Source organism: Pelobates fuscus, chromosome 10, assembly GCF_036172605.1.
Source record: "Pelobates fuscus isolate aPelFus1 chromosome 10, aPelFus1.pri, whole genome shotgun sequence".
NCBI lineage: Eukaryota > Metazoa > Chordata > Amphibia > Anura > Pelobatidae > Pelobates > Pelobates fuscus.
Window position 1 is genome coordinate 93,324,832 of NC_086326.1, and position 72,089 is coordinate 93,396,920.

The window sequence follows — 72,089 nt, forward strand, 5'->3', positions numbered from 1 at the left end:
CTGTAGATTATGCTGAATAGGTAGAACCTAATCACAATAAATATTGACAAGCAATGGGTATTATAGCTACAGGAAGCATTTTTGCTATAATTGCATATAAATAATATGATCATGTTAATTCAATGCAATAAACTATTACGCTACTAAAACTCTTCGTCAGGACTTCAATATAAGACAATTTCTTAATGGCATCCTTCAAACTAGTAACATAAAAGCAATAAAATGCAATAGTTTGAAACATCAGCAAGATTCACGTTAACAGTTTAGTTTCATTTTTTTATTAATCCTTAAAAAGAATTTCTAATAATAATGCATATTGTTTTCTAAGAAACACTCCGGAATATATTAATAAACTAAAATAATACTATAAACTATTTAGATATATATATAAAATAGGACATGAGATCATGCGTTTAGACTGGAAGAAAGAAGATTTAGTCTAAGGCAAAGAAAATAAGTGGTTTTATCAGAGTCTGTACAGATGTTTAAGCAGCAACTAGATACATACTTGCAAAAACATAATAGTCAGGGATATCATTTTTAAATTTTAGGGTTATAGCTTCTTCACCCAGGGAAAAATTTGACTGCCATTCTGCGGTCAAGAAGGAATTTTTTTTTTAGTTTGTTGCAAAATTGGAAGTGCTTTAACCCCTTAAGGACACATGCCATGTGTGACATGTCATGATTCCTTTTTATTCCAAAAGTTTGGTCCTTAAGGGATTAAACTGGGTTTTGCCTTCTGCTGGATCAACAGCAAAAAAACAAATGTGAGTAAGGCTGAACTAGAACACATGTCTCTTTTCAGCCTATGTAACTATGTAACTGTGCTTGGAAAACAGCAATATTTCACAGAGCTTTTACTCAAGTTTTTTTTTCTCCAAAATATATTTTCCTATTAGCTACCTTTCTTAAAACACTTTTAAAAAAAGTACAATTAACAGGCGTCTTGACTCTTCATAGTTGAATCTTTATCTAGATGAGTCTCTCCCCAAACTCCAATATTTAAAGTGCATGCTGATGACTGCATAATTAGTCATCTATGTGTAGCCCTCTGGATGAGTGTGCTTTGTAATGCTATGCATTTGCGCATGGACACTTCCCAATTATTGTTATCCTTTCTACTATAATTATTGTTATCGTCATGTATATAGCACCAAAATATCCCACAGCTCTCTACAATTATGGAAAGGGGGATATTAGAATTCCCTACTCAAACAAGCTTACAATCTATGAGGTTATGAGCTAGATGCCTGATATTGAAGTATTGCAGTTTATTGTAATACCTTTTTTGACAAGCCTACTAGAGTTCCTCCTGTTGTCAAGACTAAAGCATTTATGAGATAGGCAGACATATATCTATATGTGTCTTGCCTAAGGAAACTTACTGAGGTGCTCTGACTGGGATTTGAACTTTGTTTTATCATCATCTCGAAGCCATTATCATTGCTCTAGTTATAAAACGTGTAAGAAGATTTAAAGAGGTAAAGCAATCATTATGGAAGGAGGAATGGGATGATAAGAAAGGTTTTAGCACAAGGCAAAGCTAATAAAATACAAATATGTCAATGCAAATATATTACAAGCAAGATATTGTAATTGGACATATGGGAATATGCTTCTAATGAATAACTGGATGTACAGATATAAGCAGTTTAATTTTTTAATATAACATTATGTTTAAATAAAGTGACATTTATTTTTGACAGCTAAGAGAAACAAAGGGCAAATCACGGTTTTATTTTGGTACATATAAAAATATTTTCAAAATAAAATTACATACAAATGTCAGGGCTCATATATTTCTCATGATGGATACTGGCATATACTCAGGTTAATTGAAAACCTTTTTACTTATGAAAATCTATATCGAAAGCCCGAAGAACATATTAGAAGCTGTGTGTCCCGTTCAGTTTGTCAATAATTAACATTGTGATTTTTTTTTTGTCTGTTTGTGCATGTTGGTATTTTTTATGTTATTGTGGGTATATAGATGTTTTGATTTTCATGCTGCATGTTTGCTTAGCTTGACAGATAAATTGTAATATCTGAAATAATTGTTTAAATGCATTTAATGTCAACTGTCACCTCAAAACATTTTGTTTTAAAAAATATAATGATCATTTCATCAAGTTTAGAAAGGACATAGATGATGTGTTAAATGAAGTATAAGTAAAAAATGTTTTTTTAAAAGTATGACAGGATCCTTCAGCCACTTACATGAACGTTGAGTCAGACATTGTTTGAAAACCTCTATCTAGTCTCTATGGTCTTCACTCGATAATATAGTGACATCTTTAGATGAACTACCTGTCAAATTCAAACACCGTCTAACCCAAGGTGCATGTATATGGCTGATGGATATTGTCATATACTAAAAGTAGGGATGATTTTGTTTTGTTTTTTACATATACTTCTTTTAATAAATAATTAATTTCCTTTCAAAACTTGATGAAAGGATTATATTAAAAGATAGCATTGAGGTGACAGTTCATCTTTAAACCAGTCCTCCTTTAATTGAAAGTAACCATGTGTCAAGAGGGCTGACAGAGAACATCACTACAGGTTTCAACCAATATCTTAATCAATCTCTCCATTTTTTTTATTTCTCCATGTTCTAATGGAATCTGTACTAACATTTTTAGTTGTTGCCACAATTCTGTAACATTTGACTTCTTCACATTGTAGTCATGTTAATACAGTTTGTGTCAAGATTGCAAACTACTGCAGATCAAATTGTGGAATCGGAGTAGAAGACAGTAAGAACTTTTGTGGACCATGGAGAATGGAAATACTAAAATAACTTGAATTGAGCTAACCTTCCAAGGAGTCATGAGTAAATGTGTCATACAAAGATTCCTAGGGATGAACAGCAATGGGTAAAGACACTTTCAAAGGGGTAAGTGGTAATTTGATTGATTGGAGCGGCAAACATAAGAGAAGGTGACATCATGCTCCCATGAGAATTGCCAACATGGATGTACAAGCATTCTAACATCCAATTGATCTAACTACAGAATCCTCCAATATAATTTACATTTATTTTCTACATAGAACTATGAGGTACTGTGGCTAGTACATGAAACGTATTAAATACACCCTGAAGATTTTCCACGTCTGCACTCGTTTTGATTCCCCCATAATTCAAAACGTTCCGCTTTTGGTCAACAGATTACCCTTCAGATATTTATCATGCAATTTCAGATGTGCCATAAAATGATTTTTGCATTACATATTACCGTATCTTGTTGAATTGATTAAAATAACGTGACCGTCAATCATGAACATTGCATGATGCAATGTTCTGAACAACATTCTGACATAAATGTGCAATAGACATTAAGAAGCTTCTGAGTCTCTGAATGTAAACATGAAAAGGAATGAATTAAAAGAGAATACAGTAATCCATTAATGGTAGCACTAAAGGGAATACACTCTCTGTTATTAAAATAACAAGGTGCTGGAAAGCACTTTGATTAATCCAGAATCCACTTGGACTGTAATAATGACCATTGCACTTTAATGTCTCATAAAAGCATGTTATCCTGATATGACACAAATCCTATAAAGAAGGGGAGACTGGGATTAGCTACAGTAAAAGCACTAGTAACAGTGTGTTGTTCCAATACAGACCTAAAAGTTAGTGCAATATTACCATTCAGGGTAATTGCTGATAACACAGTGACTATTTCATTGCCGGGCTACTTGCAAACCAAATTTTAAAAGGTTATTTGCCAAAAAAAACAGGAAACATCTGATATTGTTCTTACAATTACTGAACTATATTGTTTCAAGCATATATTTACAGTGGCTTTAATAAAATTAAAAAAAAAACAAACAAACAGGGGACCAGGGCTATTTTTACAGTTTAAAAGCGTCATACTATCATCATTTCTCTTTTACTTAGTGCCCTCATGAATGCTCTACATGTTTTTTTTTCCCCAAAACATAGGACAGATAGGATAGATTAGATAGACACATAGACCTGACACAAAAATGGAGAGACAGACAGACAGACTTAAAAATATACAGGGTTATTTACTAACGGAAGAATTTAAAGGGAATTTCAAATTTAAGGCCAAAGGAGTCAAACTCACCATAGCCATAGCTAGCTAGAATGTTTCTAGTTCAGCTGATCTGACCTTAAATTTGAAATTCACTTTAAATTCTCAATTTAGTGAATAACCCTGAAAAAGATGACATGCGCATATGTAACTTCCTTTTTAAACATTTCTTGTTGTTTAGTAACCGCATGGCAAAATACTAATTCTCTAGGTATCTCCTAATTATTTGGCATTTGAGAGCTACCTTCCATACAGAATGTGATTAAACTAAAGTGTACATAAGAAAGGGAACGTCATCTCATCAGTACTGCACTATACACTGCTGGACAAATTATCTAATTTAATTTCAGTGATTTGTAATTAGTGGTAAACTGTACATTATCCGTGTGAAGATACACACTGTAAACCCATAACAACCAGCTGAAATTTGTAAAATACCTTGATATTCTGTATATCAGGTTACTGGGTATATCCATTAACAAACCTACCACTTAGAAATACCCAAAACTGATAAGCCTATAAAGTGAGTATCTACCTGATTTTTTTTTTTCCACATTGCTCAATTAAGATATTTCAATTCCATCTTAAACTATTTAGACTCTGCTACATATATAGTGTCTATTGGGAAACGAGAACAGTTTTCGATCTACGCTGCAGTCAAATAGTTGTTTGGAAGGAAACTTGTTGAATATTTATATTATTGTGGTTGGACGTAGAGACATGAGTATACGTGTTCTCTTTTTCACTTCATTTAAATTTGTTTCCATTGTCCCTTAGGTTTTTAATATATATAAGAAAAAGTAGGTTGGATGTCGTTGAGGTGAAAGTAAAATGCGACAGAACCTGGGAATGGCTCAACATATATAAATCTCAAGCATCCCTTTAGATCAGGGGTTCTCAACCTTTGTGTTTAGATGTTTAGGTGTTTAAAAAAAACGAAAAAAAAAACACCTTAGAGTCTAAGGTGTTTTTTTCCCCCTTTTTCTAAACACCTTAGACACACCCAGGTAATCCCCAAATCCTGGACTGGTAGGGGGTCATGAGGACTGGGTTGAGAACCCCTGCTTTAGATTATCCACTCAGCCAAACCCACTGTGAAATAAATACAGACACACAGGTTTATTTACTAAAGATAGAATTCAAAGTGAATTACAAACTTAAAGGGACACTATAGTCATCAAAACAACTTTAGTTAAATAAAGAAATTGTGGTGTATTGATAATGCCCTTGCAGTCTCACTGCCTGATTCTCTGCCATTTAGGAGTTGAAGGAACACTCTGGACACCATAACAAACAAATCAAAATTAAGTTATGGTGCCAGGAGGTCCCTGGCGCTGACTGAGTTTTAGGGGTTAAACCATTCTCAAAGGTTTAAACCAAAAGTCTCTGTTTCAGCACTGGATCTCTCCACATCTCTGTATTCCATTTTCTCAAAATTGGGAAACCGGAAGGCCATAGAAGCATCGGGAAGCAGTGGTGCGGATTGGCATAGAGCGGTCAGCTGAAGCTCTTTGACAAACCATAACTACCCATTCATAAAACTGGCTTGAAAAAATATGCGTATATATTTGAGCCAGTTTTATGAATGGGGAGTCACTGATTGAAAGAGAGCATGAACTTCCCACTCTCAACCAATGGGCACCTCTGCTGCTTCAATGCTGCTAATACCTTCCAGTTTCCTGATTAAGAAAACAGAAGGACAGAGGGGCAGAGAGATTTGCTGCTGGAACACAGACTTTGGGGCTAAACTGGTCAAGAACGGTTCAACCCCTATAGATGAGCCAGGCACCTCTGGAACCATAACTTAATTTCAATTAAGTTGTTTTGATGCCTAAACTGGTCTTCTAGATCAATTTTGTTTCTGTAGCACTAGGCACCGCTCCCCTGGCTGTGACTGACTGTCACATTCTGTTCCTGCTGCGGATCATTCTGGTAATGGCTTCTGGTATCCAGTACTCCTTTTACTATTCTTGTTTAGTATTTCTTGGTTTTTGGTTTTCTATTCTATGTCTGGTTTTCTTTATGCTGGGATTTCTGGGTTCATTCCTATAGTTCGTCCCTGGATTTCCCAGTCTCCAGGTTTCCTTTAAATGTTTGTTTTATTTGCCACACCCTTATGTTTCCAGCTTTCATTATGTGTTAGAGTTCCTGCAGGCAGCGGCTCAAAGCTTCTGTCCTTTCTTGCAGGTAAATGCTATATATGTGTTCTTAATCTGTGGTTGTTTTAGCATACTTTAGGCAGTGTAGGACCTGCCAGATATGGGGTACATTGGCGTTGTTGGCAGGCTTATGCAATGTATGATCATATAGTGTGACTAAACCCCCATGATTTCCATATGTAGTACTTAGTTATTTCGCCTCTTGTTTTGCCTATGTTATCTTGTCTTGTTTTAGTTTGTATCAACAGTCCATGTATAGTCCTGTCTAGTCATGCCCATGTTATGTTCATGTTTTCCTCATGTCTTGTGTATATGTTATGGGTTTAGCTTACTATCCTTCTCTGGTTCTGGGTTCTATTAGTTCTGTCTTGTTTTCATGTTTCTAGTACTGGATACAATCTTGCTGCAGAGCCTCCCAATTCAGCTCCTGGGAGGTCTGCTAATTTCCTTGCTCCTAGTTCCTGTTATCCGCACAAGCTGAATCAGGGTCTTGGTATGTGGCTGCACAAACGCTGGTGCTCAACACCAGGGGGTGTGCGGTTACCCTGCTAATCCACCTCCACGCTGAAGACTCCCTCTTAACATCAGGCATTATGGGTCCCGGTCCATGCGCCGCCGCCTGGACACTGTGTCTGGGTTCCGGGCACCGGGCCGCCACCCTGACACTGACTCAACCTGCATGAAAAAAAATGGTTTCATTTTTAATCAGATATTGTTTTAGAAGTTTTTATCTCCTGATCTGTAAATTAAACTTCAATCACACACAGGAGGCTTTTGCGAGGTCTAACTAGCTAAGGTCTGAAATTATAAATTAAAGAGACTGTAGGATAAAGACAATTTAAATATTAGATATCACTTTACAGGAAGTGTTTAGGAAGGCTGTGTAAGTCACATGCAGGAAGGTGTGACTAGGGCTGCAGAAACCAAGTGAATTAACTCCTAAATAGCAGAGAATTTAGCAGTGAGACTGCAGGGGTCTGATCTATACACCAAAACTGATCAATTATGAATGCTCACTTCAGTAAATAAACCTGTTAATCAGGAAGATTTGTGGACTGAGGTAACTGGTTAGCTCACAAGGTTATTTACTAAAATGAGAATTCAACGTGAATTTAAAATTTATGGTGAGAGAAGCCAAAGTGAATGCAAAGCAGACTTAGAGAATTTCTCTAGCACAGCGATCCTGGCATTAAATTTATAATGCACTTTGAATTCCCACATTAGTAAATAACTCTGACAGTGTTCTCAAAATGCTCCTCACTCATTGGAGGTGTGTCAGGAATAGCTGATGCCCAACACGCAGAACTTAGGTAAAAAATAAAGAAAACCCTAAGACGTATTACCGGGCCTTAGAATGGCCGGATTTAACGTATAAAAGAATAAACCACAGACAAGATAAGGACAAGAACACAGAAATCACGGACACAAAGGAATATAGAAATCAGGATAGTCAGAAGGAAAGCCAAGGTCAAATTACACTAGAATCAATACCAGAAACGCACTCTCGGAAAACCAAAATGGAAACCACGACAGGGCACAGAGAAATGGACAAAAAAAAAAAAAATTATATATAGCCTAAGGTTCTCCCTGATTGGCTGCAGGGAGGCATGTGATAGTGGACTTGTGTGTGAGACACACCCACAAGTTCAAAATGGAATGACATTCTAGGGGTTAATTACAAACCCTTAAAAGCAGCGCCCGGCGTCTCTAATAATTGCCAACCCGGCCGCTGTGTGAGAGTGAGTTCCCGTTAGGATCAGAGGTGAGTGATGGGCGGCATGCCCATTACCACATGGGAATGCCGCCAGACAGAGATGCGCCTGCCGGGTCCCAGTCCACTCCCGGCGGGTGTCTGCAAGACAGGTAAGGTTCTGGCGGCATTCCCCTTGACGTGTGGAAATCGCGCCGCAATGTTGCGCGTCCGCCGGGACCCATACCGCTCTCTGGCAGGTGTGGACCAGGCAGGCAGGTGTGAAAGGTGTTGAAGACGCAAACTTTTTTGATTTTTTTTTTCTTTCCTTTTATTTTATGTATAACAGTTAAACATTTATATTATTAGTATTGGAAAAATACCAAATGATTTTTCAAATGAAGTTATTAACAAATTGCAACCAGTTACTGGTTAAAGTCATCCACAGAAACAAATTGTTAAAGTTTCCATTGAACAAATTATTGAAATATGGCCTTTTCTTTTTCTCAACCTGCATGCGCTGGAGAGAATTGTTATGTACATGCAAAGATCTGTGCAATGTCTACTAGAAATATTTAGGGGACTTTTTTTATTTTTAAAGGGTACCAAATGCAATGGTAATATGGTATCCTTGAAACTCCCGATAAGATTTTTTTTTTTATTTTTCATTTTTGAAACATTTTTATGTGAGGGGTTTTGAAATTATAGAAAACATTTTTGATAATAAATATAGGTGTGAAAGGTAAAGACAATCTGTTTGTGTGAAAAAATGTTTGAAAGTTGTAGCTCATCTGAAGGCTTATTTTTATTTATTTTTTAATAGAAATTACAGTCTTGGTATGCAGATTCTATAAAATATTTGGATCAGCATGAAGGCTTCAATATGATAACACCTGCACTATATGCAGACTTGTGTTCTGTTCATTTTCTGACTGCATATATAAAGAGTGTACAAAGTTCATTACTTTTTGCGAATTGGAAATGCAATTAGTAGCCTGAATGAAAATTTAAATGTTTTTTTAAAAATGAAAAAAAAAAAAAAAACCCTACTGATGGAGGGACTTGATAGGTCCAGTTCATGAGCATACTTCCCAAAAGTCAATGTTCTTAAAAGCAAACAGAATTAATTTATGTTGCTAAAAGTATCACACTGCATTGCAAAACTACATTATCCTGCAGTTATTCAGACTCTTTCCGGACTGCCTAATGAAAAGGTTCACTGCTCTAACACTCTTGATCACTAGGGCTTATAGTACAGTATACAAGTGAAGTTGTTAATAAACTGTGGTGTTGATGGATACGTTGTATTTAAAAGCCATTTTGATCTGCGAACCCCTAAAATCTCTATTAGTTCTCTAAATCAAACGTAAAAACATCCAGTATTTGATTCACAGTGTTGGCCAACACTGAGAAATGACTCTTCATGGATCTACATGTGGACAGCTAGCTCATCTAGCATGTACATTCCATATCCATCAAAGAAGATTACTTTTAATTGTGCTAGGCTTCCTTGCAAATACCCATAATGTATGTGCATGTACATTTATAGCCCAGACCCAGTTTGAAGCTTTGTGACACAAAAAATGTAAAATAAAAGGAAAAAAAAGAAAATTGTTACATTTGCATTTTTGTAACACTGGACAACAATCAATTCAGGTTTAATGCTAATTCTATTCTCTAGTAGAGTGATGGTGCAACTATGGCAGGTGTGACATAATGGGCACACAGAGGGCTCTTTGCTGGCTTGCGAGCCAGATGTTCACTACACCGTAGGTACTCTGGTGGATGACGCTAATGTTAGGTGCTTTAGGGCACAATATCAGGAGTTTCTAGTGTACGAGTATACTGAGCTGCCATCAGAATTGGTAATATATTCAATTTAAAAAAATAATTCCATGGTTCCCAGGTCCGCCTCGTGAAGACCATCTTAATTGCTCTCTTGCAGTTTTTTCGCTCAGTGAGGGAGTGAGCATGATCACCGAGATTCCCAGCTTGTGCTCTGACTTTCTCACTGAGTGCCAGACCAGAACGAGTTATTAACATGATTTGTACCTTGGCACTCCATAAGAGGACCACCAGGAAATCATTATTAAAACCACTGGACCACCATGGATTTATTATTATTACCTCCAGTGGACTACAAGGAATTTATTATTAAACCCCACGTACCACAAGGGAGTGATTAGACACTACTGGAAGACCAGGGTTTCCTCCCTGCAAAAAAAATATGGGGCAAAGTTGATAACTAAGTTGCATTTCAGTTTGGGAAATCGGGCTCAAAGAGGTCCAACATCACTGCTTTAGTGTTTATGTTTAAAATTATAAAAACTCCACAATGAAAGGGTTAAGAGCAGGGGCTAGAAACCGCAGAGCCCAGCAGGTTCAAAGATGGGCCTGTAATTTGCCCTCCTCATGCCCCCCTAAGCAATAGACCTGAGTGGGAAGTGTGTGGTGGCTGTATGTGGGTGTTGACGGAGAATGCTTGTGTGGGACTTGGCTGAGTGTGATTTTGTTTAGCCTAGTGGTCTTACGAGCTTTCCACTTGCTCTGTTACAGTCTAAAATGAACGTGGCGGCAAGACTAATCTTCCTGTCTGCCAGCACCCCCCACGCCACACCCCTCTGTCAGTCCCTGCATTGGCTTTCCGTAAGATATGGGGTTCAATTTATAATTCTAGTTCTTGCTTTCACATCTCTACATAATGCTGCTCCCACCTATCTATCCTCCCTAATACACAAGTATGTCCCATCTAGGCCCTTACCCTCTGCCGAAGACCTACGTCTATCCACTGTTTATACTCCCACCTCTGATGCTCGCCTTCAAGGCTTCTCTAGGGCTGCACTGTTCCTGTGGAACTCCCTTCCCTTCTCTGTTAGATGCTCACCCAGTGTCCCAAACTCACTTCTTCACAAATGCATATCAATTAAACTCTTAATAGCTCCCAACTGATTCCTCTTCTGCATTTGTCATTAAAAAAATAAAATAAACACACAGTCTAGAGTGAATACTACTCTACTCCCCTAATATTTCCCTTACCTTTTGGGTCACTTTACCCCACTCTCTCTAGCATGTAAGTTCGTTGAGCAGGGCCCTCAACCCCTCTGTTCCTGTGCATCCAACATGTATGGTTACAATTATATGTTTTGTTAGTCCACCTGTTGTAAAGCACTATGGAATTTGTTGGCATAATAATAATAATAATAAGTGAAGTTGGCTGATTGCGATTGTGTGTATGTGTGGGACAGGATCAATGTGACTGTGTGCAAAGGCTGGTTGAGTATGATTATGTGTGGGAGTTGTATGTGTCATATTAAAAATATTAATATAGAATTATATTTATTACACACACAGGCATATCGAGGCAGGCAAATCAAGGCAAAGGCCAACAAAGGCACCCAGACATGCACATACAGTCAAAAACAGGCCCATAAATACACTGACAGTTGCACAGGAACATTCATGCACAGACACAGGCTACACAGTCACATGTTTACCAACAGACAGGCAAACACAGACATACAAACTCATACACACACAGGCACACTATAACGTTTCCATACCTGACGGCTCATAAACTTGCAGAGATAGAAGCTGCAAGTCTCTCCCTATATTATATGTGAGGAAAAGGTCAGAGAAGTCATTGTATCTTACATTTCTAGTTCCCTGGATTGCTGCCATGCTGCTCCACTGCCCAGTCTCCAGAGCCTCTGCTGGTAGAGGAAGCAGCGCACTGGGCTAAGGTGCTGCTTTGGCTCCAGGGCTAAGATTCAGTATGAAGACTGGGTAAGGAGCAAGCAGCACAGAATTTCAGGGCTCTCGGTTACCGCCCTCCTTCCCCCAAAATTTGGCAGTATACTGAATGACAGTTTTGCAATGAGGACCCCCAGCCTTCCCTGTACAGGCAGAGCTCCATGGCAAGGTTTCAGTAGCGACCATTGCTACCCTGGTAAATCCGACACTGATTAAGAGCAGTGTATTCAATAGCATAGGTACATCATTTTTCAAGATGACCTGTTGGCTTACATGGCTCCTTAGTTGGATCATAATTCAGGAAGAAAATACCAATTGCAATAAAACCACATCCAACATGTAGTTAAGCAAAGGGAATTAGGTTTTTGAACTTGTTAAATTACACCTACATGTCACAGCTTGCACACACACCAATTGGAAATTACATTTGTCTGGACCCGGTTCTAACAAACAATGTTGATCTTTAGGTGAGCACCTGGGAAATAGTGATCACAATATAGTGTCCTTTAAAATAAATTCAAAAAGTAAAAGCACATTGGGTAAACAAAAACATATAGATTGGAGGACTGGACACTCAAATGGCAGATTAAATTTAATCTAGAAAAATGCAAAGTTATGCACTTTGAGGTAAAGAATGCACAAGCAACCAATACTCTAAATGGTAGTAAATTAGGGATAACAACACACGAGAAGGATTTGGGAATTGTTATAGATAACAAACTAGGCAACAATGTGCAATTTCAATCAGCAGTGGCCAGGGCCAGTAAGCTATTTTATAAAAAAATGGCATTCATTTCCGGGATAAGAATATAATTTTGCATCTTTATAAATCACTGGTAAGACCACATCTTGAATATGCTGTGCAATTTTTGGCACCTGTTCTAAGGAAGGATATTATGGCAGAGGCAGGCTACAACATTAATAAAAGAATGGAACATTTTAGCTATGAAGAAAGGTTAACAAATTTAAACCTCTTTGAATTAGAAAAACAGCACCTCAGAGGGGATATGATAACATTATACAAATATATCCAGGGCCAAAACAAACCTTGGTGTGGAAATGTGTTCACAAACTATACATAGGACACGAGGTCATGTGTTTAGACTGGAAGAAAGAAGATTTTGTCTAAGGCAAATGTTTTTTACGGTAAGAAATAAGGATGTGGAATTATCTGCCACTGAAAAGTTGTTTTGTCAGAGACTGTACAGATGTTTAAACAGAAACTATGTGCATAGTTGCAAAAACATAATATTGATATAATTTTTCATCTGTAGGGTAATAGCTTCTTGATCCAAAGATAAATCTGACTGTCATTCTGGGGTAAAGAAGGAATTTTGTTCCTTGTTTGTTGCAAAATTAGAAGTGGGTTTTTTCCTTTTGGATCAACAGCAAGTAAACATATGTAAGGAAGGCTGAACTTGATGGGCACATGTCACTTTTCAGCCTATGTAACTATGTAACTTGAGTAAGAGCCAGAAATGATCATTTTCATTAACGTTGAGTTAACAGCCAGTGCCATAGATGTTGAAAATGAACCTGAAAGATAAGATTGTCTGTGATATACACTTTAATATCCAAGACTTGCATAACAATGTGGAAATAAAAGATAATGCTTTGATCAGATTCCATGATTGGTTATTCCCTAAAGTAAGACCAAAAAAGCTTACCTGTTGAATGTTTCCAGGTAAAAAAAAAAGTTGAAAACCACTTTGAATTAATTTTTATTCCTGACAAAGTTTCCGTTGCTGAATAACCCTCTATGGAAGGATTTTTATTTTCGACTACACTGTACATCATGAATGGATCACTGGCTTTGCATTTCTTCCAGAGTTGTGTTTCAAAGCTGTTTTATATAGCAAATAAACTCCAAGGAATACATTTTTATAATGGGGTAATGAGGCAACAAGGTGATTATTTGTTGAATGAATTTGCATATGGCCACTCAGAATCCCTTGCAGTAGTAACATCACTACACATTTGAGATTTCTGTGGGAAAAGCAATTCTTATGACTTGACAGGTGTCTACAGATCTGTGTTTAACAATGTATGGACTATCCACGGTTACATCATTGGTAGTGTGAATGAATAGCCCCATCACTTGTTTTGGCTTATTTCTTTGGATTTATATTAGTTTATTTGGTTAGTTTCCACCTGGTTCGGTTCCTGAACGAGGACGACTCCAGAACCTCATTAGAACTTGGAACGTTAAGTATTCAGTACGAAAAACTGCAGAAGAAATATTTAATAGAATGCTCCACAGGGTGGCCGCCATTTCATGCAACCAAATGCACACGTTCGAGACAATGGATGGCGGCCATCTTGTCTCCCGAACGCAGGCAGCGGGACTTGGTCGTCGAGTGCCTGGAACTGATTTTGGACAGGCATTCCCGTGAATCCCGTTTTTGTAGATGGTCGGGAACTTGAATGGGTTAGCGGGTCGCTGCCCTATTAAGTTCCCGACCATCTATACGAACGGCTTTCAGGAATTATAAACTTCCGAACAAGGGGAGCATTCTACAAGTTAAAGAGGTCGTATACCTCATGTGATTTTCACACAAAATCCTGCGAACGGAGAATGGCCACTGCCACAATTTCCCTGGAACTATTTTGGATTTCGACCTCGTGGCAGGCCGGTCAAACTTCCCTGCGATGGCAATTAAAAACTACCAAACCGATCTGAGTGGTTGTTTGATATGATGGTCACTCAGATCAGGACTATCCGGGGATGTTACTTTTGCAGGGTTTCCAGATATTTTGGGGGTGTTCCAAAATTGTTATACTTTTCTATACTTGGAGATAAATGAATTTGTACAGTTCCTGACTCAATTATCTCTCAGGCACAGGGGAGGAGTATACTGACTGTATAAATGTGATGACTGGACTCCCATTAAACAGTTCTACTCCCAGCATTAAGCCTTGGCTCATGTGTGGGGGGATATACAAAACTGGCAATATTTCACTCAGGATTATTGCTGCTGCTTTTGTTTGGGGAAAAGGGAATCTGTGGCAGAGATACCTTGGTGGTCTGCCACGGGTACAGGTGTGTCCCTGCCAGTTATCATACATCTAGAAGCATATTTAAAAACATGGGTGAGGAGCACATTTACCCAAAGATGCTTAACAAGTCAAATGTTTTTATAGGTATCTAAAGACTAGATTTGGATTTTCATTTTGTTACTAACTGCAATTAGCCTGAATTAAGGCCAATCAGGTGATTATAAGAATTCCCAAACTCTGAGCTGAAGTGTAGCTGAATCACAAACCAAACAAATCATGCAATAGATGATTTATGGCTAAGGGACAGCCACTAAATGTTGATTTTCTCAGATTTAATAAATATATCATACATATAGATTATAATATATCGTAAATATAGATTTTTACTGCTCCACCTTTTTCCTCTATTGGTAACTTTTGATCATCTAATCTGGATATCTGGGTGGAAAGAAAATTATATATATCCTGTGGCAGACTGGCCGAGTATTGGTCTGAAACCACAAAAACAGTGTATTTTATCTAATATGTGTGAGGTTTTATTAAGCAAGCCGGCCTAACTTTAGCCACAACAAAACATTGAACAAAAATAAAATCCTACTCCACTTTGGAAACTAAAAAACAGATTACCCTCTCTATGCTGTGAGGCAGCTAAGCAGACCCCAGTATTGAACAAATAACAAAATAAAAGGCTTGCAAAATACCTTTGGTTGCTATACAGGTTTAGCAGTCTCTTTGCCTCACAGTCTCTGTCCCAGTTCTTCACATGATAGACTGATTCCCACTGCATAGGGTTTATGTAGTTACCTAATTAGGGTTCTAGAGCAGCCTGATTTTTTTAACCCCATCTAGTCAGGGCACACTGAAAGTGCAATTTTGGGGCTAATATAGCAGTGCTCACTCACACTGCCACAACACATATACTTAATGTGCATATTTTACAGTACACTGATTGGGCCATTCTCATGACAGTCTCATCAACAAAATTCGGATGAGCCAAATTGCCATATGGCAAAAATGTTGCCATCCTGAAATTAGTTTGACCCAAAATGTTTATTTCTGTGCACAAGTCTACAAGAGATTATTGGTGTTTGCTAATAGACACTGGCTACTGCTTTCCATTTATGATCACCAGTCATTAAACAGGATTGCCTTAAAAAAAGTTCTAAATTATTCAGCAATAGAGAAACCACTACACGTCTACGTGTTTGGTTGACACTCATGACCATATGTGGAATCGGGAGCCTTAATTAAAGCTACCATGAGAGGGATTGCCTTTTCCCACCCTACCTCTGGTTAATGATTCTACAAGTAAAGCAAAATTAGAAAACAGTGGTGATCCTTTAGCATCTCCTCATAAATACTAATTATTAAATTATTATCATGATATTCTTACCAAGATTTCCCAAGCTTTGATATACACGTTTGGTTTTTTCCAATTTGTGAGTTAGTGAATATCAGTTTGCTTTGCTGTCACTGGGTGCTATATCAGCTGATATACTATATCAACACATATAAACCTTACCACCACTCGTCTTGTAGTACATATGGGCAACAGACTAGTTAGGGACACCTGCAGGTGGCAAACAGAGAAAGGGTAAAAAAGATAGCTTTAAAAAGGGAAATATAAATATCAGGGATGATCCCAGAATATTGCAAAGGAAAGAGAAAATGTGACCAAAATACACAAATATTAAACAAAATGCTAAGAAAGAAACTGTGACACACATGTGAGACTCAAGGCTTAGCTCAATGGAGCTAATGAGAGCTCCTTGCATGAACTTCCAGGTCCAAAGGAGAAGGTGATGGTGATGGATGCCAAGTAGACTCCAGGTAAGTTGCCAAACCTATAGCAGGTTGTTTGCAGTGTTCCTATAAAGTAATAATTTATTGCAGCTGTGATTGTTGCACAAAATTTACTTTCAACATACATGTATTGAAGTGTTAAGTATTGGCGAGCCAGAATTTAATTTGGCTGGCTAAATAGATGATCAAGGAAAGAGACATTTCGCTCAATTTGAAAGGAAGGCCTTAAATCCCTTCGCTTTCATCCTTTACCTTAATGACCACTTGCAAATATGACACAGGAGAGGAGACATCTTTGTATGATTGCGGTTATACAATAAACAGCATTAAGTCAATAATCTGATTGCTTTTGATTGAATAGGTCAGTAAGAATATTATTACCCACTTTACAACCCATTACAGAGACAGAGCTGCCAGTTTAGAAACTTGCTTACCTCAATATAATTTATAATGATTTAACCTCTTTGTGTTCTACACTTCTGGCATAGGTCTTTGTTAAGGAAATACATTTTTATTCTTCTGCTTGTAATGCATATAAGTCTTCATCATTTTCTGTTTTCATATTTTTTTTATCCTTTATCAAGTGGTCATAAAATTGACAACGCCTAAGTGTTTTAATAGTTGTGTATAGTTAAGGAAATTATAATAAATATGTTTTACCCTTGTATTGTATGTTAAATTTACTTTTTATAAAACTATACAGGGAAGCTGGACACTGACATTTTTGATGAGTGCAGAATTTAACTCATAAAGGCCTAAGGCCGGCCCTGGTCACAGCTAGGGGGGGGAGGTGATTGGCTATGGCTGCATAAACAATGTGATTAACACCTAAATATTATATAATTGAGCACTGCAGAGGCATGATCTATAAACCTAAACTACTTGATTAAGCAAAAGTTGTTTTGGTGATTACACTGTCCATTTTACTAATTCATAACTTGGATATGAAATTGCACCATGTTATAAAATAAAAATAAGAAAATAACATAAGTATTTGAATACTGGTACAAGAATGTCTGGCTGATTGATACTGTATAATTTTCACTTGATTAACAGGTCAACTTCTGTGACCTTGACAAAATCAGCTCATCTACTCACGAATCAAAGAATGGCACTAAAGAACTGTTGCAAAGTAATTCACTGAACACTTCCAGCAGGATGCTAAACATATATCTTTACTGTATTAAAATAGTGACATTTTTAGAAGTCAATGACTCATTCTTGAAAACTGACAGATATTTTTTCAAGACTTTTTAAGACCAACAAACTAAAAATTAATAAAATGGAAGTAGAAAAACAGCACTTTTGGGTTTTACAAAAAATTAAAATCTGAAAAGAACCCATGGCAGCATGGAAAGTCCTGTTAAGAGAATAATCCTATAGCCATATGAGTAAGGCATCCAATGCTGGATTAGTGGTTATAACTAGACAAGGAGTTTTGGTTTTGGTAGGATCCAAATTTAAACAAATGTGGGATAATTGGCAGGAAAATTTAATTCTGAGCCTCCACATGTCCCAATCCTAAGGCAACTGAAATGGACAATGGCTGAGCCGTTTGCCTGCTGGCAGATCTAATAATTAGCATGGAGCTCAGCATGCGGACTCTAACTAATAAAGCGGTGGGACCTAATGTCCCTTGTCATCTCCCACCCATGGTTAGTGGGAGGGGCTATAACATCTATAATGGTGGAACCTAGTGCCCCACAGCCCTCATCAGCCCCCCACCTGGGGGTGTGGCTAGGAGATACCTAGCTATCTAAGTGGTCTTCAGAACAATTTGGAGAGATGGACAATAACATATTCACCAATCTTGTATATTTAATTAAAGTTCCAACACACCACCTATGGTTGGTGGCTGGTGGAAAAAATAGGTCCCCTCGGTTTATTATTAAAGGGCCCACCCACTGCCAATGGGTGGGTGAGATGGAGATAATAGATCCCCCCCCCCATACATTATTATTAAATCCCCCAGCTGCTGTCCATTGTGGGGGCTGGGGCATCACTTTAACCCCGCTGTTTATTATTATTATTATTATTATTATTAGAACCACCACATGCTGATCACAGGTAACCTCTTATATACTAATGTGGGGGTCATAATGACCCCCCCATAGGTTTTTATTTCTTTTTTAATGTGTAAGAGGGTCACTAGAAGAGGTAAATGTGCTTCCAAAGTACATTTATTACAGGATTTTTCTCAAGCAGCTGACCTGGTTTATAGTGGTTATGGTGCTTGGAGTGTTCCTTTAATGTAATAAAAACGTTCAGCTGTAGCCCGATGAGGCCCTTAAAGGAACACTATAGTCACCTAAATTACTTTAGCTAAATAAAGCAGTTTTAGTGTATAGATCATTCCCCTGCAATTTCACTGCTCAATTCACTGCCATGTAGGAGTTAAATCACTTTGTTTCTGTTTATGCAGCCCTAGCCACACCTCCCCTGGCTATGATTGACAGAGCCTGCATAAAAAAAAAACTGGTTTCACTTTCAAACAGATGTAATTTACCTTTATTTAACTCCTAAATGGCAGAGGATTGAGCAGTGAGGCTGCAGGGGCATGTTCTATACACCAAAACTGCTTCATTAAGCAAAAGTTGTTCAGGTGACTATAGTGTCCCTTTAATCCAGCCCTGCCTGTTTGAGCTTGCAGTTTCCTCCTTTTTCTTTGTTAAGAGACACTTGTATATTTTTTTTGTATTGGCAATAAAATGAAAGTAATTAATTTTTTGAGGCATGGGGTATTTTCACAATCAGTAATAATAATTTAATCAAATATATTTAAAATATATTTAATGAATGCACAATTTTAGTAAATCATCAGTCACTAAAGGGTTAAAATAAAAATAAAAAAATGCTTATAGCATGAGTGGACAGGAAAACAGGATACTCTATGTCTACAATGGCAATTCAAAATGCCAATTTGCAGCTATTGGAAATATACATAAACACTGCACTGATAGGTAACAGGGTTTTCATAATTTAGCGTTTCCTGTTCAATGTAATTTTACAATCAGCAGAAAAACAACAACAAAAAATAATAAAACTACTTACCAAGGCATAACCAAATCTACCGCTGTTAATCCTGCATCAAAGAAAATTACAGAACAGCTCTTACAATAATGCCCGCAAAAAGCCCACAAATGGACTGAAATGTACTTTGTTAAAACTTGTACCCATACTAACTATAAGTAGATAAATGCTAGCTCCATCTAAAAGCACCACCTTTGCTTGTACCTTGCTGTGCAATGTTTAAAATGCAGAAGAATAATTTAAAGCACCAAAGTGAATGTATTAACCCTTTTTATTCTTGAAGCTAATTATAAAACACATAAAACAAACTAAAATCCAGTTGATAAATAAATAATTCTCATTAACATTACACTGTCTGTGACTAAACTGTTATTGTGCCATCATAGCACTTTAAACAATGGTTACACCTTGGGCCGAGTATATTTGAAACATTTTCAACAGCAAATATCAAGAAAGACAGAAAGAAAAACACAAATTTTTAAATGAATATAATATTTTATGTGTCAAAAACAATGTTTAAAAATGATCTGTGTAAAGAATCAGATGCTCTAATTTCAATGGACTGAAAATATAATAAATATATTAATTCCCTGGTTACATAAAAATATCTACATATTGAAAAAATTACACTATTTGAACTCGTTCTCTTTTCTTAAGACTTCTGTGCCTGAATGCCAGTTATCAGTTTTAAGATGGCTCCTAGACTTATAAAAAAAAAGAAAATTCCCTACAAAAAAAAGGACAAAATATAAATGACCAGGACTTGCCACTGTATGATTAAAAAAAATAATAAAAAAATATGCCTTTATTGTATAAACTGTAAAAAGTACTTTCATAATAAAAGAAAATATACCTTTTAATGTGTGTATATACAAGATCTATTTCAATAGGAATGTCACCGAAGGAATCTAGATAAGCATTACATGGGTTAAACAAATGAATCCTAGATCAAGAAAATAATGGTCCTCCAATGCAATGAGGAAATACATTTAGCAATCTCCAGCTTTTCTTAAGATCAATATGGTCTTGCTGATTTGTCGAAGTGGCTTTTATGAAGTTAAGAAGAATTCATTGTTAAATACCCCTACTTACTAAACAGATGGCGGTCCATATTAATTCCTTTTCCCTTATGGATCAATAAGGAGAATGCTGATTTGCTTAAAAGGTTCTAGCATGCACAGGCTAGAGTTTTATGGGGGTTTTTTCTTCCCATTCCATGGAGTATGGTGGAAGAACCAGTATTCACCCCCTCCGTAGTTGCCAAATACCAATAAAGTCCTGAAAAAGACGCACAGGAAAAAATATAATTTTTTTAGCCGCAGCCAGTAATTATTTAATGTTTTATTTTCTGAACCCCCCCCTTTTATATATAAGCTTTCACCGTAGCATTAAGTATAGATCCAGCCTCTCACGCCTCTATTCTTTGCTGTTGCACAGATATTGTATGCATTAACATACATCTGCAATCACTGTAAGTCTATGGAGTATAGAGATTGCACTGTAATTGAGTTCTAAATGCCACAAAAGCCAACACACAAAATTATATTAAACCGTATGCTAGATGTGGTTTCAGGCATCAGATATAATGACTTTTCCATAACATAATATATAAACATAATATATGATATGGTATTTGTCAAAAGCTTACAAAAGAGTTTAAAAGTATAAACCTATGTTGTGTAAATAACAAATAGCCTGAGAGATTTTTTTTTTTTACTTTTCCAATAATTTTTTGCGATGAGCAGTTTTAATATAATAAAAATATGTGTGATTAGCTTACCTTTGGACTTTTGTCGTTTTGGAAGGTATAGATTTTGAGTTACATTTCGGGTCAAATTTATATATATATATTATTTTATCATTCTACCTTTGTAGCATTGAATTATATCCAATTTGTTGACCTTTTACACCTTTACTATTTAAAAAAGTCAAAATTATGGAGCTCAACACTTTTGTGATCATGCATTTATATGTATATAAATTGTTATAGAGTGATTAATAGTAAGGTTCTCTTTCCTTATCTGAACCTACACATTGAAGCATAATTGGAGTAAGCAACAAACACCCTTTACATAATTATTACAATTATACCAAAGTTCAAATAGTACATATAAATGCATAGTACAAAATTAATGTTACTGTAAAAATATAAATATTGCAAAACGTATTTCACATAATATATTTCTTATAAATAGTGTTACCTGAAAAAAGGGACACACATGGGGCGGGGCTTGATGCGGTGGCAGAGCTTAAGAGTGGGGCGGAACTTGAACATGGGGCAGAGCAGAAGAGTCCCAGAATAGTTTTACAGTGCACCCTGCGGCTGCCGGCAGTCTCAATGCATCTGCACCAGCTACCGGCACTTTCCTCCTTAATTAAATAATTTAAATGGTATTAGGCAGCCCTCCCGGCACCAAGGTTAACAGTCCACCGGAAAATCTTGCGGTATCCAGGTATGCCGGTGGGTCAGTCGGGCTCTGGCTCGACCATTCACAGACACAAACTAAGCACCAAAAACCCTTTTCTGAGTTTACTGATGTGGTGGTTTGGTGCAATGATACCCAAGGTTCTAAAGACTAATAAGACAAAATGCATCTTAAAGATTGTGGAAATTTGTTAAGGAAGAAAATGGGCAAATTGATATAGTCCAACTGACTGCTGTGTCAACCATAAACTTTTGAAACTTTGTTAATTACGGTTAATATATTTGTAAAATGACTTTCATAGGCTTAGTATGTCTTTACTCAGGAACATGTCACCTTTATAATCAGTGACATATGCCCTTAAATAGTAAACCAAATATTCAGTTATATAGTTTAACTACAAGATTCACATAATCTTAATTTTATTGTGTCTTGTTGAATCTTAAACTAGCATACAGCATTTTGTCATCAAGGGTATTTTGATTGATTATGAATGTTCAGCTGACCAAGCTAAATACAAAGAAAATGCTATAGCCATGGAGTATAGACAAATGTACAGCAACAAAATACAAATAATGCTGACAAAAGTCCCAAAAGCATAAATGGTACTTTCAAAATCTGCTTCAAAGTGAGATGCTTGCAGATATTAACTCACTAACTTCTCCGTCACATAGATTATGTATGACATGGCACGATTTGCTTCGGCCCAGTTATCCCAATTTAGTCTTGTAGATGTATTTGAATCTGATATCTGTGTTTTACACTGTGATTCACAAGTTAACAACCTCTACAAACATTATATCTGTCCAAAAAGGTACCTCTGAAAGTTATGGAGTAACAGAAAATATGAAATTCAGGTATAACATTAAGAGAATATTTGTCTATCAAACAAATGTGTTTTATACTGTAAATGTGTCGAGGAAAACGAAAACAATTTTAGTTATGTATGCAACAACAATGAAGCAGAGTTACTAGTTTGTCTTTTTGATTACATTTTCTAGAATTAATCTGTATATCTAATATATATATATATATATATATATATATATATATATATATATATATATATATATATATATTTAATGTAAAGGAAAGTATTCAGCTTCAGGATATGGTTTCCTTAGTTTGTGACTGAAAGGTTTTGCAATTAAAGATTTAGCAAATTACATCATAATTCAGTTCCGACAATGCAATGCTACGACATACATTGCAAATGTACGTTAGACACAGAAACATTGTTTAATTTCTCCTTGGTTTTGGTTATCTGTGCTGACTGCCAGCTGCAAAGGACAGAGCTTATAACAATGTTTGACAGACAGCCAAGATGGAGGTACACAGTTGCAGGATAAAGAGGTGTGAATTTTTAGATTTAATATATATATAATTTTTTTATAAGTCATTATTTGTAAATTTTCAGTGTTTACAGAATTAGGAGATCAAGCAAGGTATAACAATTCAAAAAACATAGGTTTAACATACATTCAACAGTAGAGATTAATTGGCATGTTGTAGAAGTAATCAGCACAGTTTCGACTTACACGGATTACAGACTCTTGCGTGCGTGTTACATCAGGCTCTTTGTTAGACTGCACCGTGTTCATCGAGTCGGTCTGCCAATTTGAGGGGGTAATTGGGAAGGCGTGGGAGTGGGAGCGGGAGAACTTGAAGCTGGTAAGAAACTGGGGAGCCCTCTAATCTTCAGGGTCTGTGCTGGAAGTGGTTTGTTAGCATAGAGGAGAGCATTTTGAGGGGTGTGAAGGGCACCCTGTGGTGTGTGAAGATGTAGGCTCTGTCAAGGGACCTCTGTGGTGGGGTTTTGTAAGTTTGTCTGGTAGGTCGTGGCCTGGTCCTTTTGGGCTATTGCTAAGCAAGTGTTTTGCATGTTTGTTCAGGTCCTTGACCTGCATGCTGGGTGTGTAGCGTGGGAATAGCAGTCTGTACATATTCAAAGGCACAGTAGATAAGACTGGGTGGGTAAGGAGGGTGAGAGAGAGAGAGAAGGAAGAGAAGAAGAGAAAAAAAGAAAAGGGGGAAAAAAGGGGGGGAGGCTGTAGGGGTGGGGAGTGAGTAGGGAGGTGAGTACAGGGGTGTTATCCGTGGTGTCTAGATTTTATTTTGGATGCCCTGTGGTGGTTGGGTCATGTTCCGTAACTAAGTAATTTCTCGTGGGTTTACGCAGAGGTGGGGAATTTGTAGAACCATGGGTCCCATATGTCTATGGTAGGGGTATCAGGGCTTCCCCATTTTTTGGCAATTGCCCATCTTGTCGCTAGTACGATCCTGGAAATCATTTTGTTTTATGCTCGGGGCATGTTAGTGTGTGGCTTTGAAAGGATCCATATCCATGGGTTTAATGGAATGTCCGAATGTAGAATCCCGGAGACTATGGATGCGACCTGTTGCCATAAAAGGGCGATTGGGGCACACTCCCACCACAAGTGGAGGTAGGTGCCTTTTTGTCCACATCCCTTCCAGCATAAGTCTGTGTCTAACCTGCCCATCTATTTCATTTTAAGTGGGGGTGAGGTACGGTCTCATTAATGTTTTATAAGCTTGCTCTTTACGGTTAACACATATGGAGATAGTGGCAGTGGCTTCCCAGATGTCGACCCAATCAGACGGGTCTTCTGCCGAGCCTAGGTCCCTCTCCCAAGCTGACACGTATGTGAGGGCCCCCTTCTTGACGGGTTGAATTATATAATTCATATAATTATATAGTTCATAATATGTATGTGTCTGAAAAAGTCGGACGTCCGGAAAGGGGTAGTTTGTGGGAGGTCTGTGAATGGTATTAGTTGTTGGTTAGCATAAAAGTGATATAGGCGAGTGAGGTTATTGTCTTCGAAACATACAAAGTCCCTGGGTTTCATACGAATTGTGTGTTGCAGAGTAATGGGCTGAGTGGTGATGGGTTCGAAATCAGGGGGGGCTGGCTTGTTTTGGCAGTCAAAGACAAAGGGAGGGGAAATCCCTACCAAAAATATTGTGTTCCAGGTCCACCCATCTCTTGACCCCGTACTAAGCATGCAAGTTCTGTGCCTGTGCTATAGTAATGCGTGATATGCGGCAGGCCTATGCCTCCTGCCTTATTGGGCTTCCATTTTAGCAATATTTAATTTGTAGCCAGAAACTACCGCGTATGCAGATAGTGCAGAAAGCAGGGTTGGTAGGGATTGTTGGAGTCCTGTTATAGTGATCAGTAAGTTGTCTGCGTACGCTGCAGTTTTGTATTCCTCCCCGCAAACTTTGAATCCTTTGATATGGGTGTTGTAGGAGCGGTTCTAAGGAGGGGGCATCCCTGCAGTGTGCCGTTCTGTATTGTAAAGGTGGGCGGGTGGGTGAGTGGAAGTAAGAGGTTAGCTGTGGGCGAGGCGTACAGTGTTTTAAGTGCCTCTATGAAGAGTGTCGGGAAATCTAATTGTCGTAGGGTGGTGAAGAGGAAAGGCCATAATAGTCTGTCGAAAACTTTCTCCATATCAAGGGAAAACAGGAGAGTCGGGATGTGTCTGGTGTGTGCGGTCCAAATGAGGTTGTATGTCCATCTCGTATTGTTGCTAGCTTGTCTTATAGGGATGACCCCCACCTGATCTGGATGTATAAGTTTTGTCAGGAAGGCATAGGAGGTCTGAAGTTTTCGTGAACAGTTTGATGTCCTCGTTTAATAAGGATATCGGTCGATCGTGTACCGGGTCTAGATGGGTTTTCTTGGGTTTGGGGAGGAGGCATATATTCGCCAGAAGTTTTTCTTTCAGTAGTTGCTCTCCCGATAGGATGGCATTAACCCCTTAAGGACCAAACTTTTGGAATAAAAGGGAATTATGACATGTCACACATGTCATGTGTCCTTAAGGGGTTAAAGAGGTAGCATAGATGTTGGATCAGAGTTGGGGCAAATGTATTATAGTAAAGTCCTGTTAATCCATTTGGTCCAGGACTCTTGTTGGGCTTGAAAGTTTTTAATGTCCCTGCTACTTCCTCGGGTGTGATCGGCTCTATCAGTGTCTGTGCCATTTCTCTATACAGTGAGGGTAATGGAATTGGACCTAAGTAGTGGTCTATGAGGGTTTTGTACGTGGATGGGTTTTGATATGTGTTGGGGTCATGGTCGTAGAGGTCCATGAAGTATTTTTCAAATACTTCTGCAATTCGATCTGGGTCTTCCGTCGGTGAGCCACCCGGAGTCGTGATTTTGTTTTTTGTTTCTGGGCCGCTCTTTGTTTTAGTCTGCGTGCTAATAACATGTTGGCCTTGTTAGAATTATCGTAAAAGAGTTGTTTCGTCCATTGTAGGGCCTTGATCAAGTCTTGTGTCATGTACTCTTTTATGTCTGTTTGACATTTTGATATTTGCGCTTCAGTCAAGTTTGGGGTCAAGTTTATGTTTGGCCTTGAGAGATCTGAGAGTCGTCAGCGTGTTTTCTAGTTGGGCTACCTGGATTTTGTTTTGTGGATCATTGCTAAATTGATCATTGAGCCTCTGAGGACTGCTTTGTGAGCTGCCCATAGTGAACATTTGGAGGCTACTGAATCCGTGTTTAAATGAAAATATTCACGCATAGTTTGGGAGATCGACTCTTGGATCTGTGGATTGTGTATGTGAGTGGGATTCAGGCGCCATGACCAGGGGCGGATTATTATTATTATTATTGCAATTTATATAGCGCCAACAGATTCCGTAGCGCTTTACAATATTATGAGAAGGGATTTAACTATAGATAGGACAATTACAAATAAACTTACAGGAACAATAGGTTGAAGAGGACCCTGCTCGATCGAGCTTACATTCTATAGGAGGTGGGTGTAAAACACATTAGGACAGGAATTTGCAATCAAATAAGGTGGACTGCCCTTTAGGAGAGGGCAAGAGACAGGTATGTGAGGTAAGGGTTAGTCTTGGAGGCCATATGCTTTCCTAAAGAGATGGGTTTTAAGGCACTTCTTAAAAGATGCAAGACTAGGGGAGAGTCTGATGGCGGTAGGCAGGCTATTCCATAGGAAGGGAGCCGCCCGCGAGAAGTCCTGCAAGCGCGAGTTGGCCGTACGAGTGCGGACAACGGACAGGAGGTGGTCACGGGCAGAACGGAGAGACCGAGAAGGGACATACCTATGGATCTGTGAGGAGATATAAGAGGGGCTAGAGTTGTTCAGTGCTTTATAGGTGTGAGTTAGTACCTTGAATTGACTCCTATAGCATACAGGAAGCCAATGTAAGGATTGGCAGAGGGGTGAGGTGTGAGAGAAACGACTAGAGAGGAAAATCAGTCTAGCAGCAGCGTTCATTACGGACTGTAGGGGTGCAGTACGGCTTTTGGGAAGACCAATCAGGAGAGGGTTACAGTAATCCATGCGGGAGATTACCAGAGCATGGACAAGCTCCTTGGTAGTATCTGGTGCAAGAAAGGGGCGGATGCGGGCTATGTTTTTAAGATGGAATCTACAGGATTTGGCAACATGCTGGATGTGAGGCTCAAAGGTGAGACCAGAGTCAAGTATGACGCCAAGACAGCGCGCTTGCAAGGATGGACTGATGTTGGTACCACAAACTTGAAGGGAGAGTGAAAGAGGAGGATCAGTATTAGGAGGAGGAAAGACAAGGAGCTCAGTTTTTGAGAGATTGAGTTTCAGAAAGCGGGAGGACATCCAGTCAGAGATGGAAGAAAGGCAAGCAGTGACACGTTGCAGGACGGCAGGGGAGAGGTCCGGGGAGGAGAGATATAGCTGGGTGTCATCAGCATACAGGTGGTAGTGGAATCCAAAAGAGGTAATAAGTTTGCCAAGAGAGGCAGTATAAAGAGAAAATAGAAGTGGACCAAGGACGGAGCCTTGGGGAACTCCAACCGAGACAGGGCGAGGGGAGGAGGTATCATTAGAAAAGGAGACACTGAATGAGCGTTGGGAGAGATAAGAGGAAAACCACGAGAGGACAGAGTCACAGAGACCAAGCGATTGAAGAGTTTGAAGAAGGAGAGCATGATCAACGGTGTCAAAGGCCGCTGAGAGGTCAAGAAGAATTAGTATGGAGTAGTGGCCTTTGGATTTAGCTGCGATTAGGTCGTTAGTGACTTTGATAAGGGCAGTCTCTGTAGAGTGGAGAGGGCGGAAGCCAGATTGAAGGGGGTCAAGGAGAGAGTTGGAATTGAGGAAATGAGACACACGGGTAAAGACAAGCCTTTCCAGAAGCTTTGAGGAAAAAGGGAGCAGGGATATGGGACGGTAATTAGAGAGGGTGGATGAGTCGAGGGATGGTTTTTTTAGTATAGGTACTACAGTGGCATGTTTAAGGTCAGCAGGGACGATGCCAGAAGAGAGCGAGCAGTTGAAGATGTGTGTTAGAGAAGGCACGAGACAAGTGGAGAGAGATCTGATAAGGTGAGATGGGACAGGATCGAGCGGGCAAGTGGTGGGGCGAGAGGAGCAAAGAAGAGCAGCCACCTCTTGGTCAGTAGCTGGGGAGAATGTCTGAAGGGTAGGAACTGCATGATCTATGTGTGATTGTACATGTTAGTGTGATCGTGAGAGTTATGTCCGCATGGTCGGACCATGGTATGGAGCCAATGGTGGTGGTTTTGCCCATGGGCGCCAGGGTAGGGGAGACCAGGAATAGGTCAATGCGGGAGTGTGATTGGTGTGGATGCGAGAAGACAGTGTAATCTAAGACTGTGGGGATCTCCACGCGTCAGTCTTGTTTTGGAGACAAATATGGAGAACATCTTGTCTGCCTGAGCCGTTGGGGCAGATGATGAGTGTGGGGTTGAGCGCGGTGTCTGTCTACTAAAGGGAATAAAGTGGCATTGTAGTAACCTCCCAGTATTAGGTGGCGTGAGGTAAAGAGTGCTGTATGTGCCCGAAGTGTTTGCCAAAATGGAGCTGGAGGGGGTATTTGGTGCATATACGGAAGTGAACGCGTACTTATGTGTGCCGATCTTGCCGGCGATCGTGAGGTAACTTCCCTGGGGGTCCGCAACCGTTTGGTCTATGGATAGTGGCCAGGTTTTACGTACCACTATAGCTACCCCGTTTTTCTTTTCCACGGGGGGGGGCTAGCAAAGATGTCTACCCGGCTCAGGAGAGGGAACTGTTTGGCTTGGGTGAAGTGCATCTATTGTAGTAGAAGTATATCTGATTTCAATCTATTTGCCCAGCACATGAGTTGATGTCTCTTGGAGTGATTGTTGAGGCCCTTGGAGTTCATGGATAGGCAGGTCAGAGAAGCTGACATAATGGGGGCTGGGGTGGCTCGTGCTGTGGGGCGCCTGTTGTGTGGGGGTGATTTGGCCTGGGGGTGAGGGAGTGATGGAGGAAGGATGGGGGGGACGGATACAAATGAGAGAAGAAGAGAGAGACAATATATCTTTTTAAAACTAAAAAATTAAAAAGGGGGGGGAAGAGAGGGAGTGGGAAAGTTGGGTGAAGTGGGAGAAGGTGGTGGGTCTCTTGGTCTTATGGTTTGGTAGCCAGGGGTCGTGTATGTGGAGGAAGTGAGGAGTAGTGAGGTAGGGTGATTGTGTCCGGCGGGAGTTTGGTCTGTCCCACTGGGCAGTGGTGGGGTTGGGTAAAGTGGAGGGTCACAGAAGGAGGTTGGACGTCGGTAAGGTTCACGTGTTTGTCTCCATTAAAAAAGTTAGGCTCCGCACCCTAATTTTATTTTTTTCATACCTCACATTTATGTATTTGTTAGGCATAATGATACGTAAACATAATATTAAAAATCCTGGGACATGACAGTTCCATATGAAGTACTTGCCTCTCACCACTAAGGATGACCTTCAAATATAGAAAGCCCTATGCAGGCATAATATTAATAATACATCATTACTTTATTAAGTTTGCCATTGTATGGCACAGAACTTTGACTTAAAGGGACTCTGATGCCTTTCCAAGACCTCCTCTTCTAACCCCGCCCAGACTTTCTTTGACTGTCCAATCACAGACTTCTTAACCCCTTAAGGGACAAACTTCTGGAATAAAAGGGAATCATGACATGTCACATATGTCATGTGTCCTTAAGGGGTTAATGCAGCTTACCAACAAGCTGTTGTAAGGTAAATGCTCTGGGCAATTGCTGCCTCTTGTGTTTAGGTCCACTGAGCTAAAAAAAAAAAACAAGGAAGTAACTGGATCAGTTGTTGATTTGACAATTAGGGGTGGTGAAAAGGTTAATTATAAATAAAAAAAATCCAATTTCTATATAAATCTGCACTTTTTGTAAAATATATATTTTTTAAAGTACACACTATGTACACATAAAGTACTTCAATAAGCCAAACTCCTTTAGGGGTCTGGAGTGTCCCTTTAATTCGTCAAAATTTTCCTATTAGTACGAGGTTTTATAATCGGTAACTTGCATGATTGGAACTGTAGAGGATTTCAATTATATTCTCTAATTATTTTATGTCATAAAGTATTCCTATTCATTCAAAACAGGCTGTGATAAACTGCAATAGATTATATAATGAGCAGGGATTTATGACCACACTTAAAAAAATATCTTCTATCTTTTCCCTGCCTGCGGTAATCACAACGCAGTTAAATTGGCCTAGCTATAAAAAAAATGGAAGCATTATATTTGGTGCATTATATAAATGTTTATTTTTTAACCTGATGTGCATTAATTAATTTTCTGGCGTTTCCAAACGGAAGCAGCTTTAACTTTCCAAAAAAATGTTTAATTATTTAGAGCTCTTTGAAGGCTTGTATACCATGTAACCCTTTTGGGTTTGTTTGTTTGTTTGTTTGTTTGTTTGTTTTTTAACACATTTTTTTTTTTTTAATTAAACCAAGAGCTTGAAATTCAGAGACCCTTTTTCACACGCAGTCCTTCTTCATGTGAAACGTGAACATATATTTGCCCGAAATCAAAATACAAAAGCAGTAACATCCATAGCCATGCATTTTCCTTAAAACTTCCTTAATGGGTGTTAGAACCATGCTATTGAATATGGTGAATACATACAACAATCTAAAACCTTTAATTGGTACGTGTGTAACCAGTCCTTCCCTCATCATGTCGCACAGGAAAGGAATCACTAATAAATGGCAATGAGGTAAGATGTCTCCCCCAAGCTTACAGTACTGTTATATTTCATATAACACAGCAAGGATTTTCAAAACCAGAATAAGTAATTGCTGTTGGCTGGCAAACATCGATGGAATGCTTAGAATAAATAAATACTAAACACAAATAGTAAGGACCCATTGCCAAGACTCAAAAGAAAAGGTTACATTGTACCTCAGAAAAAGGATATTAACAGAGTTCTCAGATGAAAAGGTTACATTGTATGATTGTGGGTGAATCTGAGCTCATAATTGTAGATTATGCTAGCTTTAGTGTACCTATAATCTTAATTTTATTAATGACAGGAGGCGAGTATTTGCTTAAGTCTCTCTTTACTAGAACTCCACAGCAGCACAGAAAACAACCAATCAGAAAAAAGTTAGGTACTATAAAACTCCCCTCCCCATGCATCATTTCCTCTTTCAAGCTGCGACAAAACAGAACAAAAGGCAGAAAAACATGATGGGGAGAAACGAAGTCCTAGATACAATGAAGTCCATCCTCCGAGAAGAACTGCCACATCAGATAGTGTTGATGGACTGTAAACTGAAACGAGAGAAAAACAGAATCGAACAGGTTGATTATCCAATTAAATGTACTCTGAACAAACATGCAGGTACCCAATGTAGCAACCAAAATTACCTAAATGTGCAGATATCCCAGCCCTACTTATGAAAAACAGATATAGAAACAATTGACAGGTAGCAGAGACAAACAAGCAGAGTTGCATACGTACCTGATAATCTAAACTATGAAATTAAACAAGGGAGGGATAAGAATGGGTGGGAAATACTCGCCTCCTGTCATTAATAAAATTAAGATTATAGGTACACTAAAGCTAGCATAATCTACAATTTTATAACATGACAGGAGGCTTCGTATTTGCTGTTTCAACGCTCAGACCACCAATCCAACGCTGATTGTGTCGCTGGTACCTATTCCAGGAGATATCAGAGTAATCCTAATTGGACTTTCCAACTGCGATAAACGACAGTAGACTGATCAAAGAAGATGCCAGCCGACGAAGCATCTCAAACAGGGAAAAAAACACCATCCGCTGAAAGATCCATTGTACGTGGCGTTGCGACCTGTTTCCTATCAGTCGATCCACGAGCTGGCAAGCTGACCTATCAGCCATTTTCCTCTAGCAGTAAAAATCAAAGGTCATTTGCGGACTTAGGGACGCGAGAAAAACTGCCACCATGTCTCAACTCTTGATCTCCAATCTCAAGGAATGCGTTTAAGTCCACCACCAATATCGCAATAGAATCGAGTAGGATCTTTCGTTCCCTCCTGGTCTACCCGGTGAGATGTCTCATTCGAGATAGAGGAAAGACTCCAAAAGGGCGTCTATTCAGGGTTCCGAACTGAACTTGTGTGGAGAAACGGTGGTCGACTATTCAGGGAGTAGTGAATTCCAGAAATATTCAAAAGGGATGGGAAGCGTAAAGCGGAGTGGAGATTTCCATCCAGATATGTCCTCGGCTAGGAATGAAAGATGTATGGATCCAATGGTGATTGGGACCTGTAAACCACGAAGCTGTAGTGAGTGAGTGAGATAATACGATTACCCATAGTACGATCCTGTTCCATGCCCGACCTGCCAAAATTTGTGTAGGGGTTCCTGGTATACACGCTACCTACAAGATAGGGTAAAATATAGTGAGACCCTTAGGTCCCTGTACCCCTGACTGTCCAGGCACGTAACTCCCAGAGTAGACCCTAGGTCAAGGGACCCAGGAATGTGAGTTTGAAATTGAAGCCAAAGTCTCCCTATAGAGGGAGTCCCGCATACAACATCGCGTTCTCCAATGCGCAGGCAAGGCATAAAGTACCTTAGTTCATGACAGGTGACTCCAGAGAGCAGATATAGCGAAAAAAGGAAGGGTCTAGCTTCAGCCGTCCGAACATGTGGTGTCCTGTTAGAGAAAATCGGCAGCCCTATCTGAGTCTGCTACCATCCTGAGCTCTTCTCAAGCGGCAGGATGTGACCCGACATTGATGTGGGAGTCGAGGCACACCAGGTACCTCCCTAGAGTCTCGTAAATCTCCTTGACAGTAGATGAAAAGGTGGGTTAGTGCGAATCCAAAACAAGACGGCTCCCGTGAGGGATCTATAGAGTATAGACGGAGGGCCCACCATCTCCAAACCCTGTGCACCAGGTACGTGCTCTGAGGAGATGGGGCATTCCTGTTATCTTATCCCAAGATCGTAATGACCGGGGAATTCAAGACAACCGGGGTGTCCGGTCTTACCATGCGATCCATGCGTACGGTTTACCTTCAGACCGGGTAGTAGGCCTTCCCTAGTCTTGTTTAACCTAGCAAGGCAGTGCCCGTTTGCTCCATGAAGGTCTCCGTATCTCCTGTCGATTTGATATGGGAGAAACTGTCCACGCAGTTTTTTCGAAATGGTCTGGATCTCCAAAACAGAAAACAATTTTCTTTTTTATGGTGCAGAATCTACCAAAATCTGTATTCTCGGAATACCTGAGGCTCATCCGTTAGCCGTACCATCTCCAGGAGTGTGCGTAAATAAGTGGGAGACTCCCCCCGTTATACCCCTGTGAGTATTTCTCGCGCGTGGTACAGTGGTCGGGATCCAGTAGATCCATTACAGGAGATAAAATAGGGGATCCAGTCTAAATATGTATATCATGCATGACCAGGCAGTCCTCTATAACGAGATCAGAAGCGCGGTCTTCAGATCTAATTGGATGCAGGAGGGATGCCCCTCTATGCAGTCATCAATGTCTTGCACAGGTACAAGCCTGTGTGATGAACAAATGGACGGCACCGTAGAGTGTCGAGTGTATGAGAGAGCCGCACTCTCTAATAATGTGATCGAATTCCGTGACAGCGTCCGGCTGATAGTCTGAGCGGACCGCACCCGTTAATAACCAAACAGTAGAGAGTCAAACAGTAGAGAGTCTACCGTTTCTCTCTGAGAATGTGTCATTCCTAACATGTCCTCTGTATCCAGCTCAGTATCTGGCTGAGGTTGAGGGAGGGCTGCGTCCTCTAATAGCAAATCAGTGTCCGGTCCTGTATATGAGAGGGGTACGCTCTCTGTTTCTGAAAATAAGATATTCTTGGATCGAGGTGATGGAGGGCTGCACCCTCCTGTGATCCAAACTAAAGTCCCTTAGCGATTCAGGGAGACCAACTGCAGGGGTACACCAACTTCCAATATCAGCATAAGACTGAGGACCTTAGGTGGGTCTCTCCCCGACCACGAGACTCCTCTCTGAATCGCTCACCTGAGAAAGAATTAAGTGGCAGTAAACCAGACCGAAGGTATAGAATACAACCTAGGGCCGTGTCCATCCTTAAAGGGACACTCCAGGCACCCAGACCACTTCTGCTCATTGGAGTGGTCTGGGTGCCAACTCCCACTACCCTTAACCCTGCAACTGTAAATATTGCAGTTTTTCATAAACTGCAATATTTACATTGCAGGGTTAACTCCACCTCTAGTGGCTGTCTATTAGACAGCCACTAGAGGTCACTTCCTGGGTTCTAGCACAGGTTTCCTGTGCTAGAGCGTCGCTGGACGTCCTCACGCTGTGTGAGGACCTCCAGCGTCGCTCAAAACCCCATTGGAAAGCATTGAAATGATTTTTCAATGCTTTCCTATGGGGAGACGTAATGCGCATGCGCGGAACTTCCGCGCATGCGCATTAGGTCTCCTCGGCCGGTGAGCGAGATTAGTCTCGCCCACCGGCCGACGTAATCACTAGGAGGAGCGTCGCGGAGGCGGAGACAGCGGCGAGGGACATCGCCGCTGTCCCAGGTAAGTGACTGAAGGGGTTTTCACCACTTCAGTAACCGGGGATTGGTGGGTGGGAGGGAGAGGGACCCTCCAGTGCCAGAAAAACGGATCGTTTTTCTGGCACTGGAGTTTCCCTTTAACAACAGAAAGGAATGGTGCGAAAATGCAACCTTCGGAACAAAGATGAAAAACTACCAACTGACCGCCCGGATCCCGTGCGCGCGCGCGGGGTCCAGGAGGACCGTTGATAGCCTGAGGAAAGCTGGAGACGTTCTCCGCAATCCACGAGCACTCGGGAGATCAGAGGAGGTCAAGTCAGGCCTCTCGACGACCCGAGTGAAATTAAAAGGAAGGCACGAAAACAAAAACAATAATAAACGTAGATAAGAGTAAATACGTAAATTCTATCTCGGACAGAAGGCAAATAGCAGGCCGGAAGAACAAGGCAAGTAAGCCCCACTGAACAGGGCCAGGAGCTAACCTTACGCAGGAACAACCACCGATATCTATATGGACACCGTGAGGCAGATAGAGGGTTAGATGCTAAAGACAGGGAAACACCGCGTCCTCCTGTAGGTGTCTGAGCACCGGTCCTTGCCTGTGAGAAGTTCTCCTTAGAGATGTGCCGTCGCCGGTCTGGTGTAAATCGTGGATGTGTGCCCGGGGTCTACATAAGAAACCTTGCCCTCCAGGCATGAGGTTTAGGGCCTTCACCCTTCCCACCGTACTCAGATGGCTGTATACTGGAGCCTCTTGGATAGTATGGCAATGGTGCTTGCCTGGGCACCTGCCTTTCTCCATGTGACTGGTGGGCACTGGGTTTTCCTCAGTGGTATACCTCCAGAAGGGCACAGGCCCAGCAGGCCAAACGAATGGACACAGAATATTTGGCCAATCAAATAGGCATAGACATAGCAGGCCAATCAATGGGGCACAGACATAGCAGGCCGTTTTAATGGGCACAGGCCGTTCTTATGGGCACGGGCATAGCAGGCCATTATTATGGGCACAGACATAGCAGGCCGATCTTATGGGCACAGACACAGCAGGCCAATCTTATGGGCACAGACACAGCAGGCCAATCTTATGGGCACAGACACAGCAGGCCAATCTTATGGGCACAGACGCAGCAGGCCAATCTTATGGGCACAGACACAGCAGGCCAATCTTATGGGCACAGACACAGCAGGCCAATCTTATGGGCACAGACACAGCAGGCCAATCTTATGGGCACAGACACAGCAGGCCAATCTTATGGGCACAGACACAGCAGGCCAATCTTATGGGCACAGACACAGCAGGCCAATCTTATGGGCACAGACATAGCAGGCCAATCTTATGGGCACAGACACAGCAGGCCGTTTAGTAGACACAGCAGGCCATTTAAGTGGGTACAGACATAGCAGGCCACTTCAGTGGGCACAGACATAGCAGGCCACTTCAGTGGGCACAGACATAGCAGGCCATTTCAGTGGGCACAGACATAGCAGGCCAATCAATGGGGCACGGACACAGCCGCCCACTGCAGGAGTTGTGGTCTGCCAGCAGCAGGGGAAAATCTGCGTGGGTAGAGTCCCATTTTTATATATATATATATATATATATATATATATATATATATATATATATATAATCTTGGGGGTAATTGTGTGTACAACCTCCTGAAATACTAAACCTTCATGGTAGAGTGAAAATGGGGGACGGCCAGGATTACTATATCCGTGCTCTTAGCACAATTGCCCTGCAGGCACTGGTCATTGTGGTATCCATGCTGTAGAAAATCCAATGTAATACACACTAAATAGTAGCCAAACCGCATCCCAACCTAGATTCTTCAGTATTATGCTCTAGAATGGTTGCTATGGTGACCGGTTTGGGAAAAAATTTGAAGCGGGCCAAGGAAAATACATATAACAGCCTGATATGGCCACATGAAAAACTGTCCCAACCTGTTGACAGTATGAGATAATGTAACAATGGTGGCATATGTTACTGCTTGCTTAAAAATAAAGGAAAGCGAGCACTCCATAAGAAATATGAAAAATTTTGCTTTAAACTTATGACAGCAAAGTATGAGGGTATAGCATCGATATAGTTACCAACCTGTAATGTAGTGCCTAAAGTAAGCTTGCTTACTGAATGTATGGTAGTAAAATACCAACGCCCATTAGAACAATGTGGTAACATGAAGTCAGGCAGATAGGAGCCTGACTTCCAACGAAGCAAGAATCCTGTAAGCAGATCTCCATAGAGGTATGTACAGCCGGTGGAGGAGCCGCGATCAGGGCGCCCCCTCCTCCACCCGGTCGGACGCACGCGGTCTGGAGCTGGAGCCGGAGCCGGCCGCCACGTGTGGAAGGAGATCCGGCCGTCGGGTACTCGTGCTTGATCACGAGTACCCCAGGGACCGGCAGGAAAAGCACGGGACCGCCGGAGGGGGGTCCACGGTCATGGGGCTCGGGGGTTCGGAGGCAGCAAGCTGATTGTCAGCCTCCAGCAAACACCCGAGCGGCACACAACCCGCCCGACATAGAAGGGCATAGAAAGCAGAAGACAGTATATGGGTAACAGGGGGAAGTTAGGCAAAATAGAGAGAGTGTTAGAGGGTGAAAGGCTCTATAGGAAGACATGCAGGGAAATTCTAATGGGAGCAGATGTAGCTACTCTGACAGATGGGCAGAGGGGGAAAGAAAATAAGGGGATAGAAGGGCAGAAAAAGTCCCAAAGACCCCTAAACCAGATGCATAAACACAGAAACCATCAAGGCATAAACTACAGAAAAATTCCCCCACAGATAAAATATAAATGCTGAACATAAATAAATGAATAAATCCCAAAGCCCCCAACTAATATTAGCAGGAGGCAGTGGTACTCTGACCTGTACTGATGCGGAGCAGCAAAGAAAGAGAAAATGATGCATGGGGAGGGGAGTTTTATAGTACCTAACTTTTTTCTGATTGGTTGTTTTCTGTGCTGCTGTGGAGTTCTAGTAAAGAGAGACTTAAGCAAATACGAAGCCTCCTGTCATGTTATAAAATTATTGCATGTTCCTGACTTCCTCGAATGAATGAATGCCTGGTTACTAGAATTTTTTTCTTTAAAGGCTATATAACCTCAAGAAAGAGATATTAACAACTTTTTGTTACATATACTAGGGCAGTCTACCTACAGGACAGCGTCACACGTCATTCTAGTGTAAATATTCAACTCTGTACGCTACACCTATATGGACACATATATACTAGGGATGTGCATGGGCAAAAAAATTGGCTTGGTTCGGCACTTAGGGAATTTGAGACTTCGGCAATTCCATAACCCTAATCCTATCCCTATCCCTATCCCTACCCCTAACCTAACCCCTAACCCTACCCCTACTAGGGTAGGGGTAGGGTTAGGGTTAGCGGAAGGTTGGGGTAAGGGTTAGGGTTAGATTCCTGTCATCATTCCCTTAATTTTACCTCCCTCTCCTGTTTTGCCACTTCTGCACTTCCGAAATTCACCACTTTGGCAATTCGGCTCGGATCGGGACTTTCAAAATTTGGTTCGGTTCGGCACTTCCGAAATTCGGCACTTTGGAAATTCGGCTTTTTGGAAGCACCCGAATGTCCGAATTGCTGAAATTCATCTGAATTTAAATTCGGACTGAAAATAATTGCATATGTCTAATATATACTGACAAAGGGTCACATTCTTCTGCAGTCATTAGTGACGAGACTTGATGCACTCCTACTGATCCTATGGAGTGGTTGTGTTATTATGATGTCAAAAGTGACATGAAGGTTGCCACATGTTTCTCATGTACATTTTGGTGCAAAGAAATTAAACAAAACCAATAAAACTTAATGTGGGGGTCTTGCAGCCCTTCTGCCTATAGCCAGGTGCCCTAATATTGTTCTCCATGACCTAATAGGACATACCATGCTTATTTTTGTTATACATGGTTTTGAACTTGGCTTGCTACTCTGTGAATCCTGATCTCTGTTTGTTTTTGATATTTCATTTATGGTGTTTTATACTTCTGACCTTTGAACATCTGTATGGACTCTGATAAAACCACTTCTTCAGGCAGAGAATTCCACATCCTTATTGTTCTCACAGTAAAAAAAAAACTTTTCTTTGCCTTAGAAAATGTTTTCTTTCATCCAGTCTAAACGCATGACCTTGTGTCCTATGTAAAGTCCGGTTTGTGAATAGATTTCCACACAATGGTTTGCATTGGCCCCGAACATATTTGCATAATGTTATCATATTCCCTCTCAGGCAACAATATGAATTATTCTTTCTGTGAATCTAGACATAGGTTTGGATTTTGTGTGTTAGGTTCCCACCTGCCTTGACATTTAACATATTAAATCCTATGCATCAATGTATTAACAAGTGCATCAATAACTTGCTAAGCTAGACATGGATCTATTTTACTTAAGTAAAAAAACAACAAACATTTTTCAGTGGTGGAATGATTGTTACCAATTCAATCTTTGTGCATCTTAAAAATCAATGTTTTATCAAAATCACACCACAAACAGAAAGGTAAATTTCCTTAATCTGAACTAGTGTACATAAGTGCATGTTTAGAAACTGCTGCTATTTCTATAGCTGGGGAATATATCCCAGAATTCCAAGCACGAGTAAAGTTATAAGATCATCTCACATTGAAAAACACATACATTCCATATCAATATAATTGCATTATATTATTATGGCATTTTAATAACCTTCTTATTTGGTTATAGTGTCTGCAGTGAAATACAGCAAGTTGAATTGTCCTGTTTGAAGATCACATTGCCTTACAAACCTCGAGAAACCTGATTGTAAATTAATATAATGACATTAATATCTGAACCTTGCATTACTAGATTTAATTCAATAATTTATCAATTTTATAGCATGACAGGAGGCTTCATATTTGCTTAAGTCTCTCTTTACTAGAACTCCACAGCAGCATATTAACATAGAGAGATAAACACCAAAGACAAAAACATAAGGTATCTATATAAGGCTCCTCCTAAGCCACCATTTCCTCTTTCTTTGCTGCTCCGCAGAACAGTACAGGTCAGAGTACCACTGCCTCCTGTTTTTTTCCTGGGTGGCTGTGGGTTTATTATATATATACCCCTTTTGTCTATACACACTGTTTACAGGCAGATTTATCTTTTGTTTCCCTGACTTACCTGTTTTTGTGATTGATTTATCACCTTTTCCCTTGCTTTCTTGCTCTTCTTTGCAAATGCTTTCTTTCCAGTTTTATGGGAATCAGGATGCATTTCTGCTATGCTTTTTTTCCGTGTGCCTGTTACTTTGCGGTCGCCGAGAAGCGGTCTTCCGACCGCCTCCCGTGCCGACCGTCGGGACCGCGGAGAAAGACTCCGGCGGTCCCTCATGCGCCGTGTACTGATTCCCGCTCGCCGGCTTCGTCCGCCGGGCGGGAATCCTCTACCTGCTTCCCTGTCCCTCCCACGCCTCGCTCGCATTCTACCATCCTCGGGCGGCGTGGGGGGGTACAGGGAGCCTCACTGTTGCCGCGGGATGCGGCTTCCATGCGCCCTCTCCCCCGTGACCGCATGGCCGGGTCCGGGGGTACGCGGCTTGCTGATGTGACTGCCGCATGTGCGCCCTTCATTTAAGGGCGCAGGACTCTTTTGTTTTTGTATGTGCCACCATGATTCCGGATACGTTTCTGTACCACATTACTGACACCTTGTATGTTTGTGATTTACACCTTGTTTGTTATGTGCCTATATGAATCAGGATGCATTGCTGTGACACATTGCTACCACCTTGTAGGATTTGGGATTTACACTTTTGTTATGTGCCGATATAAATCAAGATACATTTCTGTAACTAATTACTGCCACCTGGTATTCCTTGAGGTTTACTCTTTTTTGTTTTTTCTGTGCCATGTTTCCCTGCTCAATTTTCCTAGGTACTTTATCGCCCAGGTGCGATTTGAGGTTTATTTCCAGGTGCAGCTTTTTTCCCCTGTCTCGCTACATGTAGCGGTACAATGCATATTGGCCTATAATACTACCGACTGCAGTACTCTCGGTGCAGGGAGTCTGTGCCCTTGCGGCTTACACTACGCATGCTGCCTGGGCTTACTTAGGATTGGTTAATGGGGTTGACTCAGCCCTTCATCCTTCTGAGGTAGATTAAATGAGTACCATTAAATTGGGTGTTAGTAACAACCCTGAGATGTTGGGCTAAGGTAACATCCCCAGGACGTACTTGCAAACCAGAGTATTCTGAATGTACCTTTCCTGGTTAAATACTTTTGCACGGGACCCTGCTTGGTGACACTATCCCTCGAGGTTCTGGATGTCCTGAGGACCCTGGTACATCTTTAATCTACACCTCTGTGTCAAGATATGCCTGCCTGTCACCTCTAAGGATTTACGTTTTGCCTCCATATACCGCTGGGCCGGTGCTACCCGCGCCCAAATGCTGGCCAGCTGTGTCTGTGCCCTTATGATTGGCCTGCTTTGTCTGTGCCCCTTGATTGGCCAGCTTTGTCTGTGCCCCATGATTTGGCCTGCGTTGTCTGTGCCATTTTACGCATGCTACAGGCCTGGCGGCTCCACTCCTGGACCCCTGATTGTTGAGCCTGCATGCGCGTAATACTTGCCTCTGCCTACTATAGGGGTGCGGCCCCTAACGCCTGCTAGTGATACCTGTTCTCTATCTCCTTAGGTGTCACGTACCATCATCTTGGATATTATGGAGGCCTCTGCACAAGAGCAGAATTTGCAGGTTTTGATTAATGCGGCGGGGTCCGCCTCTGTGGAGACAGCCCTGGCTAGGGCCCTCCCTCAATCACAACCGGACAGAGGTGCGAGTGGAACCCCCCGCTTGGCAGACGACTCGGCTGAGTCAGACTCTCCTGGGAGAGAGCAGGCTAATGCGCTATTGGAAGGGCGAAGACCCTGAACCACGCTCCCGGTAGAGCAAGGCTCCGGCGAAGCGACATGGTTCGAGGTTATCAACCTCGCCGGCCTCGCGCCACCGTCTATCGGGCGCGGGAGGGAGGCCTCCTTGCTCCCCCCTACCATGGCCGTACTGGACGAGTGGCGGGCAAACCAATCCCCTTCAGTGGCAGAAGATGATTGGGACGAGGACCGTAGGGTTGGCCCGGTTTTGGCACTAGGAGGATGAAGACGCGCCGGGAACAGAGGCCCCCACGGTGGTGCCGGGAGACTACACCTTTTTTGAATACTACAGGTGACCTCTGTCTGACCCTCACTCTATCGGGCGCCCCAGGTCCTCATAATGGTCGCGGCCCGACCACTTAACACAATTCGTGCGCTCCTGGGTCCGTGGACCCCTGGAAAGGGAGGCCCGCAAGAAACTTCAGGCGGCATGCCCCTGGCTGTCCTGCCGGACAAGATGGCGGGGTCCCGGATTTTGACCCCCTGGCGGCCTCGTACTTGAATGGTAGGGCTCGGGACCCCGCGTAAGGGGTCGAGCGTTGCCTCCGCTCGACGCAAGATGAACAGCTGGATAGGCTGGGCCCCTTTGTGCAGATTGTTGGCCCTGACGGATGTGGCCTACACGGATGGTACGAGCCTGGACCCGGCCGTCAGGCGGGATTGGGCGCTACGCCCCATTTGCCTTCTAGGCAATGCTAATCTGCACCGAGCGCAGGTAAACGACTGTTTCGTATGGGCGCCAAGCTGTCGGAGCCAGCTCCTGGCCATAAGACCTACTGTTCGGGGAACCTTTCATTAGGGAGCTATGGAAACGCATCGATTTATTTGCTTCCCTGGATGAAGCACCGTCCTCTATAAAGGTGTTTCGCTCACGGTTATCCCGGCTGGTCTTCGGACCCACAGATCCCGTGGCCCGTCCTTTTTTCCACCATACCAGCCCAGACCTCACAACACTCGAAGGGCGGGTAGAGGTCGTGGAGACCGTGCCAGAGGACGAGCGAGATTTTCCTGCGGGTGAGTACAACTCCTGCCACTTTTTCTATTCCCCCTTTACTTCGTACAGACAGATCGTTTCACTGCAGGGACGGGTGGCAGGAAGTGTCTTCAAATGCATGGGTCCATCAAACGGTATGGGATTATGTCATGGACTTCCACTCCCCACTGACGTAGGTTGGACTTCCAAGTGTCTCCATCGCGAGGGTTCAACGTTCCTTTATGGATTCGGAGGTTCGGACTCTGCTCGCCAATTCACATGCCTCCCGTTCGGCCTCAGCTCGACCTTTGGTGCTTCATCAAGCTGCTGACGCTTGTGGTCGCCCGATTCTGGTCAGGGGCGTCTGTTTCCTGTTATTTCTGGATGATTCGCTAGTCCTCTGCGAAGATCCCTCCAGGCTCGGATTTCGAACGTGTTCGGCGATCTCCTTATTGGAGCTCCTGGGATTCATAGTTCATCTGAAGAAATCAGCTTTGGAACCTTCCCAGACGGAGTTCTTGGGTGTCGTGGTCAATGCGATGGAATGCGTTCCCCGTCTGCCTTTGGCACTGATGGCAACCGCCCGGGAGGTGATGAGAAGGATATTACGACAAGTCCGGATTCCCCTTCAAATGTTTGCTCGCGTGGTGGGCCTCCTCTCAGCCTCGATACAAGCAATATACCCGGGCCCACTACACTACAGGACCATACAACGGCTAAAGGCCCCTGTTCTACGCATGTGACCTTCTTCAGACCGGATGATTTTTCTGTTCCCGGACGTGAAGGCCGGACTGCGCTGGTGGCTTCTCCGCATGGCCGCATGGAACGGCAAGGCAATTTTTGGACCAACCCCGGATTTCGTACTGGAATCGACTGTACGCCTTTGGGTTGGGGTGCCACGTGCGTGACCGGGTCCACGGGCGGCCCGTGGTCGGACAAGGAATCGGAATTCCACTTCAATTGCCTGGATTGATTGCGAGTTCGTTGACAGTTCGGAGACTGGCAAGTCACCTATCGGACTGTGGCGCCCTCCTTCAGAGGGACGAGGTCTCAGTGGTACAATATACCGACCGCTTGGGAGGCGCTCGATCTCGCACACTGGAGGTGACGGAGGAGATTTCCGGTTTCTGCGTCCAGCGCAACATCACATTACAGACAGAGTTTCTACCGTGTGAATCGAACCAGATGGTGGATTCGTTCTCCTAACTTTGGAAGGATGCCAGCGACTGGGAACTCTTTCGACCCATCTTCATCGTGGCTCCCGGATCCAGCGTGCGCGGTGGTGGTCGCGTTTCGACAGGTGCGGTTGTTTCCTCAGGAAGCATAGGTGTTTCCTCCGCTCGCCTTTATCCTCCGGGTGTTACTTCTGGTTTGTGGTCGACGTGTGTCCTTAGTGTTGTTGACTCCGCTATGGCGAGATCGGTCGGGTTCACGGAGCTTCTGTTTTTTTCCTGTCGGGATCCTCTTCTCTTACCGTCCTCTCGAATACTCCCCTTGGACTCTTTCGGGAGTGCCGGGTATGTCGAGGCGTCATCACTATCGGCCAGGGACCTTCTCTGGGACCCCTGAGCTCCCGGGACGAGGAGATGTTTACCTCTCAGCATCGATTTCATAGTTCTGTTGCTGCTTAGGACAGGATGCTGAACCCTTTTTTCCGGCCCGTGACCTACTTGCTGAGTGTCTTGCCCCTCCTCGATGATTTGGGACGGTTGTGCCATCTGGTTCTTGTGATTAGTAATTTATTTAGGCGGCGCGTGTTCCATTTGGAGGTTTTTTCCCATCGGTCAGGACCCGCTGGTCTGCAGATTTCTACGTGGGATGAGGCTGGCACGTCCTCCGGCGCCTAAATACTCTTCCCTCTGGGAGGTAAGTACGTTTTTTTGTGTTTTTCTTCGAGATCCGGCCGGAGTTCCTTGATTTTTCCCTTTGCCAGCTTTCTACTGTGTTTGCCCTCTTGTTGTGTCGGGTTTCGTTCAGACGTGTTTCTGATGTCCATTCCTTCGCCCCTATCCAATCGCGATGGATGAGATGGTTATTGACACTGGCAGGGGTGTATGCGACTCTTGGAGTGCATTCGGTTAGCGGCGCTACTGCTTCCGAGTTTTCCTTGATGGGCGTTTCTCCTCGGGACGTTTTTGTATGTGGCGGTCTGGTCCCGTGAGGAGTTTTTTTGCGCTAGTTTGTTTTGGACCGTCGGACTATGTTTCTTTTGCTTTGCTGTCGGAGCGTTAAAACAGCAAATATGAAGCCTCCTGTCATGCTATAAAATTGTAGATTATACTAGCTTTAGTGTAACTATAATCTTAATTTTATTAATGACAGGAGGCGAATATTTCCCACCCAGTTTGGTTTCTCCCCTCCCTTGTTTTGTATGGATTGCATTGATTGTATTTCCGTTGATTTGTCTGATTATCTGGGCTAGGTTTGGTAGTCTGGGGTGATGTTGTGGGAAGTGCATGTTATATTGTATTGACGGTCATTAGTGATGAATTTCATGTCTTTATTCTATCAGTACTGGATCATGGGATTTATGTTTTATCAGTACATTTCGTTCACTAATCAGTGTTTTCGACTCTGTTTATTTCGTTTCAGTTTAATGGTTCGACTTCAGTTCATAGAATCGGCTGTTTGGCAGGAGGAAGATCAAGTTCATCCATTATCCGAAGTTTTTCCAGATGGCATTCATTGTTATGTTGTAAATTTTCCTTTATTTAGTTATTGTCATTGTTGTGTACGTTACGTTGTCGCAGCGTGAAAGAGGAAATGGTGGCTTAGGAGGAGCCTTATATAGATACCTTATGTTTTTGTCTTTGGTGTTTATCTCTCTATGTTAATGTGCTGCTGTGGAGTTCTAGTAAAGAGAGACTTAAGCAAATATTCGCCTCCTGTCATTCATAAAATTAAGATTATAGTTACACTAAAGCTAGTATAATCTACAATTTATGGTTAAGGCTCTGCACCCAGAACCCATTATATAATACCAATCTACCTTTAACAAGCCTTGTTGTGCAATTATTAAAGGATCACTATAGGATCAGGAACACAAACATATATTCCTGACCCTATAGTGTTAAAACCACCATCTAACCCCCCTGGGCCCCTCATGCCTCCATAAATATAGCAAAATCTTACTGTATTCAAGCCTGACGGTGCAGGTCTGCATGCGGTTTGCCTCAGAAAAAAAAGCTGTCTGCTGACATCATCAGAAGTGGTGACCTGATCCAATCACAATGCTTCCATATAGGATTAGCTGAGACTGACAAGGAGGCAGATCAGGGGCAGAGCCAGCATGATTCAAACACAGCCCTGGCCAATCAGCATCTCCTCATAGAGATGAATTGAATCAATGAATCTCTATGAGGAAGGTTCAGTGTCTGCATGCAGAGGGAGGAGACACTGAATGGTTGGATGCATTTTAGGCCGAGGAAGGATCTCTAACAGCCAGGCCTGCCATCAGAAATTGTGGGGCCCCTAACACACAAACAGACATACATACAAACTGACATACAGATATACAAACAGACATACATACATAATGGCATACATACATAATGGCATACATACACATACATACTGATATACATACACACACACACACACACACAGATACATACTGACAGACATACATACACACACACAGATAGATATATACATACACAGATACATAAAGACATACTGACAGACATACACACACACACACACAGACACACACACACACAGACACACACACACAGACACACACACACACAGACACACACACACAGACACACACACACACAGACACACACACACACACAGACATACAGACACAGACATACAGACACAGACATACAGACACAGACACACACCTCATTTGTCAGCCACCCTCCTCTTACCTTTAAGTTGCAGGAGGGTGGCTGGGGATGATGGGAGTGAGCGGATGCCTCTCCTCTGCTCTCCCTCCGGTCTCCTCCCGCACGCAGTAAGCTGGGAGGAAGTGACCGGCCGTCACTTCCTCCCAGCAGCCCTTGCGGTGTAGCCGCAATTTTTTTTTTTTAAAGGAGCCCGGTCGCGCAATTACCCGGCCGCAGCGCTGACCGGGCCCCTGAAGATATAGGGCCCATCGGATGGCCCTAAATGCTTGGGCCACCTGATGGACCCCAGTGCAGATGCATCTGCGGCAGTTTTGCCGCTCCACGTGGGGCCCGGGCGGCCGGGCCCCTCAGGGCCGCCGGGCCCGTGACAACCGTTATGGTTGTCACCCCCTGATGGCGGCCCTGCTAACAGCCATCTGAGGAGTGGCCAGTGAAGTCATCACTAGGCTGTAATGTAAACACTGCATTTTCTCTGAAAAGACCGTGTTTACAGCAAAAAGCCTGAAGGTAATGATTCTACTCACCAGAACAAATGCAATAAGCTGTAGTTGTTCTGGTGACTATAGTGTCTCTTTAATTTATTTTTTCATTTCGACTACTCTTTACATTTGAATTCACACTTTGGTAAATATTCCTGCAAGACTACAATTCATAATTGAAAAGGTGAGTCAAGAACATACAAATAATTTGACATAATTCTGAAGAAATTTAGTATGTTTATGATCTCACAGGGACACTACAAGCACCACAACCATTATAGCTTATGGCAGGGGTTCCCAATTAATTTTTCCCATGGAACCCTTTGACATAGTGTATCAACATCGTGGAACCTCCCCCCCCCCCACACACACACAGTGTGTGTGTGTGTGTATCTATATATCTGTGTGTCAAGGTGTGTGTATTTGTGTTTGTATTTGTCAGTGTGTAGGAATCTGACACACAGATACACACACTGGCAGATAGTGGCACACAGATACACACACTGACACAGATATACACCTTGACACACAGTGTGTATCTGTGTGTGTGTATGTATGTATCTGCGTATGTATGTGTGTATCTGTGTTTGTATGTGCCGGTGTGTGTGTGTGTTAAGGTGCGTATATCTGTGTTTGTATATGCCAGTGTGTGTATCTCTGTGTCAGTGTGTATATGTATCTGACACACAGATATACACACACACTGACACACACCTATACACTCAGATACACACTGACACACATATTGACTCACAAATACACACACACACACTCAGATACACACAGTGACATACACACACTTGCACCCACATATACACACTGACAGGGTACACACTCTTTGACAGACACACATACACACTCTTTGGCATACACTATCACTGACAAACACACACATTCTTTGACAGACACACATACTCTCACTGACAAACACACACTCTTTGACAGACACACATACTCTTTTACAGACACACATACAAACACACATACACACTCACTGACAAGCACGCATTCACTTTCACTGGCAAACACACAACCACATACAAACTCCCTAACAGACACACATACAATTTATTTATTTTTAACATTTTACTCCACCCAGCCCCCCTTCCTTTAGGAGTGCTGGCATGGAGTCCCTGGGGTACAGTGAGGCTGCTGGCATGAAGTCCCTGTGGTCCCGTGGGGCTGGCTGCAGCTTGGCGGGCGGGTGGTTGGGAGGTCTGGCAGACAGGTGAGCGGTGGAGGTGGGTGGCGAGGGAACTCTGATCTCCCTGCTCGCCTCCCGCTGCCATTTTGTTTTTACATTTTTTGCCGGAACCCCAATTTGTGTTCCGCGGAACCCTAGGGTTCTGCGGAACACCAGTTGGGAAACGCTGGCTTATGGAGTTGTTCTACATGCTGGAAAGCTGCCTTGAAAACATAACGTTTAATTCCCTTGGATTTTCTTTATTTATCTCTTAAAGAAATACTCCTAAACACAGCTTGCTAAAAAGCTTTTTTATTTTTTTATTTAATAAAGTGCCAATTTCAAAACGCTCTCAGTTACACCTATCCCGCCTGTCAGTCATTGATTTTAGGTGCTCTCTTGAGCAAAACAGAAGTATCATGCACTTGTACTGAGCCAGGCTATACTGTGGCTGTGTGCATGTGCTCACATGTACAGCTCATTGACAAATCTCTAATTAGACAGCCACACACTTGAGATAATAGATAGGAAGCAAAATTGTCATTATCCCCTAAAGAAAAAAGATGTGAGCTTGCACTTACTAGTTGCAGCAAATGATGGAGACAGACGTAAATGGCATATTGGGTTACACAGTGTTGCACTATGTTGTATTATTCTTGTCTCCCCTAGCTAGACCATTCCTATATATTGCAATAATACTGATTAAAGATGTGAGAACTTCAGGTAACCCCATTGCTAGAAGGATAAGTTAAGTGTTTCAATATATGCACTTTAACTCACTTAAAGCACTTTATTATCTTAAACATTAGTGAAATTGCACGTATATACACTTTATTCTATCTAAGCACTTTAATTGTGTGATATTGTGAAAGATTCTGTTTTGTTTTTGTTAAATGTCATGTGCCACATAACATGTTCCCCTGTTTGTTTGTTTTTTGCTTATTGTTTTTTGCGTGGGGGTGGGGGAGTTTGCCTTCTTTTGAATCAACAAGGAAAACTGATGTGAGGAAGGTTGAACTTGATGGGTGCAAGTCTTTTTTCAAAAAAGGTCAAATATAATCAATGTGTGTGCTTTCGCCTTTTGTACTTGGTTTTATCTATTTATTGAGTGTATTTAGTGACAATACATTTGGGTGTTTTTTGCTCCACTGGGTTGTATTTGAAATAGCGCCACTTATTCCTTATCTTTCTTCTCTGTAAGTCTTTTTTCAGCCTACATAACTAACTAAGTAAATACTCCTATGTTTCTTTGTATATCCACTGACCTACATTAAGCTATGAAACAATAGAGCTCCGATATACCTAGAATGTGTGACTTGTGATCAATTTACTAAGGCCCTTAATCATAACTATTCACTTTACAACGTTCTATCCCCTCATACCTTTGAATATTCAACAAATTGGATCCAACGGGCAGCAAGCCTGGGTAACATTTTACTCATCCCAAGATAAGGAGAATAGAGGGGCCAGCAGATTGACAAGCAGGCATTAACAACATTGGAATGTGATATAATTACCATATCTGTGCTCTTTGAAAATTTGACAACTTTCTATGGGAAGCTGTCTGAAAGAAAAAACAAGGTCTTTATTTTATCCCAGTATCTTTAGAGCTTTTGAAAAATGCAGCAGGCAGCGTGCCAGAGTTGATGAGCTAAATGGTAATTGCATGTTCTATCCTAAGGTTTCAGGGTGAATTTAGAAGGAAGATCTCATCAAAACACATTATTGGGAGTCCCAGCAGGCCTGCCTGGTACAATTTACAGATTAAAATTCCAGTCTACTTGTCATCCTAGGACTGAAGCACAGTTCTCAGATGCCACTTTTTAAGTGCGTCACCAAAACAATAAGTTAGATGAAAATCCGTAAAAGATGGGCAAAATGTTGCCAGGACAACTCTTGCTCACAGCGATGTATAAGATTTTAATTTGCAGCTTTGCTAACCACAGATACTGGAAGAGGAGCAATCGCACACTGTAGTGTAATCATATCCATTAGTTACCGTAGCAACAGAGGCAAAGGTTAAGTAATTTTCTAGAAAACACCTACTGAAAATTATGGCTTTATACCAAATTATTGCCAATCCCTTTAATTAAAACATTTTAGTTTTGATTCAGCTGACAGAGGATCGGTAAACAGGGTGGATTGAATTACATTCAATTAAATTCAGGTTGTCCTCAGAATGGGTGCACAACAAACATGTTTGTTAATTTGCTCTCATTAGCGTGTGTCAGCAGGACACGTGATGGTACAGTGCCCTGGTTCAAGAAACTGAAATTAAAATGCATGCCATTTCAGATGAGAATATATCATGTCAATTTGTATATTTAGTGGCAACATAGCTTAAATAAATCTCAGTTAAATCCTGGTCAGCAGCAACTTACCTCTAATAGGGGAGTCATGACAGATGTTAGAAACATCTTTTCAACAGAAGAGAAAAAAACAAAAAAACAAGCAAAACTCCTTTGGATCCCTATAAAGTTGCTCTTTCTAGATAGAAATGTCAACTATGGGATTGTAATGAATATATGGATTTTGGTCCTATGTGCTTTAGAAGACAATCTAGGTACTGGAAGTCACTACTATCCCATCTCTCAAAGAAGTTCTGTACCTAATGTTAGAAAACATACGGTATGAAATGGCCCTTAGACAGTGATCCTCTACATTGCAGAGCGCTGCGGAATGTGTTGGGGCTTTATAAATAATAAAATACCGTACTGGTTTAATCAAAACTGTGTATGGCAAGTGCATACTCGTGTTTTTGAATATTTCAGATGTACTAATATATACCAGTCTACATATGTAATTAATTTATAAAATGTAGGTGTTCTTGAACAGAAATGCAAAAAATCCTCATGACAAATGGACATAAGTCATAACAAGGGCCCTGCTCACCAGTTAATTGTTGAGAATAATAATATTAGATTAACTAAAACACCATGGGAAGAAAATGTCAAAAAAGTATAACCAATGTAAATTAGACCTACCACTGACTTATAATTTTCTTTGAACAGGCTAATAACCATATCATTGACTAAATATTGGTACACCTATTTACAGATTAATCTGTGCATACTTATTATGTTGTTTGTTATTATTATTATTATTATGTTATTATTTATATAGCACCAACAAATTCTGCATCGCTTTACAGTGGGTGGACAAACAAACATGTAGTTGTAACCAGACAAGTTGGACACACAGGAACTAAGGAGTTGAGGGCCCTTCTCAATGAGCTTACATGCTAGATGGAGTGGGGTAAAGTGACACAAAAGGTAAGGATAGTAGTAGACTAATAACAGTTGCAAGAGATGAATCAGTTGGGAGCTATTAACAGTATAATTGAAACGCTTTTATGAAGAAGTGAGTTTTTAATGATTTTTCGAAAGAGTGGAGACTGAGTGAGCATCTAACAGAGGAGGGAAGTGAGTTCCACAGGAATGGTGCGGCCCTTGAGAAGTCTTGAAGGCGAGCATCAGAGGTGAGAATACGGATAGAAGATAGTCGTAAGTCTTCAGCAGAGCGTAAGGGCCTACACGGGACATACTTATGCAGGGCCGCCATCAGGGGGTGACAACCATAACGGTTGTCACGGGCCCGGCGGCCCTGGGGGGCCCGGCGGCCCGGGCCCCACGTGGAGCGGCAAAACTGCCACAGGTGCATCTGCACTGGGGTCCATCAGGTGGCCCAAGCATTTAGGGCCACCCGATGGGCCCTATATCTTCAGGGGCCCGGTCAGCGCTGCGGCCGGGTAATTGCGCGACCGGGCCCCTTTAAAAAAAAAAATTGCGGCTACACCGCAAGGGCTGCTGGGAGGAAGTGACGGACGGTCACTTCCTCCCAGCTTACTGCGCGCAGGAGGAGACCGGAGGGAGAGCAGAGGAGAGGCATCCGCTCACTCCCATCATCCCCAGCCACCCTCCTGCAACTTAAAGGTAAGAGGAGGGTGGCTGACAAATGAGGGGGGTGTGTGTGTGTGTATGTGTGTCTGTGTGTGTATGTCAGTATGTCTGTGTGTATGTATGTATGTCTGTGTGTATGTCAGTATGTCTGTGTGTATGTCTGTATGTCTGTGTGTATGTCTGTATGTCTGTGTATGTATGTCTGTGTATGTATGTCTGTGTGTATGTCTGTGTGTATGTCTGTGTATGTATGTCTGTGTATGTATGTCTGTGTATGTATGTGTGTCTGTCAGTATGTGAGTATGTATATACGTCAGTGTGTGTCTGTATATCAGTGTGTGTGTGTGTATCTGTGTCTATATGTGTATATCTGTCTGTGTCCTTTTGTGTCTGTGTGTGTGTATTCCTGTGGGCGGGATTTGGAGGCGGGGCTTGGAGCCGGGCACACGGGGGCCCAGACCTTGAGCTGTGTTAGGGGCCCCACAATTTCTGATGGCAGGCCTGTACTTGTGTATTAGGGAGGATAGGTAGGTGGGAGCAGCATTATGTAGAGATTTGAAAGGAAGAACCAAAATTTTAAATTGAGCCCTATATCTTACAGGAAGCCAATGTAAGGACTGACAGAAGGGTGAGGCGTGGACGGTGCGGGTAGACAGCAAGTTGAGCCGGGCCGCCGCATTCATTATTGACTGTAACGGCGCAAGTTGTGAGCACGTAAGACCACTGAGAAGCGGATTACAGTAGTCAAGGCGAGAAAGGACAGTGGAATGGTCCAGCACCTTAGTCGCATCTGGCGTTAAGTAGGGTCGGATGCACGCAATGTTTTTGAGATGGAAGCGGCAGGATTTGGCGATAGACTAAACATGAGGGATGAAGGAGAGGTCGGAGTCAAAGAGAGCACCTAGGCAGCAAGCCTGCGTGGTGGAGTTGATGGTAGCACCGTTAACTTGGAGGGAGACAGACACAGGAGTAGTAACACTTGAGGGAGGAAAGACCAGAATTTCAGATTTGGTCAAGTTGATTTCAAGGAAGTGGGCATCCATCCAGTTAGAAATAGCAGAGAGGCTGTCAGAGACACTAGTCAAGAGGGACGGGGAGAGATCAGGAGAGAACAGATAGATTTGCGTGTCATCCGCATAGAAATGATATTGGAAGCCAAAGGAGCTAATGAGTTTACCAAGGGAGGCAGTATAGATGGAGAACAGTAGGGGACCAAGTACTGAACCTTGGGGGACACCAACAGAGAGGAGTTGGGGAGAAGAAGCAGAGTCAGAGAAAAAAACACTGAAAGAGCACTGGGAGAGGTAGGAGGAGCACCAGGAGAGAGCAATATCTTGTAGACCGATATTGCGGAGGAGGAGAAGAAGCTGTTGATGATCAACAGTGTCAAAAGCCGCAGAAAGGTCAAGGAGGATTAGGATAGAGTAGTTACCACAAGATTTTGCAGCGAGTAGATCATTGGATACTTTGGTCAGTACCGTTTCTACAGAGTGCTTAGCGCAGAAACCAGACTGAAGTGATGTCTAGCAGAGAATTGGACTCGAGAAAGTATGTCAATCTCGCATACACAACTCTTTCAAGGATCTTGGATGCAAACGGCAGTAGCGAGATAGGACGGTAATTGGACGGGGAGTTAGGGTCAAGGTTGGGCTTCTTTAGAATTGGGGTTAAAGTTGCATGTTTGAAGGGCGATGGAAATATGCCAGAGGAGAGAGAGAGATTGAGAATTTTAGTGAGAGGTAGAGAAAGAGAAGAAGACAGAGTACGGATGAGATGCGAGGGAATTGGATCTAGGGAGCAGGTGGTGGGGTGGGAGGACTGGAGCAAAGCAGAAACCTCTTTCGCTGTAGCGGGTTCGAATGAAGTATTGAAGGGTATTGAAGTAATTTACTTTTGAGAGGAAAGAGCCAAGCTGTATGAGCGCAGCATAAATTTATAGTGGAGAAAGTTCAATTCTTTAATTCTATAAAACAATTCTATTGTTTGATTATAGATTTATAAATGGTGATTTTCCCTCCCCTTTTTTTTTTTATTATTCCCCATATATTTTTCTTTAACGTTAATTGTAAATATTTTGCTCTGATTTGAAAAGAAAATTATCTAGGTGATACATGTTCCTTGAAGTAAGCGGTCCTAAAGGTCTTGGGAATAATTAGTGTTTCACTCTTAACTAGCTGCTAATGTTCATGCACTAATCAGTCAGCTGTTCTTTAAACGGAGTACACATTTTTCTTCATAATAGAACTCATGAGATATTTCATAAACTAAGACCCCTACTGGAGCTTAATAAGTACATTTCTGAAATGATGTACCTATCCTGTGCATCTTTAGAGAATAGTTGCCCAATCACAATATGTGAGCCTTACCACAAAACATGAAATGTATCCACACAGAACCTTTAAGTTATTCATTAATAATGTTACATAGCATGTGTGTGTGTTTTTTTTCTCCCTAACTAATTTTTCCGTGTTCCTATTAGTGAAATGGTGTATATAAATGATAAAGTTGAAGTAACAAATGTGATAATACTTACAGAAACAGATGATTGTACCCACAATAAGACTGGTGGTTATGTTTGTTTGTTTTTTTTAAATAGATTTTTATATTTTTTAGTATATTTACTTTGGTATTCTTTGGTATACAAAGAATTAACATTCCTTTACATTTTTTTAACACACCAGCTTCAAAATATCACATATATCATCAATGGGTTTTGCAATCAAAATGGAGCAGTCAATCTTTTTGCTGAAACTGCATTGTATGTATGATTTGTAGCTTACTATTACTCTGATGGGGATCATAAATCAGTTGTTTGATTGGCTTAGTGCAGTACTTTGCTGGATGATATCTTTCTGATAGAGATGCAAGTGAAATAACTCCGTTCATAAGAGTAGTGACCTTTACAACTATTTGTGTGGCTATGTGTATACAGATATACCATTTTATATATATTTGTGTATATATGTATCTATAGATATCAGACTTGTGCACTTGATTAAACTTCATTTGAGACCGTTCAGATTCATTTTGTTTCTAGCAAACGAGAAGTGCAATGGCCTAACAGGTTTGGTTGCCTCGGGATTTATGGTTCTATTCCTAGCACCAATCAAAGGAGCACAATTTATGGTTAATTAATGGTACATTTTCAAGCTGGACAAAAGTGATAAGTGGTGTCCCTCAGGGTTCTGTTTTGGGACCGCTTCTATTTAACATATTTATAAATGATCTTGAAATAGGCATTGAAAGCCATGTTTAGTGTTTGCAGATGACACAAAACTTTGTAAAGTAATAAAATGAGAGCAGGATATTGCTTTGCTGCAGAGGGATTTAGATAGATTGGGGGACTGGGCACTAAAATGACAGATGAAATTTAATGTAGAGAAATACAAAGTTCTGCACTTCAGGGTCAAGAATGCACAAGCAACTTACACCCTAAAGGAATTAGGGGTAACAACACATGAGAAGGATTTAGGAATTGTTATAGACAAGAAATTAGGCAGCAATATGCAATGTCAATCTGCAGTTGCTAAGGCCAGTAAGGTTTTGTCGTGTATAAATAGGGGCATAAATTCTCGGGATGAAAATATAATTTTGCCTCTTTATAAGTCACTGGTAAGACCACACCTTAAATATGCTGTGCGATTTTGGGCACCTATTCTAAAGAAGGATATCATGGCACTAGAAAAATTGCAGAGACGAGCTACAAAATTGATAAAAGGAATGGAGCCTTTTAGTTACAAAGAAAGGTTAAAAAAATTTTAATCTCTTTAGTTGGGAAAAACAGCACCTCAGAGAGGATATGATAACATTATACAAATATATTCGGGGCTAGTACAAACCATTATCTGGAAATCTATTCATAAACAGGGCTATATATAGAACACAAGGTCACACATTTAGGCTGGAAGAAAGGAGATTTAATCTAAGGCAAAGGAAAGGATTTTTTTACTGTAAGAACAATAAGGATATGGAATCCTCTGCCTGAAGAGGTGGTTTTATCAGAGTCCATACAGATGTTTAAAAAGCAATTGGATAAATACTTCCATAGGTGTATAGCTCACGAGAATGTGAGTGGTTCTATATTTATTCTGCACTTTATTTTTGCGCTTGTAGTTTTACACTTTTGGTTCCTATATATTTTTTAGGTATTTCGTCACAAATACCGATACTATTATTTTATATAGTTTTAAGGTATATATCTCCATTTTTATTCACATATAGCGCTACACCATACTGGCTTTTTGTATGTTAATTTTGAGTATTGGAAGAGACTACACTTGGTGTTTTAGCAGCTTCATTTTAAGAATTTTGTTACAGCATTTGCATTGTTATTAATATATTGTAGTAAGCGCTGGTATACTGTATCTCTTTCAGAGTAAGGAAATCGTCAAAGCTAAAGCTTTTTAAGGAGACAGTTGTCTCAAAGATATGCATATCCATTGAAGTCTGTGCCAGGTGTAGCTTGAATATGAGCCAAAGGAATTACAAAAGGAGAGTTTGGATAGGAGTGTCAGCAGTCCACTATTTTCTGCATCTACTGTGCACTTGCCTCTTGCATCTTTGTCAGCTTGTTTAAGCCCATCTCTATCTGCAGTAGAATTGCCACATTTAATGCAAACACTTGGAGCATCATCTCCTACCAGTGCCACAAGTAGCTCACCCAGTGAGATTATGATTATTAACATCATCACCTACCATCCCATTATCAATAGTCAACCGAGTACTAGTGTAGAGGCTAGAGTTGTGATAGCTTCCACTGCCACTGAAGATAAAACATACGTATCTGTATCAGTCACAAGGCGAAGGGTCCTCATCATCCCTGAGATCTGTGCACCAGGTCACTTCAAAACATTTTCTTAGAATTAACGCCAGTGGCATGTCAAAACAGCAGGCTAACAAAATCACCTGCCTGACTTGACTAGCTGATTGCTGTGGGGGAAGTTTCTTTTCCACGATAGAAGTGAAGTCATAAAGAACCAAACTTCTGGAATAAAAGGGAATCATGACATGTCACACATGTCATGTGTCTTTAAGTGGTTAAGCAACTGATGCACGTCCTTGTTTAGCAATATGTTCATCCCTCGCAATTTACTTTTAAAAGGAACAGAGTCCCACCACAGCTCCATTCCTGCACACTATTATTGAATGAGAAACTGGCTAAGGCTGTAGTACAGTCGGTGCACTTTACTACAGGGTGATGGAATGCTCCTAGTGGCCAGCATGCCTTGCTCTCTTTAACAGCACACTGGTTGCAGCCCATGGTGCCTGGGAATAGTAGTGGAGGAGTTCCAAACATAGTAGCATGTAAAGCTGGGAGTAGATCTGATGGGTTAAAAGCACACATCAGCAATCAGACGCATGGTGGGAAATTGGTTGGAAGAGCAGACAGGTATCAACCTGCACATTGTGTTTGTGGTGAGTGGCCGAGTTTCTAACATGGTTCCTCTGTAGTAATGTGCTGTACTAAACACTTCCTACATTCTGTAGTGAAGAGTGCAGTTCATGAAGGCAACACAAAGGATGATTGCTGGGAATGTCCACTGTCTGTTTACCAAAGAACCATTCAATGTGTATACACAGCTGCAGACTCATACAGAGCTGAGATTGCACAGGGTTGGAAGAACATCTTAGAGAAAGAAGCATCACATAACACTAATGCCCAGTGACCACTATATTTGAAAGCAGGCACTGAATGCTCCTAGAACAGGAACCAGTCACGATCATGGTAAGAGATATCCAACGAGTAGCCCACATGAAGAGTTGGTCATCATCAGGACCTGACATGATACACAACTACTGGGTTAAGAAACCAACAATGAACACAAAGCAGCACAAATGAACCAGATCTAGATTGACAAGTAAGTACTGCCTAATCAACCCAACATCGTACATAGAGTCAAACAAGGAATGAAATACTGCAGTGGTGGATATGACAATACCCAGAAACCATAACATAAAGAAGATGTTACATGAGAAGGTGAACAAGTATCAAGGTCTGAAAGAGGATTTAGAAATGACATGGAAAGTGAAGGCAGTAATAGTCCAAATTGTGCTAAGAGCACTCAGGGCTGTAAGCCCAAATTAGGATAGTGACTTTAGCAGATTCCAGGTGGGACATGTGAGATCTGTGTCCAGAGGAGTGCAGTTCTAGGAACAGCCAGAATAGTTCTCTGAACCCACATTCTCCCAGGCCTGTGGTAGAGGACCTGATAATGGGTAATACACAAAAATACCATCTAGAGGAGTGAGAAAATGTTTGTTTGTTTTTATTTTATTGAAATATTTGCTATATAATTTAACATTCACTGCAATTTTAGGCAGATAGAAAAATTATTGTTATGCATCACTCAGATTTGGGAAGTCTGCCATGGCCACAGAAACTCTGAGAAATCTTGTTTCCACAACTATCTCAGAATTCAAAGATTGACATCCAAATAGCCACAAACAGACATGTTTCAGATTTGGTTTTAATCGAAAGAACCAGACAACAGCAATGGACCATACAGTTTGAACTTTGGGTGTCAGAATGGCACCAGTTCTGGTCTGGAAGTTGAAGTTAATGCTCTGAGAGCATAAAGGTAGCAAAAAATTTCTAGTGAGATCAAACATGATAAAATTCACCACAGTTTGTTGCAGATAAAAAAGATTACTGTTGTTCAAAACCTGCATTTCTCTAGATGGACTTGGAAAGAAAAACTTGGGCACAGAAACTCCAAGAAATAATGTTTCTACCACTGTGGTCCTTAAAGGAGATTTAAGGGAGTTGCAGGACTGCACAATAGGGCAATGATCGGATGGACAAAAAATGCTGATGCAGGAAATTTACGCACAATGGACAGCGAACGCATCCCAACTAAAGTCCAGCTGAACAAGGCAAGACATCCCAACCATTTTAAACCTCTGGTGACCATTAGCTACAGTATCTGGAGTCAGGTTTGCAGAAACCAGTTCAAAAAACAGAGGGCAAAGAGTCACCAAAAAGAAATCTGGCCTCCAAACTCCTCCAGAAGCCATTCAGTCTCTCTTTAGTTGGTGTCCAGGATAAGCCTTTTCAAAGATGGTAGAAGATCTCCTTGCACGCACACATATTGGACAACTTCATAATTGCAGCACTAGAACATCCACAAGAGATGTTGCCAAAAGTAAGCAACATTCTGTGGTTCTATGACATATATTTGCATAGTCTACTTAATATAAATAAAATGTATACCTTGAACGGTAGGGTGAGAGCCTATGGTGTCAGTGCATACAGAATATGCAGACATGCTTTTTCCTATGTTTTCTCATATTTGCCCTGGCATATACAAAGTTAATATTCACCATGTGTCTACTCCAGTGTGCTTCACCATTTCTCTATATCACTAGATATGTCTGAGCAAAGTCTATTCCTTATTAATACAAAACGTGCAGTACTCTTGCGATATCACATGACATGTTGTTGTTCTACTTATCATATATTTTATTAAATGTCCCTGCAAACATGCTTGTTAAACTATGCACTGCAAAAAAATAAAATTAAAAAAAAATATTTATAAATAAAGTCTATGTACTAAGGTGTGATCTGTCTTGAGTATTGCTTAAAGGGTACAGAGGGTAGTGAGAAGCTTGATCGATCCTTAATAGCGTCGATATCCCATTCCTGGACTGAGTTGACTAGTAATATAAGTCAGGTTTCGCAGAAAGAGCAGCTTAACAAGCCAAGAAAAAGTCAGCTAGACTATGAGGGGTTGCCCTGATGGCTCAAAGTGTAACCCAATAGGAGGGATCCCTGGTAGAGAACACCAGAAGCACAAGAAACTGAGCAACTGCAATATATTTAATACAAACAATGAAAACATGCTTAGCAGTTAAATGCAGAAAAAAATTATTAAACATAGAATGTGACGGCAGATAAGAACCATTCGGCCCATCTAGTCTGCCCAATATTCTAAATACTTTCATTAGTCCCTGGTCTTATCTTATAGTTAGAATAGCCTTATAACTCTCTTACTGTGTTATCCTCTATCACTTCAGCTGGAAGGCTATTCCATACATCCACTACCCTCTCAGTAAAGTAATATTTCCGGATTTTATTTTTAAGCCTTTGCCCCTCTAATGTAAGACTATGTCCTCTTGTTCTGGTAGTTTTTCTTCTTTTAAATATAGTCTCCTCCTTTACTGTGTTGATTCCCTTTATGTTTTTTAATGTTTCTATCATATCCCCCCTGTCTTGTCTTTCCTCCAAGCTATACATGTTAAGTTCCTTTAACCTTTCCTGGTAAGTTTTATCCTGCAATCTATGAACCAGTTTAGTAGCCCTTCTCTAAACTTTCTCTAAAGTTTCAATATCCTTCTGGAGATACGGTCTCCAGTACTGGGTACAATACTCCAAGTGAGGTCTCACCAGTGTTCTGTACAATGGCATGAGCACTTCCCTCTTTCTACTGCTAATATTTCTCCCTATGCAACCAAGCATTCTGCTAGCATTTCATGCTGCTCTATTACAGTGTCTGCCTACCTTTAAGTCATAAGAAATAATCACCCCTAAATCCCATCCCTCAGATGTTGAGGTTAGGACTCTATCAAATATTCTGTACTCTGCCCTTGTGTTTTTACATCCAAGATGCATTATCTTGCACTTATCCATATTAAATGTCAGTTGCCACAACTCTGACCATTTTTCTAGTTTACCTAAATCATTTGCCATTTGGCTTATCCCTCCTGGAACATCAACCCTGTTACATATCTTAGTATCATCAGTAAAAAGACATACCTTACCATCAAGAACTTCAGCAATATCACTAATAAAAATATTAAAGAGAATGGGTCCAAGTATAGATCCCTGAGGTACCCCACTGGTGACAAGCCCAAGCTTCGAATATACTCCATTGACTACAACCCTCTGTTGCCTGTCACTCAGCCACTGCCTTACCCATTCAACAATATTGGAATCCAAACTTAAAGATTGCAGTTTATTGATGAGCCTTCTATGTGCAACAGTGTAAAAAGCCTTACTGAAATCTAGGTAAGTAATGTCTACTGCACCACCCTGATCTATTATTTTAGTTACCCAATCAATAAAAGAATACAGCATTCTGATAATAACTGCAATTCTTTCAAATTTCTGGTTTGTAGAAAAAAAAATACCCTTTTGAGTTTACACACAGATCTGGCAAAGAACATAAATATTTCAAAACATGAAGCCAAGATCTAGTGCATTCCAATACAACAAAATCCAAGATGGCCGATACCTCCTCAGGGACATATTCAAAATGTCAGCTACAGTACCAGAGAGACTGATTTTAGATAGCATTAGTGGTAAGTAAGCTTCTGCATCCAATATCAAACCTCCTAATGCTCTTGCAGTCTGTCAGCAGCTCCAGGTCTGTGTTTAATTCCTTGCTTCAATAGAATGAGGAGTGACAGTCAGAACATTTAGATGAATACTTCAGGACCCTGCATTATATCCATTAGAGAAGTTACACAGCAAAAAAAACAATCAGTGCAATTGTGCTCGACAAAAAAAAAAAAAAAGGTTTACATTTCCCTACAGGCTATAAAACAAAGAGTACTTAACCTAAGAATGTCATTCCAAAACAGTCAGTTGTGTGTTACAGTTTTATATTTGTTGGCATACCCAATACGAAGACACCTAATTCAGACTTCACCTGTTTCCTCTCTTATATTCTCTCCCTCCCTTTTTATTTTGCATGAAGTTTTATAGCATTGTTAACTTGTACAATGTTTTGGATGGGTAAGACATTTTTGTGCAGTGTTCCTCACATAAAACTGTGTTTTAAAGAACATATGTTATGCAATATATTCTAAACAGATATGCCGATTTTTTTTTTGATTTTTTTTTTTTAAATTAATGAGGAGTGCTATAAATACATTATTGTAGAAAAAGCATTGTTTTAAATAACAGGCAAAAGCATCCATAAAATATAGCAGAGAATTGGCAAGCCAGTTGGGTCACGTAGCTGCCATCAACGGCCATTTTGTTATAAGGGCATACAAACAATGCAGCTGTTAGCCTCTAATCCTCATTACTCATAACGAGTGTTTCTTTGCCTAACAAACATTTATTGCTTTACCAGGCATAGCTTCATGAGAACAAGGTCTAACCCAACATAACAATTACACAAATTAGTTTGATGAAAGGGAAGCGGAACTAATCTGCTACTTTGCTTAGTTAGTTGATTATAACCGCAGTTTCGTTAATCTACAGTAAAGCTGCAGAGTATTTCACTCAACTTAATGATCTGTTTCAGAACTTCATAGAACCTTACTGAGCACGGGCAGGCCCATATTTACCTGCAGAAGTTGCAATCTGCTTTAGAGATGGCTATATTAGAAACCTAGACTACATAGTAAGTCTTTGTTCCTTTTGACAGTCTCTGGTATATATCACTGTAAGTGCTTGTAATTGAACAGAAAAAACAAACTATACTCTACATTTATTATACCTTCAACCTGCACTAGAGAGATGAAGTTGTTTTTGTGAATCATCACATTGTAGTAAATCTACATCAAGCGTTATACACATTATTAAGGGAGAGATGAATTTGCATTTGGAGTGAAAAAAAAATTATCGGAGGTAGCTAATGTTGCATGTACATGACTGCAAATTGTATACTCTAGGGTCTCATTGAATGTGATCTCTGCCTTTTCAAACATTGTTCCCCTTTGTTCTAGTTTGATCTTAATTCTTCAACTCAACTATAATCTTTATAGAAAGTTCCTTTTACAGGCAGCGTTACCAAATATATAAGATGTACACATTTTAAATACCTTCTTTCTCTTCAATATGTGTGAATTTCATATTGAAAAAAAATAATAATTTTTTTTTTTTTTTTTTAAATCTTTCCCGTAGACGAAAGGTTAAATCATGGTGAACGTGTGTCAAAACGTGCAAAATAAAGGAAAAAATAGCCACAGTCATCATCGGCAGTACAAGTGCCATTTGCGAGGTGCTATCTTCCCTGGAGCAGGGCGTCACAGTGAATTGAATATGACAGAGTACAGATCACACACTATACAAAACTTGCCCTTTTTCTTCTGCTCTGCCCTAATGCCTAGAGTAATACTTTAGGCTGTTCGTGACTGTCCCATCAAAATGACACCCATTAGGAAGCTTGAAAAGGTCACATTCATTTTCCAGAAATCAAAATTTAGAATGAATTTTAGAAAAATAGACATGGACAGGTGTAGTTTGAAAACCATCAAGAAATATCACTGAAGTATACAGAGCTATGATGCCAAGAGGAACACACCAGTTGAGCACCATCACTAAGAAAGGAAAATTGGATGAAAGTATAGTCCCAAAGAGTAGGTGACAATATTGGAGCAATGGAATTGCTGTATGTGAAAGCAACATTGCAACCAACATGTTTAATATGTCACAATGCCAATTCAATAATCTATTTGTGTGTCCATTATTGCTAAAGCAATTCATTGCATACAGCCTTTTCCCTACTATACTGCATAAAAGGAGGATTTACGTAAGACATATAAGGGGAGGGCTGGCAAGAGGAGTAATTGCTACAATGGTACAATTAGTGGGCACACAGCCTCACCAGTACCATTCGACTGTTGATTACATGAAGAGGGATGTGGATTGGGTTGTCTTTGACAGGGTAGAGGATGCAGGGCTTGTGCTAGCAATTTCCACTCTCTCTATGCCTGGACAGGTCCATTGAGATAATTCTCAAGATTCATGATCTCTGATTTTCTTTTTTTTTTCACGGAAATTTAATAGAGACACAAGATGTAAGTGCAGAATAAGAGAATGGTAACAAAATGGTAACAGCAATGCATAGTTCTATAAGGATTATGCAACAGGCACATGTCATAACTGAGAGTCAAGTATAATCATACAGTGAACAACTCAGCATTACATATACAGATTGGGTAGGTATCATTAAAAAATAATAATAATATAAATAATTTAAGATAATATTCAACATGCTTGACAGTTGCTAGAAAATATATGTATATATTTGTGTTCGAGGCAATATTGCTGTAATGAATGAAGTTATGCAGGACTGTGATCTTGCGCTCCCGGCGGCATAAGGGAGAGATCTTCCTTTCAGGTTGGTCGTGCTGGGGGCAAGGGTGAGGTGAGTGGCAGCGGGAACACAGAGTTGGATGAGGTGAGGCCATCCATCGCTGTAACACAATAGTAAAAAGCACAAGTCGGTTGTGGTGTACCGGAACCGACGATGGGTTAGGCCTGTAATAAAGAGGGCCCACCTTTGAGGCTGATGTGAAAAGAGGGAGTGGTGGGAGGGGCAAATCACCAGACCAGTAACGGTAAGATAGAGAGGATTGGTGGCCCTTAAAAGTGACCTCCCTCCCACAACTACAAGCCTAGCCTTTAATCTATCCAGAAGCATGTTATCGGATTTCTATGTGCATGAAGGTCATTTTGTGTTTGCTCCTTATGCCAAAGCTTTTAGGCCTTTTCACTGCACGGGGTGATAACATGAAGATGTGTCATGCCATACACCACTTCTCTTCTAGTGTAGGCGTTTACAGATTTTGCTGTTTGACTCAATCCCCACATGTTTATGGAACCCAGCAATGCCCCAGCTCTGACTTTTTATTTACCATGCAGGTACAAAGGTGAAAGTATTACCAAATTGATCACTCAGTGTTATAAAAGTAGTTCAGTCACAGGCATTTTCACAAATAAACCTAATCAAGCATAAGGAAAATAAAGGCCTTCTCAGATCTCACTTTACTTGTCACTAATTATATACTTTTAAGTATACATTACAGATTACATTTTGCCCATAAATTACCAACAGACCACAAAAAAGTTCGATATATGTTGCTTGTAGCACGCAATGTAAATCTGGATCCTCTTACATCGGTTGATTTAAAATGAAATTAACTAAAGTGATATCACAGCATTAACAGGGAGCCAATGACTCATAAAGTTCCATTAATTTGGGTAAATGTTTGTGTACTCTGGCTGTGACCACTGCATCCAGTTTAAAACATCCAGTTTTCTCCTTCCCAGTCTCAGTCACATTCTCTATGGTTCTAAGCTATAGCAAAAATGACATGACTAATATACTTCTATCTGTGAATCAATGAGTGACTCAGAGCTTCGCTGAAAGAGCAAGATGTACAGCTTACCATAAATCAGTGGTGTGTACATCTCATATCCTCAAGGGCTGCTGATATCACACAGCAGAATTAATGGGCAATATAGAATCAAGATTTTATCATTACTCTCCTTAAAAGAACATATGAACGAGCACCAATGCAAATTGTCACCCTGCTTTTTTAGTTGTGCTGTGTTTGTTCTTGCATAAGAGACAAGTATATGTTTTCCTGAAATGTCTATTGTGAATTATGATGGAAACAGCAACTTTGTGTATCGATTGCCATGAAAGCAAAGAAATTAAAATGATGCAAATTTACACCATTTTTATTTTTTGCTTATTCCTTCATGCTTTATTGAAACATTGGGAGAAGGAAACTTGTCATGCTGTAAGAAAGTCTGTGCTCCATCGGCTGATCGACTGCAATAAGCAAAGCCTGATTTAAAAACTACCAAGCCCCAATACTGCTGTAAGAAAGTCTGTGCTCCATCGGCTGATCGACTGCAATAAGCAAAGGTAGCCTTCTGGAAGACCACACCAAGACTCTATACTGCACAGCATCATTTATATTTAATTTAACCACCCTGTACATTTATTTTATTTTATATATCCTGTGTGCAATGTATATTTTCTTGCCTTTATATTGTCTGTCATGCTAATGTGTATTTTTGCTAGCCCTGTATGTAATTGTTTTATTCACCTATATGCATTCCTCTATTTTTCCCTCTGATTTCTGACTGACCTCTGACCCCTCCCTTTTTTTATTGATATGTTTGTTTTTATTTAAATAACTATCCCTTCATCTATGTACCTAGATACATATCCCCCTCCCTCAGCTTTATTGCAAGCCTATCTGACCCTTACATATCTGTATTCAACAGCCTGTTTTCGAAACTATCAAGCCCCAATACTGCTGTAAGAAAGTCTGATACCCGCCCTCCCCTCCCCACCCAACCCCATGCTCATTATTACATTTATAGATTGTCTGTCACACTCAAATTTTAGATAAGTAAAAATAGCATGTGTACACACTGCCTCTCATTAGAACACTCCTGCACTTTCTTAACCCATAAAACTTCATATTTACCCTACTCTTGATATTCCAATTATTTCCAATTTACTTTTTCACAGTTTAGCAATGATCTGTCTTCTCCTTCTCTTTATTTCCTCCTTCTCCCTCAGTATAAAAATCTCTCCTTATACCACTTCACTCATACCCCCATCCACATTTACATATGCCCCTCTCTGCTACACTCCCCTTTCTCTCATCTCATGCCTTGCACTCATGTTTCTACTCTCTCACTTCTACCCACAATCGATCTCATCCTAGACCCCATGCATACAAAACCCATTTACATCTCCTGTCACTTTGTCTCCTCCTGTTTCTATCTGCTGGTGATGTCTCTCCCAATCCATGGCCTTTCACCTTCTCTACACACACTAAGAAAACCAGAAACCCCACAAACCTAATCACAATACCCTGCCCTTTACCCTCACTTACCAACATTCAGTGTGCACTCTGGAACGCCCGCTCCATCTGCAGTAATTTAAAATCAACAGCCATACACAACTTTTTCATCTCAAACTCACTAACTCTACTTGCACTTACAGAGACCTGGCTGTCCCCCTCTAAAGGCGCTACTCCTGCCTCTTTATGTTTTGGTGGGCTACAATTCTCTCAAACTCCCAGACTCAACTATAAAGGAGGTGGTGTAGGCATCCTTCTCTCCCCTCAATGTACCTTTCAACCAATCATAACTGCCCCTGCCCTATCCTTTTTTTCTTTTGAAGTTCACACTGTCCGCCTATTTAAACCCACTCCTTTAAGAATTGCTATCATCTACTGCCCCCCCGGTCATCCTAGGCTATTCATTGAACATTTTTCTTCCTGGCTTCCCCACTTCCTCTTATCTAGCACTCCTTCCCTTATACTTGGGGATTTCAATATCCCTAAAATCTCTACATAATGCTGCTCCCACCTATCTATCCTCCTTAATACACAAGTATGTCCCGTCTAGGCCCTTACGCTCTGCTGAAGACTTACGTTTATCTTCTATCCATACTCCCACCTCTCGACTTCTCGAGGGCTGCACCGTTCCTGTGGAACTCGCTTCCCTCCTCCGTTAGATGCTCACCCAGTCTGAACTCCTTCAAAAATCATTAAAAACCTACTTCTTCATAAAAGCTTATCAATTAAACTATTAATAGCTCCCGACTGATTCCTCTCTTGAAACTGTCATAGTCTAATACTATCCTTACCTTTTGTGTCACTTTACCCCACTCCCTCTAGCATGTAAGCTCATTGAGCAGGGCCCTCAACCCCTTTGTTCCTGTGTGTCCAACTTTTCTGGTTATAACTACATGTTTGTTCGTCCACCCACTGTAAAGCGCTGCAGAATTTGTTGGCGTTATATAAATAATAACATAATAATAATGTTTCACATATGGTCTCAAATGTTACTATAAAACAAAAATGCATTTTCTCTTGTACAGTAGGTGTGACAAACATAGATATAAAAATGGTCAAATATCATGCTTATAGGGAATTGTAAGGACCTTGATGATATTACTAGCAGTACAGCTAAAAATGGAAACAGTATGTAAAGATAATGTCTATATTTTAGAACAATGTCCACATACAGTAAGTACGGTTAAATCATATATTTTTTAAATAAAGGTATTTGAAATGTGTTTAGCAATTTCTGGCATTGCTGTATTGCTAATGTAATTTAAAGAGGCATATGAAACATATCATTCACTGCCCACCACCCTCCAGGACAGTATGAATGGTATGACCTTTGAAGCCCCCTTTGCTGTTTGGAAGGAGGGGGGGAAGGCTGTCATCAACAGGATATTTGGAGACCTTATACTAGTACTCTGGCCCTAGCATTAGTTCCATAGAGGAAGTGACTTGTGCCCAGTAGACTCCAAGTAAGAAGCCTAAACATTAGCAAACGGTATGACTACTTATTTTAGAGGAACGCCAGTACTCTCCCGGCATCATGACCACATAGCACATTGCAGTGTTTACAGTTCATAAAGTAGTAGATGCATCTACACTAAAATATTTTCAGCTGCCATAGGCACGACTGTCTACAAGAATCAGTATATCTGTCCATGGTGCTGAAACGTAGCTGTGAATGTTATGAATAATTGCCATTTTCTACAAAATAGAAACATTTCTTTATTCTGGTCTTGAAATAAACATTATTGAAATACTTTCAGTCATTTTATAAGTCGAATTATGCAAATATTCAAGTTACATTACTGATCTTCTGTATATATTTTTTCTAAATTTTCTTTTGTACATCATTTCTCACTTTGCATAGAATTACGATGTGTGCATTATCTGTATAATGTGTGCAATTTCCAACATATTTTCCTGATTACATGTTTACTTTTGGATGCTGCCTGTAGAATATCTTATGGTAGTATAAGATTTCATCTAATTTTACATGCATTATTTGTGACATTTTTGGTAATTCAATTGGAGTTTGCCTTTACAAATGTGTCTAAAAGGTTTTAATATAAGTATGTGTTCCCTTTAATTAAAATGCATTATATTTAGATTTGCTTTAATTTCTTTCGATGGAGACCAAGTTTCTAAAATAATTTCAGAATCATTTGCAGCAGTGGTTCCCAAACTTGTCCTCAAGGCATGCCTTCCAGTTCAGGATTTAGGGATTACCTGGTTGTGTCTAAGATGTTTTTGGAACACAACTGGGTAATCCCTAAATCCTAGACTGGTTGATGTGCCTTAAGGACTGGTTTGGAAATCACTGATATACAGGAAATGTGTGTTTTCTCAAACATACATCTTTGCCGGTAAATCACCATCCAACTTTAAGTATATATTTCATATCAGATTATAACCTTTTGATTCACCACTCCTGGGTCATAAGATCATTGCAGGGTTTGCTATTTTAAAATGACCCTATCACTGCATATTTAGCATTTTTAGTAAGTTCCCAAATAGGGCATGTTTGGGGAAACAAACTAGATTTTAAAATTGCCACTTTGCAGCCATCGGAACCAACAGTCTCAGCAATGTCTTATCTCTACAACTTCTGACTTCTTCATATTTCAGGTGTTTTGTCACAAACAGTGACTTTTAGTGAGGTTTTAAGATGGTAGGGTGCTGGCTTTCATCCCCAAGCTCTGTAAACATCATTCCTAACTTTCAGGGATGGATTTACATCTCCGGTGCTTGTAGGCACAGAATTCTGAAGGTAAAAACCAAAGAAAAAAGTTACCTGCGCTCTTCCCAAATCCCTATGCATATTTAAACAAATGGAGGTTATTTAGTTTCTCCAATGGCCATGAGAGACTTTCGCGCACCTGTCATGTCAAAGCAAACCTCCCAGGTGGGTCATTGCTGCCTCCAAGGAGTGATGGGAGTTTGAGCGCAGGACTAGTTTCTTTGTATTTGTATTCACTTTTGGATCACACAGCTATGTTACAATGCTGCCGCCCATCCCATGTGTTCCCTATTAATACCCCTTTCAATCTCATTAGATATATATTTGCCAGAAGTCCAAGGAAGCAAGGTGAAAGGTTAGTGTAGGACCCACCTAAGAGGTTTGCATTGATGTGGCAGGTGGGCTAAAGTCTCTCATGGCCATTGGAGAAACTAAATAACCTCCATTTGTTTAAATATGCATAGGGATTTGGGATTTGCCCAGGAGTGATGGAAGATTGAGTGCAGGACTTGTTTTTTTTGTAACAGACACCCTTCTCCTATTGCACATTGGACATTGCAGTGCTTAAATAAAGGAATAAGGAATGCTGCCCAGGAGTGATGGAAGTTTGAGCGCAGGACTTGTTTTTTTGTAACAGACACCCTTCTTCTATTGCACATTGGACATTGCAGTGCTTAAATCAAGGAATAAGGAATGGGTTTGTTTAGGTTTTGGGATGGGTTACATTTTAGTGTTTAAGGGATATGGAATTTAAAGGGATATTTTTATGTACTCACCATCGTATGTCTTCAGTAATCCGGTCACTCTCATATGGTTGATAGCAGAGCTGTAGTAGCTGTTATACAATGTACATCACTCAGTGCTTTCCCTTATTTTTATGTATTTCATGTGTTAGTGGGTACGTATGCCTTCCACTTCCTGTCCAGCCTACAAAGCGACACTGTACACACAGATACTAGAAGACCTGGGGCAGAACTGAGTTTTACACCTTATAAAACTCTCTGGAGCTCCGCTATGAAAGCATAGGGAGCTCACAGAGGACAGAGGACACTGGCAAAGGCTCCTGGTACTTATTCCCACCTGCCCCCTTAAATGAACACTATAACATTAGGAATACAAATCTAGCATCATAGTGTCCATGCGCCTCAAAGTATTGGGCATTAGGCCTTGGAAGGGTTAAAAACCCTTCTTTACTTACCTTGTTTCCAATGCTCAGGCTTCCTCCTTCGAAGGCATCATCACGAAAGAGGCAGGGCCTCCTCCGGCAGGGTCCAATCCATTGCTCCTCATAGAGGAGTGTTGGGGACGTAATGTGCTTGTGCGTCAAATGCTTTCGGATGGGGGTCCGTATCACATCACAGAGTTTTGACAACCACAGTATCACTGCTACTAGAGGAGGAGTTCCCTGCAATATAACATATTTTACATTGCAGGGTTAAGGGGACAGGGACACTGTGCCCAGATAACTTTTTTTGAGATTAAGTGGTCTGGGTTATAGAGTTCCTTTAAACTCCAAAAACACATAAGTGCAGAAAAAAGGCACCCACTTGCCTACTTTGCTTAATGGGAAATATGGCCCTGCTTTTATAATTCTTTATTTAGAAGTTCAGAGATGTAGCATTGCATACAGTAGTACATACTAATGGTTTTCAATGAGAATTTCACATAGTATACAATGGGCTGAAGCTGTGCAATTTGACATTCACCAGGGAATAATCTTATACTCTGCATTGTGAGCCAATTACTTGTTGAATATAGTTTACCAGTTAATTGAGCGGCAGGTTCACGTTAGTCCGGGGCAAAGCACAGGCTGTGGCCCTTAGGCTGTTGTTTCCAATGCGAACTGCATAACCAATATCCGTTTACAAATGTATCTATTTTTCCCTTTGCCTGTTTGATGTAGGGTCAAACTGCCAGGAACAGGGGATCCTAGTACATTGATGGGTGAGGTCAGCTTATTGAACAATTACCTTGCTATGGTACTATACAACATGTTGATACAACTACATGCAATCGACAGTTCGCTAGGCTCTTGTTGCGGGTTTTTAAGACTAGATATGCCGCATCATTCCTGGTATGCACTTCTATTCGATTTCTCCATCCTGAACTGGTTTTCTGGGGTGTATGTTTTATTGAGGTTAAGATGGTCAAGGGGGGAGAGGATGAGGGACCCCGGTCTTTATTGTAAGGTAATGCCTAATGTTATGTGTGGGCGTGGGCCTCTCTGATGACACTCTTTCTATTATTTATACGTTGTCTCTCCTTTCTATGTAGTCCTCCCACTGCTGCCACACTTTGGTAAATATGTATTACGCACCTGTGCTGTTAGTTTGTCCATGCGAAAGTTCTCTTTTAATTTGGTGATGACTTTATTGAGAGGGGGAGTGTTGGTGGCCAGTCAAGTTTTGGCTAATGCCCTTCTAGCCACTAGTGTTATTTTATTTACTAGTTTCTGTTCCCTTGCTGTAAGTCCATCTAGTGGTTTGGCCAGAAAATAGGTCCAGGGGTCCATGTCAACTGGTCTCCCCAGCACTTCAATCATCAAGTTTTCTATTGCTGACCAGTATCTTTCTACCTTGGGTCATGTCCAACACATGTGGATGTAGGTCCCCCTTGCACCACAGCCCCTCTAGCAATCATCCGTTGGGATTTTTCCCATTCTGCATCATTTTGACATTTTGTATGATTGCTCTTGGAGTGCCAAAGAAAAACGAGCTATGAACCCCTAGGGGAACCAGCTAGGTGTGTG